General features: G+C 37.4%; 1 protein-coding gene across 1 annotated transcript; it reads right to left on the bottom strand.

Annotated features, from left to right (window-relative positions):
- Window positions 1–25,887: 25,887 nt before the first annotated feature.
- On the bottom strand, window positions 25,888–69,167 carry CAND1 (cullin associated and neddylation dissociated 1). The gene is made up of 15 exons (XM_036865338.1): window positions 68,737–69,167; window positions 53,578–53,721; window positions 45,012–45,166; window positions 42,738–42,861; window positions 41,177–41,433; window positions 40,992–41,097; window positions 39,595–39,740; window positions 36,083–36,375; window positions 34,385–34,526; window positions 32,531–34,024; window positions 31,316–31,411; window positions 28,762–28,931; window positions 28,519–28,683; window positions 27,282–27,389; window positions 25,888–26,517 (listed from the first exon to the last, which is right to left on the bottom strand). Exons 1-15 carry the CDS (start codon window positions 68,802–68,804, stop codon window positions 26,293–26,295), a joined length of 3,693 nt encoding a protein of 1,230 aa, XP_036721233.1. The 5' UTR covers window positions 68,805–69,167; the 3' UTR covers window positions 25,888–26,292.
- Window positions 69,168–72,089: the final 2,922 nt, after the last annotated feature.

Raw genomic sequence — 72,089 nt, 5'->3', positions numbered from 1 at the left:
GGTGTCAAACTGCTTGTGGGTGGGGCTAGTTCCTGACACACCTGGTTGAAGGGCCCATGGTGTCTCAGAGCTGGTGTTGACCTGCTGTGGGTGGGCTGGGTCCTGCCAGGGTAGCTGCAGGGTTGCATTTGTCCTGGGGCTGATATCCATCTGAGGGTGGGTAGGACCAGGACCCAGGGTGTCCTGGGGCTGGTGCCTGTTCAGTGGGGGGTGAGGCTTGTCCCAAGGCTAGAGCTGGCTTGCTGGTGGGCAGAGTCAGGGCCCCGGGGGTTCTGGGGCTGGTGCCTGCCCATGGGTTAGTAGAGCTGGGTCCTAGCATCTCTGTGCAGGGCCTTGGGGGACCCAGGTCTAGTGCCGGCACACTGGTTTGTGAGACCAGATCCTGGGCCTTCTGGTGGACAGGGCTATATCCAGGGGTGCCTGAGGGCTTAAGGGGTGTTAAGACAACCTGCCTCTGGTGGGTAAGGCCATGTTCCACCCAGTTAGTTGCTTGGTCTGAGGCATTCTAGTACTGGTATCTACAGGCTGGTGGGCAGGGACCAGGGCTGGGTCCCAAGGCTTATAAGAGGACTCCAAAATGGCAGCACCAATATCCACATGGTAGAACTAGCTCCCCAAATGGCTGCCACCAGTGTCTGTGTCCCCAGAGTAAGCTCCAATTGCTCCTGCCTTTCTGGAAGAATCTTCAAGATCAGCAGGTAGGTCTGACCCAGGCTCTTATCAAATTACTGCTTCTGTCCTGGGTGCTAGATCATGTGAGATTTTGTGTGTGCCCTATAAGAGTGGAGTCTATTTCCCACAGCTCTCTAGGTCTCCCAAGATTAAGCCCTGCTGGCCTTCAAAGCCAAATGTTCTGGGGGCTCCTCTTCCTGGTGCCAGACGCCCAGACTGGGGAGCTTGATGTGGGGCTCAGACTCCTCGGTTCTTGGGGAGAACCTCTGCGATTGTAATTATCCTTCTGTTTGTGGATCACCCAGCCAGGGGTATGGGTCTTGACTATATGGTGACTCAGCCCCTTCTACCCATCTCATTGTGGTTCCTTCTTTATATCTTTGTAGAAAATCTTTTCTGGTAGTCTGGTCTTTCTCATCAGTAGCTGCTATGCAAACAGTGGCAATTTTGGTGTGCCCGTGAGAGGAGGTGAGCTCAGGGTCTTTCTACTCTGCCATCTTGACCAACTGCTGATGGGAGGGATTTTAAAGCACCTTTATTGGAAGGATTAACTTCCTGTTTGGAGTTGATGGAAACCAATCCCCTGTATATATGGGGGAATCACACTCCTGGTAGAACACTATTAAATGTTATCCTGGCATCAAGATTTGCCTTTTCAATCAATTTTACCTAATAGCATCCTGTTTTTCAGGAGTTATTCATGCTAATACCCAATGTTAGTGGGAGTGGAGGGAAATGGATACTCTCCAGATTTCAGGTTCAAGTGCAAATTTGTTGAGCCTTTGTGGCCATTTTGACCATATGTGTTAGGAAGCCTTCATATGGACACAAGCTTTTCTCTAGCAATTCCACTTTCAGGGACTGTGCAAATGTGCAAAGATTTATTACATGCACATCCAAGGGTATTTATCATAAAGGAATACTGGAAATAACCTAAATATCCAATAATAAAAACATGTAGGTTATTTTCAGTGTAGTAGACTTCACTGAGATACCCAATTTCATAAAGAGATTACAGTGAAAATAGAGATGTATATGTGTTAATGACAAGGAATTTTTGACATTTTAGGAAAGATATGACACATTAAGAACAGAGGTACAGTCTAGTGCTATTTTCTTGAAAGAAAAAGTAAAGTAAAATACTGATTGGAAATATCAATTACCCACCCCTGTGACTATCTCCCACTCAGTCTAAAATGCTGGGCCATCAATACACAAAAAGAAGTTTTAGAAATAGACTAAGAAAGAAACCACCCCCCCCAAAAAAAATAAATTTAAAAAGACAAGAAAATCTTCTAAGCTCAAAAAGGAAAGTTTTAGGAATGAGAAAGTGAAGATTTGGAAATGGATATGAGGTGGCCAAAGCAGCTTTTTTCCTGTCCCTTCAAGAAAAGCCTTCAGGCTGAAAGGAGGAAGAGAGGATCCAAGAAGGATGGAACGTGGATTCGACTGCCGGCTGCCCGTCCTCCATGGGCTGAATACTGTAGGTAGATGCCCTCTTACATCGGGGGATCTGAGAGTAGGGTGATGGGGCTCATCTTCCCATCTGAATTTTGACAGTCCTCGGTGTCGCAGTTCTGCTCCACAAAGGCAAAGGAAGGACCATAGTGTGAGGCTAGCCACGAGAGGGGCAAAACCTCCTCCCACGTTTCCCTCATTGCAGGAACACTCTGGGTGGCCCTCAAGGACTGATGTGAGAGTATCATTGTCAAGTCCCAGGAGAGAGGAAGGAAAAAATTAGTGGGTCTGCCCAGGGTCTTGCCCCCAGGATGAAGGAGCACTAAGCAGAGAGGTGTGGGGTGAGTGCACAGCTGCAACTACTCAGATTTCTCATGGAAGATGGAGAAAGGGGCCAAGAGAAGGCATATCTGCCTCTTACAAAGCCAAAGAGGCCCAAAGGGCATGGTCCACTCTGCTCACATTCTCCTGGCAGGAGCTCATCCACAGCCATACCTGGATGAAGACAGGACTGAAATGTAGTACGTGGCAGCTGCTTCCCAATGTCAATTCCACAATGTGGAAGGAGGAGCACAAATGTTTGGTCTCTGCTACAGGATTAGCTCTGGTCCCTTTGAAAAACTTCCAAGATTTAGAAAGTATAAAATTTTCTAGAAACAATGAAAGTGATTTAGTGGGTAAAATATCAAAATCTCACACATTCATAAGAAAGCAATAATAGCAAATGAATACCAGTTTTTTTGTAGGATAACACAATCATCTTTATTCTTTGCACTGAAATGAAGACAAATATTTGAAATTGATATATGGATCATAAAACTGAAGGTATAGTCTTTGCTTATGAGTTTAGTCTCTACAAGCCAAATTTAGAAGCATTTTGATCTATAGTTGGTATCATTGTGTAGTTGCTGGTGGTATAAACTATTAAACCATTTTGACCCAGTAATTTTATGGAAGTTTATTCTAACAGCAAAAGCCTGAAACATGCACATTATAACCATAACTAGATAGAGTGATGACAGATTTTTTTCATGTATGCAAGAGTAAATTGAAACAATATAATTAACCAAACTAAGAGAATCAGTAAGTAAACAGTGGGACATCCATTCTATGATCTACTAAAATTAAATTAAAAATAGGTTTTAATGAATGGGAAAATTATTACTATATATATAATGGTAAATGTAAAAAGTACAGTTTAAAATTGTTTACACTGTTGACAATTGTATAAAAAATCTATTCATAGAAAATTCTGGACAGATTCACCACAGTAACTTATTTTAAGGGATCAAATTAAAATTATTTTTTTGTTTGTATTTTTAAATTTTCAATGACATTAGTATATTTAGAATAAAAACATTATTTTAGACTATTATTTTAGACTACACTTGCCTCAAACCATTAAATAAAAGCTTCTGAGCATTATGATAATGAAGCTGTTTTGTTATATTAAAACATTTAATAATGTTATCAAATAAAAACAATGAACTTTCATGCCAACTTTTTTAAACTAAGGTATAGTTCATTTACAATATTATATTAGTTTCAGGTGTACAACATAGCGATTCAACATTTTTATAGATTACACTCCATTTAAAGTTATTATAAAGTATTGGCTATATTCCCTGTGCTGTACAGTGTATTCTTATAGCTTATTTTATGCATAGTAGTTTGTGCTTCTTAATCCCCTACCCCTGTCTTGCTCATCCCCCGTTCTCTCTCCCCACTGGCAACCACTAGTTTGTTCTCTGTATCTGTGAGTCTGTTTCTGTTTTGTTATATTCATTCGTTTTATTTTTTAGATTCCACATGTAACTGATAACAGTGTATTTGTTTTTCTCTGTCTGACCTATTTCACTAAGCATAATGCCCTCCAGATTCATGCATGTTGTTGCAAATGGCAACATTTTGTTCTTTTTTATGGTTGAGTAGTATTCTGTGTGTGTGTGTATACATGTATGTGTTATTTATACCACATCTTTCTCCATGCATCTGTTCATGGACACTTAGGTTGTTTCCATACCTTGGCTATTGTAAATAATGCTGCTATGAACATTGGGGTGCATGTATGTTTTTGAATTAGTGTTTTTGTTTCTTCGAATATGTACCCAGGGGTGGAATTGCTGGTTCATATGGTAGTTCTATTTTTAGTTTTTTGAGGAACTTCCTTACTGTTTTCCACAATGGCTGCACCAACTTACATTCTCATCAACAGTGTACAAGGGTTCCCTTTTTTCTACATCATTTGTTATTTGTCCTCTTTTTGATGATAGTCATTCCGACAGGTGTGAGGTGACATCTCATTGTGGTTTTAACTTGCATTTCTCTGATTAGTGATGTTCAGTATCTTTTTAAGTGCCTGATGGCCATCTGCATGTCTTCTTTGGAAAAATGTCTGTTCAGTTTTCTGCCTTTTTTTTTTTTTTAATAAATTGATTTATTTTGTTTGTTTGTTTGTTTTTGGCCATGTTGGGTCTTCGTTGCTGTGCATGAGCTTTCTCTAGTTGAGGCAAGCAAGGGCTACTCTTTGTTGTGGTGCATGGGCTTCTCACTGTTGTGGCTTCTCTTGTTGCAAAGCACAGGGTCTAGAGTACAGGCTCAGGAGTTGTGGCGCATGGGCTTAGTTGCTCTGCAGCATGTGGGATCTTCCCTGGCCAGGGATCGAACTTGTATCCCCTGCACTGACAGGTGGATTCTTAACCACTGCGCCACCAAGAAAGCCCTTCTGCCCATTTTTTAATTGGGTTGTTTGTTTTGTTTTTGGTTTTGGCTTTCTTTTTTGATATTTAGTTGTATGAGCTGTTTATATATTTTGAATGTTAATCCCTTATCAGTCATTTGCAAATATTTTCTCCCATTCAGTAGGTTCTTTTTGTTTTGTTGACAGTTTCTTTTGTGCAAAAGCTTTAAGTCTAATTAGGTCCCATTTGTTTATTTTTGCTTTAATTTTCTTTGCCTCAGGAGACCCCAAAAAATATTGCTACGATTTGTGTCAAAGAGTGTTCTGCCTATGTTTTCTTCTAGGAGTTTTATGGTTTCTGGTCTTACATTGGTCTTTAACCCATTTTGAGTTTATTTTTGTATATGGGGTGAGAAAACATTCTAATTTCATTCTTTTACATGTAGATGTTTATGGCAACTTCTAATCAAAAGTTGATAAATAATTTTCAAATGCCATTTAAATGGCTTAATGAAATAAATAACATAGGATATCATCCTCCTCGGCATACTTTTGTTTCAGTTAGGTATTTTTAGCCCTATTTGTCTTATGGAATTATAGAATTTTAAATATAAGCAACATTCTAAGTCATTTCTTTTCCTATAAGTATTTTATAGCATAATATTAAATATACATTTTCAGGGCTTCCCTGGTAGCACAGTGGTTAAGAATCCGCCTGCCAGTGCAGGGGACACGGGTTCGAGCCCTGGTCCGGAAAGATCCCACATGCCACGGAGCAACTAAGCCCGTGTGCCACAACTACTGAGCCTGCACTCTAGAGCCCACGAGCCACAAGTACTGAGCCCATGTGCCACAACTAGAGAAAGCCCACTTGCAGCAACAAAGACCCAATGCATCCAAAAATAAATAAATAAATTTATAAAAAATGTATATATATACATTTTTACTATCATTTCCTTAAAGGAAAAATTAACCTCAATAAGCAAAAACTGTTAGAGATCTCTAAAATAATTTTAAGAAGTCTGTAAGCATTCTGAAATAGCCTTAAGATTTTCCAGGTTTTGAAACATACCAATATCATATAATTATTATGTTCTAGAATTCCTTTAATCTAGAAAATACTTCATTTTAACTTTTAAATATCACGTAATAAACAATATTCTTTTTCCATTTTTTCATTACTATGTTAAACATATGAATTCCAAGAGTTTAGTATCACATTGGGTGGCATAAACTATTTCTGATGTTTATTTCTAGAGAAAACTCCTTTCTGTCCCCATTAATCACTTCAGTTCCTCCATAGTTAATTAGAATTGTTTAGTTATTCTCATATCCCTACACCTAAAGCTGTTATTGCAGTCACCAAAATAAAATGCTGACAAACCAGTCCATTTTGCCACACCTGAATCAAAGTAGCCCCATCAAAAACATAAATCTCTGGGTTTTCAAAAATAATAATATGCGAAACAGGCATAGCTGACTTTTTACTGCATGCATTTACTCAACCCTGACTGTAGGAAACTTTTATTTTCCTTAAGTCTCTATTGTCTGGATATTTTTTACAGTATGTGTCATTACCGTTATAAAATATATATTATATTTTAGGTCTGTTAAAGCTGAATTAGCCTCCAAGGATGTCACAGTTCTTTCCCATAACACAATTTTAAAAGAGTTTGAATCTTAACTATAAAGCAGGTTTATAGCTTAGAGAAACAAGGCATCTCTTAGAAATCTGAGGGGACTTTCCTGGTGGCGCAGTGGTTAAGAATCCGCCTACCAATGCAGGGGACACGGGTTCGAGCCCTGGTCCAGGAAGATCCCACATGCTGCGGAGCAAATAAGCCCCGTGCACCACAACTACTGAGCCTGTGCTCTAGAGCCCGCGAGCCACAACTACTGAGCCCACGTGCTGCAACTACTGAAGCCCGCGCGCCTAGAGCCCGTGCTCTGCAACAAGAGAAGCCACCGCAATGAGAAGCCCGCACACCACAAAGAAGAGTAGCCCCCGCTCGCCGCAACTAGAGAAAGCCCGCACGCAGCAACAAAAGACCTAACGCAGCCAAAAAAAAGAAAAAAGAAATCTGAGGATTGCCTGTGCCATCCAGACTTGAGAATAAGGGATCATATTGTGCTCCAGAGGTCCAGACCCCAACTTCTCACCCTCAGGGTGTAAGAAGTTCAACAATATATAATCATGACTCCTAGAACCTAGAATCCAGTGTCATGATTTTCAGATTAAAAACAGAATGTTTCATAAAGCAGTAACTCATTAGTAAAAATGCATATTAGTTAGTTTAAAAGAGAACTAAGGTAATTTGCAAAAAGTTCAGGATAAAAGAATGTGCAGACAGTTTGCCTAGAATGGTGGACGACAGTACAGTAACCACCTGGTTATACAGCTCGCCTGAAGGATAGCTCCCTGGTGAGGCAGAGTAGACCATTTGAGCACTGGAGGGCAGATGGACCATAGTAAGGAAGGAGCTTAAATACTAACAGGGAAATCGCAGAGACCATCTGACCCATACTGACCTGATTCAAACCCTAGAGATGGTAACTGATGAGGAGTTAAGGCTAAATATCTTGTACTTATCATGGGAACATTTTAATGTGGTCAAAACAAACCAAAAAGGAAAGAAAAGAACATCTCATTTACAAATTACAAAAAAATAGAAAAAAAAAAAAAAGCAGTTCACCCATTTCTCCCACTCCCCAACCTCTGGCAACCACAAATCTGTTTTCTGTATCTATGTGCCTGGTTTATTTTATTTTGTTTTGTTTTGTTTTATTTTATTTTGTATATCAGAGATAGTATACAGCATTTGTCTTTCTCTGTCTGACTTATTGCACTTAGCACAATGCTCTTGAGGTCCATCCATGTTGTTGCAAATGGCAAGATTTCATTCTTTTTATTTATGTATGTATGTATGTATGTTTGGCTGTGTTAGGTCTTCATTGCTGCACGTGGGCTTCCTCTAGTTGCAGCGAGTGGGGGCTACTCTTCATTGCGGTGCGTGGGCTTCTCATTGCAGTGGCTTCTCTTGTTGCAGAGCACGGGCTCTAGGTGCGCAGGCTTCAGTAGTTGTGGCATGTGGGCTCAGTAGTTGTGGTACATGGGCTTAGTTGCTCTGCGGCATGTGGGATCTTCCCGGACCAGGGCTTGAACCCCTGTCTCCTGCATTGGCAGGCGGATTCTTAACCACTGTGCCACCAGGGAAGTCCTTCATTCTTTTTAATGGCAGAATAATATTTCTCTGTGTGTATGTATTTGTGTGTGTATTTCATTCATCAGTGGACACTAAGTTGTTTCCATATCTTGACCATTATAAGTAATGCTGCATTCAACATGGGGGTACATATATTTTGTTTAGTGTTTTCATTTTCTTCTGAGAAATACCTAGAAATAGTATTGCTGGATCACATGGTAGTTCTATTTGTAATTTTTTGAGGAACCTCCATACTGCTTTCCATAGTGGCTGTACCAATTTACATTCCCACCAACAGTGCACAGGGATTCCGTTTTCTCCATATCCTTGTCAACACTTATTTCTTATCTTTTTGATAATAGCCATTCTAACAGGTGTGAGGTGATATCTCATTGTGGTTTTGATTTGAATTTCCCTGATGATTAGTGACATTGAGCATCTTTTCATGTGCCTGTTGGCCATCTGTATGTCTTCTATGAAGAAAATGTCTATTCACATCTTGTGCCTATTTTTTTTTTTAATTTTATTTTTGGCTGCATTGGGTCTTCATTGCTGAACGCGGGCTTTTCTCTAGTTGTGGCAAGCGGGGACTACTCTTCGTTGTGGTGTGCAGGCTTCTCATTGCAGTGGCTTCTCTTGTTGCAGAGCACGGGCTCTAGGCACACAGGCTTCAGTAGTTGTGGCTCATGGACTCTAGAACGCAGGCTCAGTAGTTGTGGCGCATGGGCTTAGTTGCTCCGCGGCATGTGGGATCTTCCTGGACCAGGGCTTGAACCCATGTCTCCTGCATTGGCAGGCGGATTCTTAATGTCTGCGCCACCAGGGAAGCCCTCTTCTGCCTATTTTTAATCAGATTTTTTTTTTTTACTGTTGCTTTATACGAGTTCTTTATACATTTTGGATATTAACCCCTTGTCATATATGATTTGCAAATATTTTCTCCCATTCTGTGGGTTACTTTCTCATTTTGTTGATGGATTCTTGGCTGTGCAGAAGCTTTTTAATTTGATGTGGTACCACTTGTTCATTTTTTGTTTTCTTTTGTTGCCTTTCCTTTGCTTTTTTAGGTTCAAAAAATCATCACAAAGACCTGTGTCAAGGAGCTTACTGCCTATGTTTTGTTCTAGGAGTTTTATGGTTTCAGGTCTTGCATTCAAGTCTTTAATCCATTTTGAATTAATTTTTGTGTATGGTGTAAAATAGTGGTCCAGTTTCATTCTTTTGCATGGGGCTGTCTAATTTTCCCAGCATCATTTGTTGAAGAGACTGTCTTTTCTCCATTATATATTCTTGGCTACTTTGTCAAATATTAATTGATATATATGTGTGGGTTTATTTCTGGGTTCTCTATTCTGTTTCAAGATCTATGTGTCTGTTTTTATGTCAGTACCTCACAGTTTTAAATGTTATAGGTTTGTAATATAGTTTGAAATCAGGGGGCATAATGCCTCCTGTTTCATTCTTCTTTCTCAAGATTGTTTTGGCTATTCAGAGTTTTGGCTATGGTTCCAGACAAATTTTAGGATTATTTGTTCCATTAATGTGAAAAATACCATTGGAATTTTGATAAGGATTACATTGAATCTATAGTTTGCTTTGGATATTATGGACATTTTAACAATATTAATTCTTCCAATCCATGAGCATAGAGTATCTTCCCATTTATTTGTGTCTTCCTCAATTTCTTTCATTAATGTCTTGTACTTTTCAATATATACAGGTCTTTCACCTCCTTGGTTAAATTTGTTCCTAGGTATTTTATGGTTTTTGATGCAACTGTAAATGATATTGTTTTCTTAATTTGTGTTTCTGATAGTTTGTTATTAGTATATAAAAATGTAACTTATTTGAGTGTTGATTTTTATATTCTGCAATTTTATTGAATATGTTTATTTTAACAGTTTTTTGGTGGAGTCTTTATGGTTTCTACATATAATATCGTGTCATCTGCAAATAGTGCAGTTTTACTTTTTCCTTTCCAATTTGGATGCCTTTTATTTTTTGTGCCTAATGGCTCTGGCTAGGAATTCCAATACTGTGTTGAGTAAAAGTGGTGAGAGTGAGCATCCTTGTCTTGTCCCTGATCTTAGAGGAAAAGCTTTCAGCTTTTTGTTGCTGAATATGATGTTAGCTATGGGCTTGTTATATATGGCCTTTATTATGTTGAGTTACATTCCCTCTACACCTGTTTTGTTGAGAGTTTTTATCATAAATGGATGTTGAATTTTGTTAAATACTTTTTCTGCATCTATTGAGATGATCATCTGACTTTTATCTTTCATTTTGTTAATGTGGCATATCACATTGACTGATTTGCTGATGTAGAACCATTGTTGTATCCCTGGGATAAATCCCAGTTGATCATGGTGTATGATCCTTTTAATGTACTGTCAAATTTGGTTTGCTAATATTTTGCTGAGAGTTTTTAAATCTATGTTCATCAGGAATATTGGCCTGTAATTTTCTTTCCTTGTGGCATCCTTGTCTGGTTTTGGATCCAGGGTAATTCTGGCCTCATAAAATGAGTTTGGAAGAGTTCCCACTTCTTTTTTTTTTTTTTTTTTTTAAGATAGTAGTCATCTTTTCTTTTTTTTTTTAATTAATTAATTAATTTATTTATGGCTGTGTTGGCTCTTCGTTTCTGTGCAAGGGCTTCCTCTGGTTGCGGCGAGCAGGGGCCACTCTTCATTGCAGTGCGCGGGCCTCTCACTGTCGCGGCCTCTCTTGTTGTGGAGCACAGGCTCCAGACACGTAGGCTCAGTAGTTGTGGCTCACGGGCCTAGTCACTCCACGGCATGTGGGATCTTCCCAGACCAGGGCTCGAACCCGTGTTCCCTGCATTGGCAGGCGGATTCTCAACCACTGCGCCACCAGGGAAGCCCCACCTCTTCTTTTTTTTTTTTTTTTTTCGGAAGAGTTTGAGAAGAATTTGTATTAATTTGTATTAATTAATTGTTTTGTAGAATTTACCAGGGAAGCTATCTGATCCTGGACTTGTGTTTACTGGTAGGTTTTTGATTACTGATTCAGTCTCCTTACTATCAGTTGATTCAGATTTCCTATTTCATCATGATTTAGTCTTTAGACATTGTATGTTTCTGGGAATTTATTTCTCCTTGGTTGTCCAATTTATTGGTATATAATTGTTCATAGTAGTCTCTTATGGTTCTTTGTATTTCTGTGGTATCCATTGTAACATCTCTTTCAATTCTGATTTTCAGTTCTTTTTTTCTTGGTTAGTCTAGCTAAAGGTTTGTCAGTTTTGTTTTTCTATTTTCAAAGAAACAGCTCTTAGTTTCACTGAGCCTTTCTATTGTCTTTTTAGTATCTATGTCATTTATTTCTGCTCTAACCTTTATTTCCTTCCTTCTACTAACTTTGGGCTTCATTTGTTTTTCTTTTTCTAGTTTCTTGAGGTGTAAAACTAGGTTGTTTATTTGAGACTTGTTTCTTGAGGTAGACATTTATTGCTATGAACTTCCCTTTTAGAACTGCTTTTGCTGTATCCCATAAATTTTGGTATGTTTTAGTTCCATTTTCATTTGCCTTAAAGTATTTTTTAAATTTCTTATTTCTTATTTGACCCATTGGTTGTTCAAGAGCATGTCATTTAATCTCTACTTATTTGTTAATTTTCTAGTTTCCTTTGTGTAATTTCTACTTTCATACCATTGTGGTTGAAAAAGATGTCTGATATTATTTCAATATTCTTAAATTTATTTAGACTTTTTGTGGCCTAACATATAATCTATCTTGGAAAATATTCCATGTGCACTTGAGAAAAATGTGTATTCTGCTGCTTTGGGGTGGGATTTTCTATGTATGGCAAGAAAATACATACATAGAAACCTGGTCTAACCTGGTCATCTTGTCTAACATCATTTCAGGCTGATGTTTCCTTATTGATTTTATAGCTTGATGATCTATCCATTGATATAAATGGAATATTAAAGTTCCCTACCATTATTGCCTTTTTCTCTCTTTAGTTCTGTTAATATTTGCTTCATATATTTAGGTGCTCCTAGGTTGGGTGCATAATTATTCCAAATTTTATATCCTCTTGCTGGATTGACACTTTATCATTATATAATGCCCTTCTTTGTCTCTTATTAGAGTCTTTGTTTTAAAGTCTATTTTGTCTGATAATTATAGCTACCTCAGCTTTCTTTTGGTTTCCGTTTGCATGGAACACCTTTTTCTATTTCTTCACTTTCAGTCTGTGTATGTTGTTAAATCTGAAGTGAATCTATTGGAGGCAGCATGTAGACAGGTTTTCTAAAAATCCATTCAGCTGCTTAATCTTTTGAAGAATTTAGTTCACTTATATTTAATTATTGATGGTATGTGCTTATACCCATTTTGTTAATAACTGTTTTCTGGGTGTTTTGTAATTCCTCTGTGTTCCTTTGTTCTTCTCCTGCTCTCTTCTTTTGTGGTTTGATGACTTTCTTTAGTGGTATGCTTAGATTCCTTTCTCTTTCGCGTATCTGCCATAGGTTTTTGCTTTGTGATTACCATGAGGCTTACATATAACCTGTATTTAAAACAGTCTATTTTAAGTTTGAATGCATTCTAAAGCTCTACGTTTTTATTCCCCCTCCATATTTTGTTTTCAATGTTACATTTTACATTATTTTATCTTGTGTATTCCTTATCTGATTTTGTAATTATAGTTATTTTACTACTTTTGTCTTTTAACCTTAATGCTAGCTTTATATATTTATTTACCTTTATCAGTGAAATTTATACTGTCATATGTTTGCTTGTTACTAATTAGTGCTCTTGAGCTTAAAGTCCTTTTAACATTTATAAGGTTGGTTTAGTGGTGATGAATTCCTTTCCCCACACTTGTCTGAAAAACTCTCTCCTTCACTTCTGAATTATAACTTTGTGGGATAGAGTATTCTTGCTTAGAAGGATTTTTTTCTTTAAGCACTTTGAGTGTATCATGTCAATCCCTTATGGCCTACAAAGTTTCTGGTGAAAAATCTGCTCATTGTTATGAGGGGTCCCTTGTATGTAACAAGTAGTTTTTCCCTTGCAGTTTAATATTTTCTCCTTGTCTTTAACTTTTGACATTTTAATTATAATGTGTCTTGATGTGAGTTTCTTTGGGTTCAGCTTATTTGGAACTCCCTGGGCTTCCTGGATCTAGATGTCTGTTTCCTTCCCCAGGTCAGGGAAGCTTTCAGCCATTATTTTTTCAAATAAGTTTTCTGTCCTTTTCTCTCTTCTCATTCTGGGGCCCTTATAATATGAATATTAGTCCATTTAATGTTGTCCCATAAGTTCCTTAAGCTATCTTCACTTTTTCATTCTTTTTTCCTTTTGCTGCTCTGATTAGGTAAATTCCAATGCCCTGTTTTCAAGTTGACTAATCCTTTCCTCTGCTTCAGCTAGCCTGTATTGGTCCCTCTAGCATATTTTTCAGTTCAGTTATTGTATTCTTCAGCTCTGTGACTTCTCTTTGATACTTATTTTCTGTCTTTTGCTGAATTTCTCACTGTGTTCATCCATTTTTCTCCCATGTTCAGTGAGCATATTTATGACCATTTCTTTGAACTCTTTATCAGGTAAATTACTTATCTCTGTATCATAAGGGTTCCCCCCCAACCCAGGTTTTATCTTGTTATTTCATTTAGAACATATTCCTCTATGTCCTCATTTTTCTTGAGTCTCTGTTTTGGTTTCTATGTATTAGATGAAACAGCCATCTCTCCCAGTCTTGAAGGAGTGGTCATATGTATTAGTTGAACTTATTCAACCTCACCTTAGCTCTTGGTTGTCTCTAGAACCTTTGTGATTGTCCAAGCAGTCTATTTTATTTTTAATCACTGCCACTTGTGGATGTGCTAAAAGGGTAGGGTTCTCAGTCAGCACCTAGATTCAGGCTGACTGGAAGCCAGACACTCAGGCAGCAGCTTTTAAATTATGCAAATAAATACAGTCCTGTGAGACCACAAGTGTAAGCCCTCCTGGCCACAAGACCAGGCAATCTGGAAGTGTGCCCTGGGCTACAGTCGCCTAAATTGGGGCCCCAGGTGAGTAGATAAGCTTCCTTCTGAGAGATACCGGTGAGCTGTAGCAAGGCACAGGGAGAGTGCAAGGATGGCATCCCCCGCCCTACGTTCCCTGAGAGCACCTCTGTAGACCTCTAGATGTCTGTCAAACCTGAAGTCTGCCCCTCAGGTCAAAACTCTAGGACAAGCCAATGGGCCCCTTTCACAGAAAGCCTAGGGGTGTGTTTCAGTCTGCCATCTGTGCAGTGCTCTGACAAGCGCTATCTCTCTGACTGTGCAGTCCCCATGAGACCCAGGAATACCAACCCCCTTGCCCACCAGATCCAGCTGTTCAAAGGGTGGCTCCTGGGCGGCAGCCACACAGACCAGGCCCCTGCCATAAAAACCAGGGCATCAGACATGTGTGAGGGCTCCCCTCCAAGAGATGCTTGTGCTCTGGAGCCGGGCAGAGGGAGAGTACAGAGATAGCGCTCACCTTCCAAGGTCTCAGGAAAGCTTTACAGTCAGCCCTTTGATGTGCGTTCAATTAGAAGCCTGCCCCTCAGGCCGCAGTCATGATGATTAGCTTGTAGGCCTCCTTCACAGAAAGACTGAACCCCTGGATCCTTTGCTTCATGCTGTGTCATGAGGATGGTAGCTTTTGAAGAATTCTCTCTGTTTGTTACCGTCCCGTGGGACCTACGAGCATAAGCCCTGCTGGCCACCAGAGCCGGGCCATGCAGAGGTGTCCCAGGGCAGCAGCTGCAAAACTGAGGGCACCAGATAAGGGCCTAAGCTGAATTTGGGGAGCTGAAGCAAGGCCAAGGTAAAGCACAAAGATTGGGTCTACCAGCCTCTGTTCCCTGAGAGCACCTCTTTGGCCTCTAGAAGTGTCAGCCCAGAAGCCTGCCCCTTGGGCCTCTTTCTCAGAAAGACAGGGTGTTTTTCAGTCTGCAGAGTGCCCTGGGGATAGTAGTTTTCCAAGAACTGTCTCTTCTGTTGTCACAGTCTCATGGGACTCAGGAATGCAAGCCCCACCCTGGCCTCCAGAGCCAGGTGATCAGGGGCATTCTCTGGGTTCCAGCCACAAGAACTGGGGCACCAGACATGTGTAAAGGCTCCCTTCTGGGAGATACTGGTGCCATGGAGCGGGCCAGAGGGAGAAGGCGAGGATGGCACCCACTGAGGAAAAAGAAAAAAAATATGGCACCTGCCAGGGCCTCTGTTCCTGGAAAAGTATCCCTGCAGGCCCCTGCCCCTCTGGTGGTTGCTTTAAGATTAGCTAATGATTCTCTTTCACATGAAGTTTAGGCACTTTCAAACAGCTGCTTTTTCGCTGGGCCCTGAGGCGAGTGATTCTGTTCACGACAGCCCTTTGTGTCTCGTGAAGCCCCTTTGGTTTTCAAAGCCAGGCGTTTTGGGGGCTTGTCTCAGGTGCAGGTCTTTAAAAGTTGGGGTGCCTGATGTGGGGTGGTCCAGGGAAGAGCTCCAGGTTTGAGTTCCCTCCTCACTGTAGGTCACCATACCACGGATAGGGTTGATGGCTAGACTACGTCTCAGCCTCTCCTACCCACCTCAGCGTGACCCTTTTCTCATTTGCCCATGTGAAGGAGCTGCTCCGCTAAGGAAATTGTTCCATAGGTAGCTGTAGACTTGGCGTGTCAGTGGGAGGAGCTAAGTCCATGATTTTCTTGTGTTGCCATCTTGGACTGCCCTCCTGTACCTCTTCTAATTCATGTCATTCATTACCTTTTGTTTTGTTTTTTGAAAACTTCCAAGACGTGGTATATAATAATGCTGGCAGTCTAGCATCTGGCTTTAAATCAAATTAGCTTAATGTTTCACCATTTAGGATACTATTTATTGGTTTTTGATAACCCTTCTTCATAGTTTTACTATTTTAGTTTACTAATATAAGTTTATGCTGATAGTTTCTAACATTGAGTCATCCTAGCATTCTCAAAATATAGGGTAAAAAGTTTCTCTCAATGTACATTTCATAACATCCCTCTCTCCCCTCTAGAAAAAGCCAAATTAATCATCGAGAATAACATAGGAAAAATCTGAGTGGACTATTAAGCTCCTATAGTCAGTCATTCATGAATTTATATATTTTTCCAGATATATTTGAGTGCTTACTATGTACCATCCTCTTTATTGTGTGTATGTGTGTTAACCTTCTTAATTCTTTGAGGCTGGTACATATAACTGCATTTTACAGATGAGAGAACAGATCTAAAGACATTAACAATTTGCCCGAAGTCCCACAACTGAGAAGTGGTAGGATTGAACCCAGGTTTAGAGCCTGAACTCTTAACAACCATATTATAATGTTTCTCATTAAAGCATTAGAGAAGATCAAAAAATAACAGAAGCTCCAAGGTGGCAGACAAATTTAGTGTGCTATTTATTCAGTCTCCAAATTTTACTGAAATGACAGTAAACATCTATAAATGGAAATAAATCCAAAATAATATAGAGAGCAGAAGGGAAGGCCCACGTAGTTCAAAAATTCTGACAAATTCCTAGAAGACAAGAAGCAGGAGGCATTAGAGAAGTCACAAACCAGAAAAGCAGGGATCCTTTTAGTCCAGCCAAGCCCCAGAAAGGACTCCAACCTGTGAGACATTAGGTACAGAGAGGGACAGGGTTGCTGGCAGTACTCAGTTTTACTTCAAGGGCTGTCTGTGAACAGTTGGACCAGTCAGCTCTTCCCACCTACCCTCCCCCACTCGGCAATATCTGTACAATGTTAACAGAGAGGTGCTTTTTATAGAAATTGGACTATATTACATGCATGAAAAGGGGACAGGCTTTAAAGATGGGAGTTGGCCCCTAGGTTATGTCCTTCTTGTCACCTGGCATCATGGGAGGCTTTGAAATCCTTGACTCAGCTTACAAGATAGCAGCCAGCTACATAAAGGGAAGAAAAAGCAAGATATTCCAGGCAAAAGGTATAACCTGAGCAAAGGTATAAAGGTTAGGAGCAGCATGGTGGCTGAGGGAAATATTTCACTCTTGCCTGAGGATAAAGGTCAGTCTTAGGTGTGACAGATGCTGAGGCTAGAGGAGCAAACAGTAGCCAGATCTAGAGCTTGTACTTGCCCTATAGGCAAAAAGGAGCCATTGAAGGATGTAGTGCAAGGATATGAAATGGTCAAGACCATCGTTTTGGCAGTTGAGAGGACCTGGGAGTGCATGCTCTCTGGGTATCCTAAGGCAGCGGGTCCCAAAGTGTGGTCTGGGAAGGCATCAGGACCTGGGAACGTTAAAAAAAAAAAAAAAAAAAAAAAAAAAAGCGAATTATTGGGCCCTGCACACACATTTGAAAACAACTCTTCTAAGGTAGAATACCTCTTATCTCAAGACATTTCATCTCTTCCAAGAACCTTTCCTGCCCCACCAATGTAGAATGGATCATATACTCCATTGTCACCTACTCTGTCTCCTGAATATACTTCTCATACAGTAGAACTCTATGGTGCTTCCTATGTCAGGTCTCTCCTGGTAACCGGCACACTTCTTTATGTCAGGTATGGCCTCTCACCTGGCTTTGCAGGTCTGGCAGGACCTAGCAAAGTACTTAATAAATTAGCTTCCTGGATGAATGAACCTAAATACCAGTTAGGAGGCATTTGTAGTAGTCCAATCAATAGGCGAGGAAATGAGGTCTTGAACCAGAAGAGTACTGGAGATGGACATGAGAAATATTTAGGAAATAAAATGGGCAGAATGTTAACAAGAGCTAACAATTATATAGCACAAACTATGTACCAGGCAGTTTTAAGTGCTTTACAAGTATTCCTATTTAATCCTCACAATTATCCTATGAGGTAGCTACTACGTTTATCCCCATGTTTTAGATGAAGAAACTGAGGCTAAGTAATTTACCCAAGTCAAATAGCTAATATTGGGCCGAGATTCAAACCCAGACGATGTCTGGCAGCAGACGTGTCTATGTTCTTTGTTATTTACAGTTTCTGCCTCCAAATTTGTGTTAAGATTTCCAGCTTGAGTGATTGGGTAAATGGGGTGTCATCAGCAAAGACATAAAGACAGGGAAAAACCAGGGGAAGATGCTGAGTTCAGCTCTAGCTATGCTGTGTTTGGGATATATTTATGGTGTGTCCAGCAAGTGGTGTGATATAATAGTCTGAAATACAGGACTGAGCTGGGTATACAGATTTAGAAATCAACATGTAAACCATGAGAAATGGATGAGATGATCCAGGAAGGATTATAAATGAGAAGACATGTGAACTGAAGGCCCTAGTGAACAATATTTAAGGGAAACTAAGATGCAGTGGTCTCACAGGTATAAGGAAACCCCTAGACGGTAACATCCTAGAAGCTAAGGCAACAGGTAGTCTCATGGAGGGAGTGATCCAGCAGTATTGATATCAATGAGTTCAAGTAAGAAAAAGACTGAAGGCCATTTTGGCATAAAGGACTTCACTGAAATTGGTTTGCTATGACCACCTACAGAGGGATGAAAGCCAGATTAGAATAGGTTAAGAAGTGAAAAGAAGGCAAGAAATTGGGAAAGCATATCTAATTCTCTACAGAGAGATGACATCTTGTGGAAGATGCAATAAAAAAAATTTTTTTTGCCTTTTTAGACGAGACTTCAATGTATTTTTGAGAGTTCAGCAGATGGAACTAGGGGAAGTGGTATTGAGGATAAAGGGAAGAGATGGAGGACCAATTTAACCAAAACCTGGGAGAGGCTAGAGGAAGCTGGGCTCTGGGAGGAAGGTTGGACTTGAGCAAAGAACAACCAACTCAGCCTCTGAGATGAGGACATGAGGATGGGAATGGATAGGAGATTCTTAGGTGGAGGGACAAGAATGATGGCCTTAATTTTATTGACAGAATGATGTTAATGGCAGTCCACTGGGTGTGGAGGCAGGGTTAAGCGTAACACTTAAAGCAAGATTTAGGGAGTGAGAGAGGGAGGGAGCATCCCGAGATGCAGTAAAAGGACAAGTAATTTCATGCATAAATCATTTACAAAAACCAGGAGATCCAGATTAGGTAATGACAGAAGGCTGAAAGAAACTGAGAGAAAATGGTGGGAAATATCGATCACAGGACTCTGTGAGGTCAAAAATCAGTTTAGAGCAAGTGAGGGCAGAACTTGATGTTATAGTTAGAGTAGGATATTAGAGTTTCAAACAGCTCTGGATGAAAGTATCTTAGCTTGTAGCCTTCAGAGTGGTTGGTCGAAATAGCAGAGATAAAGGTTGATAAAAGCAAGAATTATGGGGTTGGAATATTGAATGATACCTACGTAAGTACATTTCAGAAAATATCAAAATTGCTGGCACTTTTAGGAGACTGTTTTTGTTTGGAAAAATACAGCTGAACTCGGGGTGGGGGGAAGTGCTTGAGGTAGATGAGCCACTTCCCATGGCCCTGGGTACCACAGCTTAAAAAGTTGCTAACAAAATTTGATTGTTACTCTGGAAGGTGTGAGGATGGTGTAGAGGGTATGGAAGAAAGAAAAGATGAAGGAAGGAGAGGAGCCAGTGAGTGGAGAAGGAGCTTAGGAGAAACTTAGTGGCAGGGTGGTTGAAAAGAACTTGTAAGAATAGGCGGGAACGTCTAATTTTGAGTTGTTTGCAGTGGGGTGTGCAATGTGATCTAACTCTTCTGCCCACATTTCGCCTCTCAAAAAAGGACCACTCCACAGCTCAACTGAGCTGACTATTCTTACCAATGCCTCGTGAATGAGTGTTCAGCTGTTAGGTATAACCATAAGACTTCTTGGCCACCAAAATGTGATCAGCAGTGGTGTGTGTCATTGTCAAGCAAAAGCACTGTGTGACAGATGTGACTCACTTCTCACTTTCCCTCTGCCACAGCAACTGACCACATTCCCAGTGGCAGCTTCGTTACCCAGGGTCCCAGTGAGGTGGGAAGCAGACCCCCATGCTATCCACCATAGCTATGTATAATAATGTATTCTAAACCACATATTTGGGGGACTGTATGTATTGCAGCATAATTGTCCGTATTTCCAACATCCAATCAATTGTTGTCCTGTCAGTTTTATCTCAAACACCCTGACTTCCCCTCCGAATCTACACTGGTTCAGCAGAACATTCCCTTTCACATATATTATTCCATTAACATCCGAACTCACCAACAAATGTCTTTCCTTCCTTCCAGTCCATTCTCTATACAGCAGCTCATCTTTCAAAATTACAAATCTGATCACATGACTGGCTTTTAAGTATTTCTAGGCTTGCCATCATCCCTGAAATTAAATCCAAAATGTTTACAAGACCCTCTACAATCTGCCCTTCCTAGCTTCTTACTGTTCTCCCTCATATTCCAGACTACAGCCATATTCAGCTTCTGAATACAGCATGACCTCTTGTCTCTATGCTTTTGCTAATTCTGTTCCTACTACATGGAGCACACGACATCCTTGGCTTAGGCTTGTCCTGATCCCCAGACCAGGAATCTGTGCCACAAATCATACAGAGCCCTAACAGTATTTCCCCTATTGAAACACTACTTAATAGTAATTATGTAGTGTTTCCCCCATACCTTCCCACGTGCTAGTGTTACGCACATAGTACTAAAGAGTAGAGAGGCACCGAAGGAAGGAGGGAAAAAGGTAATTAGCTTTGCCTTTGATCCGTTTACAAGGATGGAGGCACGGTAGTAGTTTTACAGAAAGCTTGACACGTAGAGCACTGTGAGCAGGGGCTACAGCAATGCACACCAGCAGGGGGGCCTCTCATACACACGTGGTCATCTGACAATGCTTGACTCTACTTCAGAGGGCAACTGATGCTGAAACAAATTTCAAAGTCTTTTAAATGTAGGTTTTAAAGACTACGATTTTTCAAGGTTTCCAAGCTCAGCATTCTTAACTTACTAAAACTGCTGACCAATCAGCCTCATTAATACTTCAAAAAACATCACGTAAAAGGAAATTAACTTTTATTTTTGTTTTTGCCAATTCTGCTAAGTGGGACTAAAATGGTTCAGAAGCTTGAAAGATGACTCATTCAATGGTCTTGTTTCAAAGAGTAAGCAATTTGATTTGTGATAAGTTTTTCTGCCACTTGCCTACCACCATTCAGTCTTTAAAATCTCATGGGTGGTTATCAAGATTCATAAGAAGGATTTTATTGTCTCTAAACATCAACTAATCCTAGAAAAATAGTAAAAATCTGCTAGAGTCACCTTTACTTTTACAATTTACTTTCAAAGTTCAAATACATAGTTTTGAAATAATACCTAATACCCCCCCATCACTATTTGGCATGTCTTTAAATATTACAGCTAAACAGGAAATTACCTGTACTGAAAGCAAGTCTTTAGTTCAAGAAAGTAAATTAATGAACAAACTGTTCTCTTGAAGAGAATGTAAATGAGTAATTTTGAAAATCCACTTATTCTTTTTCAAGAATTCAAGTAAAATGTACTAGTTGCCTTTTTATATAGTACACCAATTGCAAAGCACTCACATTGCCTCATATTCCCCTGTGTAGTAGAAGCCCCCTTTATACTCATATTTCTTTAAGTAAGAGAAAGCATTTTATAGCCAGAAAAAAAAAAAAGTATGTTAAGGGATTTAATAAAGACCATCCATTTAAATCAGAGGAGGTAATATATAGAATAGAAACCTATTTTCACTAAATCATGATAGTTCTAATTAACTGGTGGAAGAAAACAGGTTAAAAACAGTACTTAAATTTAGTTAGGAAGATGAAGAACTGACACTAAGAATGTCTGAAAACTTCTGCATATATAGAATCTCAGTTGGTTTCACCTACTAACAAGAAACAAGAAAAAGCTCTCTAGAGTAGTGGTTCTTAACTGGGGCAATTTTGTACTCTCTCCCTCTTCCCCTACTCCACTGGGGACATCTGGCACTATCTGGAGACAATTTTGGTTGTCACAACTGGGGGTGGTGATGGTACTACTGGTATCTAAGTGGGTAGAGGCGAGGGATGTTATTATCTTACAATGCACAGGGCAGCCGCCATGACAGAATTATTCAGTCTAAAATGTCATAGTGCTAGGTTGAGAAATCCTGATCTAAAAAGAACATGCATTTTCCTACTTAAGTCTAAAGTCTGGAGGAAAGCATGGGTTTTATTTCTAGAATAAGAAACTAGGTGTTTATTTCCAGACCTTTTAGGAAAGCCTAATTTAGTTCATGGATGGTAAGGATTCCAAGTAAAGTACACATTTGGTGTCTTAAAAATACTACATTAGGATTATAGTAAAATACCATCACACACATTTAGCTGCTCTTACCTAAGTAAGCAGTTGGGTTTATATTAAAAGTGAAATGTCTATGAAACAAGTAAAATAGTTTTTCAAAGTAACAGGATTATTACGGGCTACTAAATCATGAGGTTATCGTGGTTATCATATATTAACCAGTTCTAAAATACAATTCTTCAGATTTTTCTTGTGAGTGAGAGAGCATTCTAGAATAAAATCACTCAGTGTGCATCAGCCATTATTTACTGATAATGGCTAAATACACTAATTCCAATACATCCTAATCTAGAAAGAATTTCAGTTCACAGATAGCTTTTTCTCATCTAAGACTTAAGTGAAACAATTCAATTTGCCAAAATCACTGATAATCACTTATCAGAACTAAAAAGTACAAAGAGGTCAGGGTATTAAGACTCCCTCTACTAAAAAAGCATTCTGACACATTAACATTACAGAGTCTAACAAAGTAAAATTATCTGCAATACTCCCCTTCGTTTTAATTGAAGTTGGTTTTTATAGAAAGTGCTAACTTTCAAAGTTGTTACAAAGAGCCAAAAACATGTTGCTGGTAACTCTTGTCCTAAATTACAGTGTAGGTGTTCACAAAGTCCTATTTTTCTAGTATTAATAGGAAAATAAGCAACTTACTGTATTGTAAAGGGAAAATATGTAATTTCATTGTGCATGTTTCTTAAGAAAATGGCCATATCTGGTGAGATTTTGGCAGCTTGCCACATAATACTTCCAGTGTGTTGCATTTTGCAGCCAAAGGCATCAGAGGAGTTTTACTTAATTAACTGGAAGAAAATCAGTTAAAACCAGAATATCCTTTCCCCAAACAGTAAAATGAACTGTTGTTCTTGTCCATTTTCCATTTCACAGAGGATTAATTAAGATTTCAAAAACAGATGTGAATCTGGGGTGGCAGTAGTTTGAAAATTGGGATTCAGTATTTAAGATAGAGCTAGAATCAACATTTACTGAAATTTTTAAGCTCTTTAATATCAAAATATTTACTAAGCATAATATATCTAGAGATTGGCAGTTAATTTTAACAATTGAAACTTTTGGTTAAAATTTTTGATTTGGGCAGAAAATGTTATTTCAACGTCTAAAAAATTGTCAAGTATTACTACATACTTCGACATGTGGCTAAACACACCTTACAAGGTTTATTAGTTAACCAGTTAACTGAATTTTTCAGTGACTGAGGATTTTGTATATTTCATCATTTTAAACTTCAATCATGCCTATATAATCATATTCATATATCTGAGACTGAGCTAGATATAAAGATATCAGAACATCCCTTAAAACTGGTTAAATTAGATATGCCCATATGTTATTTCTTTACCATTTACCCAACAAAAGTGTAAAAAAAACCATTATTTGGTTACTTATGGTTACATAAAAATTATATAAATATTCAAACATTTGTTGAAGTCTCCATACTCCAGTTTTTTAAGAATTCTAATTCCCAGGGGTTAAGCAGATTTAGATTCATTAATGAATACATGGCCACATTTAAAAAAATCATTCAGTGCTGATTTTAAATTTTTAGTTTAGGCTTTGCCATACCAAATTTCCTTTCTACCTTAGTTTCATAAAATAACCTAACCTAAAAACACAACCCCATACCGAGCTTTCTTTAAAAAGAAATTGGGTAGATCTAAACAATTTAAACATTCTCAAGAAAATCAGAGAGCAGCTGTTCTCTTACTATTGTAGATCTCCTGAGGAACCTACATATGCAGAATTGCTAAGCAGAACTTCCTAATAATATTTTAAAGACCAGTAAGCAGTATGAGTGGCAGATTATGACTGAGCGCCACACCTTGCAACTTCCATTCCAATATCAGGACATTACCACTAGAAGTATGAAGTTAATCAGTATGACTCAGCATTTAAAATCTGAGTATTCTACTTTTACTAATTTTGTTATACATGTGAATATATACATATAATATATATTATACATATATAAACACTAAAACCATATCTACTACTAGAAAAGAGCAGAATCTTTCTTTTGTTAGAAGATAGAATTTCAGCTATATTAGAAAAGTTAGCCATTTTGCAAGACTCAAAAAAACAAAAAAAAACTGTAAGCATTTTAGAAGTTAAAGAATGGAGAAATCAAATACATGAAAAGTATTTGGATTTAACTTCGGACACTTAACTAAGACATTCACACAACATATGCATGTCAGTCTCCTATATGGTCCTAGAGCCTGCAGTATTGTAATTTATTGTGAAACCACGTAACCAAATACTTAAATATATCCACAACATCTATATCACGGTAATGCATAGTACATAATATACCAACATCTCAAAATAAATTTCTATTACAGTTTTATGCAAATTATGGTATGACTATCACCTGCCACATTCTGAAATGGCACCAACTTCATGTAATGGTCCATGTCCATGTCCTAATCAAAATCCTTACTGGTAATGATGTCTTATGCATTATCATCTGAATATCTGAAGTCAAGCTGTTAATCTAATAACCACAGTATGTTACCAATTAAAATCACCGCATATTTGGATGTTAAAGCAGGTTAAGTAATACAGCAGGAAAAATATTTCTAATTCACAGTTTCAAAAATAAAGGGTGCAGTTTTCAAATATCTGAATGCTTAAAATTGGTCACTCAATTTAACAACTGCCTCCTTCAATACATGTAAACTATGTTTGCACAGCATTAGGAGATGTCTTTTATTTCAGAAATTAGTTCTTACTGTTACAGGAGCACCACAAATTTGAAGGAAGAGGCTACACTGTGAAATGAGCTTACTGAAGGATATGTTAAATAAAATTTCAACTACAATATAAGGTACTGTTCCCCCAAGCACAGACCCTTTAATCAGGAAAAGTAGTCAACGCTTACCGAATACAATATGTAAGTTAGCTCTACAAGAAAGGGGGAAAATCTAACTCAACTAAAAGAAAATACTATTATTAGCTAACAAACCTGTGATGGCCAGCTTCAGAATTGTCCTAAAAGTAAAATTCAAAAGCATATAGTTATTTGACTCTTTCGATAAGGAATGTAGAGATCCAAAGGAAATGAAAGAAAAATCTGGCTTTAAGAATTTCTAAGTGGAAACACACGCACACAAATGGGTAACTGAGAAAAACTGAGTACTTACTTAAATATTCAAATTTTAAATGTATACGAAAATTTATAATAGAAAAAGAAGTGGCGAATTGTTATTATGACTTGATTTGCTGAAAACATCTGCAAATTCACACTGGCATTAAGAAAACCAAAGTTTCAAAAATTTACTCCTCTCTTTCTCTCCAGATATGTTTTCTGTGCAAAAATAAATATCTGAAAATTGCACTAATACAGTAATACTTATTTTTACTTTTGTATTATGAATAATCTGCACATGCTGCTTTACAGACAATACATATTTGTAAACTTGCTCATGCAAAATTAGTGTGTGCAACAGGGATACTGTTAATCCCCATACCTAAAAAAATGATATCTTATTATCTCTTTTAAACTGCCAACCCCTCCGAAATGTAACAAATCTTACACAGATATTCTTGTCTGCCAGCTAAAACTCAATTTGTGTTGCTGAAACAAAAAGTTATACAAGAAAAAGAAACATGGTTTTTGTCTTGCAGAATTTTTGATTTTTAAATAAGAGAAAATTTATAAAAGAAAGAAAATTCATGGTCACAGAATTTTAACATTTTAATCCTAAACATTACAGGGTAAATAGATACTGGACCCTATCTCCATCAATCCTAACTATTACTTTTAGATGTCATTTTAAATGTTGCCCTAACCACTAAAACATTAGTGGTTTTACAACCTCTGGATTATGGAAATATGTTATTTCTGAAATAAATGCTACAAAAACAACAATGGAAGAAAGTCAAACTGTCTCCATGAAGGAAAAAAAAAAAAAGTGGAACATTTTGAAGCTTTACTTCTCTTTCCATGTCTTATGATTAACCTGTCAATTCAGTGCATCATATGGTCAATGTAATGGTCCCCAGGTTGAACCAACATCTAACTAGTGTCCATTGATTCCAAGTTAGTGGATGATGAATCTTTTTGGATACTTTCAAAGATGGCTGCCAGCTCAGGGTTAGAGCTGATCTGTGACTGGAATTCACTCATCAATGGACTCTTCTCTGCTTCTGGAATGGTTAGCAGTGCTGCTACTGCTCTCATGGCAGATCGCTTTAGTTCATCTTGCTTTTCAAACTCCTGCTTTACTGAATTTGCTTTTACCTGTAACAATGAGTAAATTTATATTACATGCTATAAAAGGCAGTTCTTATACAAACAAAACTTAAGCACATATAAATAAAGCAAAGCTACTCTTTCATAGATCCAAAAGGCACATTATTCTTCAAGCAGAGTTGCTCTGAAACTTCTTTTTAGTAGTAGCTATGTATCTCCTTTTAAGGGAATATTCTATACAAGGCCCATTATAAAAACCAAGAGTGGGATCTGCTTATTAGCAAGTCCTACTTTGTCCTCCATCAAGAAACTACCCCTCTAGCTACCCTGTTTATTCATTATTCTTCAAACATGTCATGTACTGACATCTCTGTGCCTTAATTCATATAATTATTTTTGTATGAAAAGAAGTCCTGTTTCACCTTCTGGACCTAAAACAATCCTGACTTCTCAAGGTGCATTTTAAATGCTGTCATGTGCATATGAAGCCTTCTGTGACCCCCACCCCCCCTCCACCAGAATTAAACATTTCCTCCTCCTTTGTGGCCCTATCACACTTTAACCCATATCAGTACTTTAAAAATATGTGTCAGATTGTTTTAACAAACTTTTAAGAATAGCATTTAACAGTGCTAAGCTTTCTAAAACATCCACATTTGAAGGAAGTGAGGAATAGGAATAATAAGTTAACTTTTGAAACAAACTGCTGCATAAGGGTGCTAGCGTAGTTAAATTTGGAAAACCACAGTATAGAATCAACTAGGGATCCTGAACATACTAAGTCTGGCCTAAATCAATGACATCAATATTACCTTAGTTGTACATGTAGCACGTAATGGCTCAACAAGTCGGTCCAACCTCTGCAGTACTGCACTTGGACAAAGGGTAGAGAGTCTCACCAACATTAAAAATGTTAGCATCTATTATGAATAAAAGAGACAAAATTTAGATTTTGCATTATTTTCTAAAGACAAATCCCAAATTCTGACAAAGCTTTTGAAAGGAAAATGACTAACCTGTACCATTAAGTTTCATTTTAATGTAATCTGCCATTGGAATCACACAGAATTGCCTCAAATCTTGTCTAAGGAATTTTACCTACAAGTACTAGAGTTACCTTATCTATCATGATTGATAGATGGTCACGGTCCTAGAGTACAGAACTAAAAAAGTGCTTCTCAATCTTGACCGCACATTACAGCTGGGGAGCTTTACAAATATATCTATTTTTACTTCACTCATCAGGATAGGGCCACAGACTCAGTATTTTTTAAAAAGCTCATGTGCACCAGATGGAACAATCAGTGAATAAGAAAATAATTGAACTAGAAGAAAAGCTTTATAAGAAGTTTCTACTGTCTTTGCAAATTTCACTAAAAAAAAACAAAACAAAAAGCCTGCTTATTCAGATTAATCCATATAAAGTCCAGTAACCCATAATCTTTTCTCTTAGACCATAAACTGTAGAAATAAAAGGATCCTATTCTTTCAGGGCTCTTTTCATTGAGTTCCGGAGGGGTCAGGTTATTCCATATTACATTATGGAAACATGAAAGTTGGAGTTCTGATAGTATGGATGAATTACTGCTCAACTACCACTTTTGCCCTGCTTGACCAAAGGTCCTGAGTAGAAGAAAAAGATTTTTCAAATCACCCTTTTACAGTTCACATTTTAAACGGACTTAAGCAAATAGGAAAACAAAAAGCAGTTATGAACAAAGTTCATGCTCTAAACCTAAGAAGCAGTGTAATTTCTCTATGGTTGCTTCTACAGATTGCTTTGTGTATCGGAAAACAGTTCTTCCTCTTATCCTTTAACAAAACTCTTGATATTGACTTCCTCCTCCAATGAAAAGGTTTCTGGATTTTTCCTGTTTGTCAACCGATGTCACATTGCAACGCTCTTACTTTTGCATATTAGTTTATAACACACTAAAATCATGACAAGCAAACCAATCTTTCTCACTTAATAACAAGAGTAAATTACAGAGGTGAAAGTCACTAGTAAAGTCTTCTAAAACATTCTATAAACAGGCACAAACATCTTACCTTAATATCATAATGGTCCTTCAAACCATCTTCAACATGATTTAGAAATTCAAAGATATCAAGTCTATCCAGACAACTGTCTAGAAGTGTGTACATACACTCAAAAGCTGCCTTTCTAATATCCAGGCCGTCATCAACTGTATGCTTAAATGGACCCATTTCTACCTGTTGAAATAAAACAGAATACGTAGATATACTAGAAAGTAAAAGACAAGCTTAGGTAAACAGTGCAATCTAACTTACCTCTCTTATAAGCTCCTTTCTAACTTTTGTTTCATTATAAAGATGTGGAAGAACAGTATCTAGAAGATCCCTTATTAATGATGGCTTATTATGTGCTGCTGAGTTGAATGTGACCAAGGCCACTCTTCTTACATTCAAATCTGGGTCTTCCAACGTTTTTAGGAAATCACCTGAAAAATTGAAAGAGATGCAACACAGTTATGGTAAGCTTAAAATAAAATATGCATTATATTATTTTCCTAAATTGATAGTTTATTATTGTTGGTATTATTGTTATTTCTTCAATGTGGGTCATGGAATATGATGAAATCCTAAGTGAGCTATATAATTTCTTTTGACAACAGGTAAACTATTACGTCTGAATGTGAGTGGACTTAATTGATAAACCTATTCTCAGCACCTTTAAATGCAAAAGGTAAGGAGTGAGAGCCCCAAAAGCTCCCCATTACTTTTAAAGATAGTTGATTTAACAGGTGGGTGACACAGAAAAGTGACGGAGCCAGCAACCACAAGAACTAGTAACTTGAATGATTCTCCTTAAAATTCAAAATCAGTACTCGCACTAAAAAAGCACCAACAAAAGTGGAATTTTCTTTTTTTCACTCATTCAAAAAACATTTATTGAGCATTTATGGCATGAAGCAGTGGGGATACAGCTGTGGACAAGTCAAATAAATTTATGCTCAGATGAAGTTTACATTATATTTACTTTAAATTTTAAATTCCAAAAGTGAAATTTAAAAACCTGCGTTCAAAAAGCTAAGCAAGGTAGAGACAGATCCACTGCTTAATAAAGATGGAATACTGTTAACAAGTATACAATTTATCAGATGACGGAGAAATGTGCCTCCAAAAGCCTATTTTTACCTTTAACAAGAAATAGGTAAGAGGTCTAAGAATACAAAAAGGAGGAAACTGAAACCTACCATAGGACAAAAAGCTAAAGAAAGCACCTAGCCAGTTTAAACACAGATATAAGTCTGGTTGTTCTTCCACACGGGGGAAAGAAATTATAGTGCAAAGATCTTTGGAGTCATACAGACGGTGATCCACACTGCTTCACTTGTCAACTGTATGACCGACTTCTGGCAAGTTACTGTAGGCAAGAGCTTCAGTTTCCCAGTTTATAAAATGAGAATTTTATACGTACATTACTGAACACAGTGTCTGGTACACATGTGATATTCACACAGAGCTACTCATCATTATGTAATCTCAACCCTACCATAAGCAATCTTTTAGAATACACAGGGGAAAAAAGGTACGAGAAGACTTAAATGTATCACAACAGCAATTTGAAGAAATGGGAGGGAAAAAAAAATACTTCAGACACCATAGGTTGGTAAACTCAAGGCTGACCACCCAGGAAAGTTCTGACTACAAAAAAGGTTAAGAGGTAGCTTGGGTTCAAAAAGAATTTAAATGTACCAGACTAAACCTCCTCACCTCTGTTTGCTTAGAATTACTATCATGGTGAATTGCTTTCAGTAAAGCACAAAAAGTATTGCTATTATGATAGACAAATGGTGATGTGGTCTAGGAATTTCAATTTTAAACAAACAGAATGCTAATCATCTGACTGAATAACTATACCAACGATGCACACTGGTTGACTGTTGTCAACCTAGAAAGATGTCTCTAAAGATCTGGCACAGGTCTCTTCCTTTGCTGTATCTTGTACAATGACAAAAATGTGAGTAAACATATCAAAGCAAAAAGAGAGGAGGGGAACAAAGGCAAGAATCTTCTGATAGAGACTTTCTTTGAATTAATTCTAGGTCTCAGCATTGGCACCCATTTATCCCCCGTGTCCCCCTTACTCTGAATTGGTAACCCCTTGCTGTAGTTCTTTTCTTTTAGACTGTGTTTTTTAAATGGCATGAAACTGCAAAGCTTCTTTGCCATATCCCTCTATCCTCTCTGCTGGTATACCCATTCTTCTGTCCTCAAGAAAACACCAGAGAGTTTGGTTACTAAAAGCTCTAGGAAAACTGATGATGAAAACAACACAGGGAAGTTATAAAATCATGAAAAATAACACTAAAAGCTAATTCTTGTCTTCATAGAAAGAGATGGCCCTTTTCTTTCTTGGATAGCTCCTCTTAGGTTGGTAGAACTAATTACCACACGAATTATCTTTTTTATTCTTAAATTTCTACCTTAAATTTAAAAGCCTCCAAAGATCCCCTTGGGAGCTGGAGGGATCCAAGTAATAATGAAGAACTGGGGCCATCAGAAGCTCAAATGAGATTCATTTACAACTGGGAAGAACTTCAGATTAGTCAGATAGATCATATATCTTTTTCCTTTACCCATTAGTTTACTTTAGGTCATTCCCAAAATATGATTATCAAATGTGTAGTTGACTTTAAAGACATCCTAGCATATTTACTAATTTCAGCTATTTGCAAAATTATTTTTTTCATGAAAGAATTACCAGACCCTTAAAAGCATTTTAGTTCCTTGGTGATATATTTAGCTATTGAAATGATTCAGTTTTTGACAGTTAACTATTAACTAGTTATTCAGTATGTTCATCTTCATTTCCACTTACCTATGCAGTTCTTTAATAGTGGATCAATAGGCTGTGGATGATCAGAAATAGTAAACTTCACAGCTGTAACCACTGAGCTTCGGGCATATGATGAGCCTAATTAAAAATAAATTGTAAGTCTATTGGTATTTAAGTCAACTAAAATCCATGGACACCTTTATCATTTTCAAACCACTTCAAATAACACCAGGGTCTTTAATTCTTTAAAACTCTCTTTGGTTGGGCTCCCCTGGCACAATGGTTGAGAATCTGCCTGCCAATGCAGGGGACACGGGTTCGATCCCTGGTCCGGGAAGATCCCACATGCCGCGGAGCAATCAAGCCCGTGCGCCACAACTACTGAGCCTGTGCTCTAGAGCCCGCAAGCCACAGCTACTGAGCCCATGTGCCACAACTACTGAAGCCCACGTGCCTAGAGCCCGTGCTCCGCAACAAGAGAAGCCACCACAATGAGAAGCCCGCACACTGCAACGAAGAGTAGCCCCCGCTTGCCACAACTAGAGAAAGCCCACACACAGCAATGAAGACCCAATACAACCAAAAATAATATAAAACAAAAAAAACCTCTCTTTGGTCAAGAGGGGTATTTCTTATTACTTCCAGGATACTAATGAAGCAAAGTTTACTCATCTTATGAAACATAATCCCATTAGATTTCAAAAGGAACAATTTCTTCCAGGAAGGAGGCGGCCTGAGAGACCAGCAGTGGAGGATCTATCCCTCACAAAAGGGAACTGGTTAAACCCCTGTATGACTGTCAAGTTTTTTGTTAAAAACGAAAGCAATTTCTAAGAATGAATGGCCTTTATTACCTTCTCCTTGGACAACAGGGGTTGACACTGGTAATCTGAAAACTCTTCTTGAATCTTTCATTTGAACCAGGTTAGTTCACCAATTTTAGTACTGTAATTAATTCTAGCAAGCTCCTCTGGCTATATTAATTCAAGAGACATCTGTCCCACATTAAGACAAGAGTAACATTAAAATACATTAAACACTAGAAACTACAACAGATTTATTTAATCATTATCTAACTACACTCTCTTTATCCTTTTAAACAACAAGGTGTCATTTGAATATGGCTCCATATCGTAACATAAGGCAATAGGTTCTACATATAACAAGATACAGAAATGTTTTAACTTCGGCCCATCTTTCCAGGCAACAACTGCTAATAAACAAAAATTTTTTAGATAAGAAAATCTAGGTACCCACCTGATATTAAGTACCCCTTAAGCCGTGGAAGGAGAGTTTCTGGATCAATTAGAGTGAGTTTGCCTAGACATTCAGCAACAACATTTCTGGTTCCTTCTTCTGCACACTCACAGTGCTTTAGCAATAAGGCCCAGATGTTTTCAACATATGGTTTAAGGCCCACCACTGATGCAGAGCTAATAATTTCCTTCAAGGAATGAAGCAGTAGATACTGCCTTTTGGGTTGACTGGTTATTTCTTGTAAGACAAATGGTAGATATTCAGGAAGGTTGCCCACACTAATGCTGCCTAATGCATAGGACGCAGCTGATTTGACTTCTTCACTAGGAGATGAGAAGGCTTCTAATATGACAGATTTTAGTTCCAGCTGCCCACTTAAGTCAATATGATGCCCAACTTCTCCAAGAGAAAGTAGAGCTAAGAGGCGGATAGAATCTGTAGACCTTGAGTTCTTGACATCTTGAATAAACTGACCCACTACAGCTGGTCCTTCTTTAGGGCATGCTCGAGTAAGAGCAGCTACACATTTGGCAATGGAATAATAAGACTGCTTATGAGTAAGAGCTGTGCTCTGAGAATAAACTGGACCGGTCAGCATGCGCAACAAATCCATGTATCCTAGATTATTTGTTCCAGTGACAACCAGAGCTTGGAAAAAGTCTAGCATGGCGCTAAGAGCTCCCCCTTGCAATAAAGGTGATCTAACAAGTCCAATAAGTTCATTGAGAATGGATCCACTTATCTTTGAAAGGGAGGAGGGATACACTTTTGCCAGTGTGGTAAGAAAACTGATAGCCATCTGTGAAACATGCATATCACTTTCGCTGATAAGAGGTGGGAGCTCATCTAGAACTGCATCAATCATGGCAGCTGTCAGGCTATCACTATAGTTTTTAATTAGAATATCTAGAGCAGAAAGGGTACCCAGTTTCAAAGCTCTCTGGTTTTTCCTGAGAAATGAAGCAAGGATAGGAACCCCTTCTCCCAGGACAGGCCTCAAATCTATCTTCAAAGGCGACCCAGCAATCAGTGTCAACGCCTTCACTGTAGTTAACCGCGTAATCTCATTCTTCAGTCTCTCCAAGAAAATCTGAAGGGTATTAGGCAAGTCAGAGCCCAAATTGTCTCCAAGGTTGCAAATAATTTGTCCCATACAGGAAATAGCCCTTTCCTTGACTTCCTGATCAATGTCAGCTGCTTTTAACCTCTTAATGGTACAGGTAAATAGATCTTTGATGTAAGGAGTCGCATCAAACGAGGAAGGCTGATCTAAAGGACGAATTACTTTGACAAGCTGTTGAGTAACAAGAAGCGCTTCAGATGTAATCTTGTAAAATGGATCTCCAACACAAGCCACCACTGGAGGGACCAAAGCTTGAACATGAGGATGGAAGACTTGAGGAGAGTGGTTACAGAGGATTACATATAGACAGGACAAAGCATCAATCTTCAAATTTGACGAGCTTGATTTATCATTCAGTGAGAAAATGATTCCTAAAACCCAACCAAAAAAGAAAAATCCAGTATTTTTATCCATGGCACCTTTATGAATTTAAAGCTAGTTTTAAAATTTAAAACTAATCCCTAAAAGATTGCTAAAGTTCCCACTATATATTATCTCTAAAGCAGTTGAAATTCCACAAGCTATGATAAATATTAAAGTAAAAAATTTTAGGGTACGATTTTAAACTTTTTACTTTTAACTTTAGGTATTCAATGGTTCTGTAAAAAAGTTAGTTCCATGTGCAAAGTTGTCACAAATTATCCTTTTCAAGGAAACAATTATTTAAGCTTATCTAAGTCTTAATAAAGTCCATAATAAGTCCCAAAAGTGATTTACTATTTCTTTCATACCTGGTACAAGTACAGGAATGTGTTGTGTTAGGGCCCCAGGTAATACATTTACCAGTTCAGTTAACATGTTAAAACAACACTGTCGGGTCTTCACACTTTTTTCTTTCATCTGTTTGTGCAGAGCTTTAACAATGTTGGGAACCTGTAATTATCAAGTGCTCATTAGCTGGTTCAGCTATTGGTACTTCCTCAGTACACTTAACACAAATTACAGGGGATGGGGACAAATGGAAGAATTTTTTTGGTCAAATTCCTAATTCCACTAACTGTCAACAATTTGTACAATACAAACTTTGTTGCATCTACTATATATGTTCTCTTGAAACTATATTAGCTTGATACTGATAAATAAGAGAGCAGAGAAAAGCTATCATTAGCTTTCTACAGAGCAACAAAAGTCTTCCTTGATTAATTTTACTTATGAAATGCACAAGACTAAATAGAGATCTAAACAATAAAATAATTTTCAACCAAAACTTTAGGAGCATAATTTATAAATGGTTTTTGAAACTGAAATAGCACATACAAGCAGTTAAAGAAAAAAGACAAATTATGGAAAAGAAACCATTAAATGGGTCCTTGTGTTTGCTTTTTGTTGGCTGTTACAATGAAATCAACCTCACTTCAAATGTAGTTATAAGCGGCAGGAATAAGATTCAAAGACATCTGCTTCTAAACTTTCTAATGTCAGTCAGTAAATACTAAACAGGGAATTTACCAATAAATCTTATGGATGCCAGGATACAGACACATACCATATCGAACAATGATGTGAGAGAACTAGAGGCAAAAGAAAACATCTATCTAATTAATTCACCACAGCATCATCAAAATTTCCTGTGATTTTTATCTGCTTTCCATATACTTAGTCAATTGCTTATGTCCTCCATACACTTTATCTTTTTCTTCTACAATTAATCTTCAGTGTTCACCTCTAAGTTCACCACAAACTTTTAAAATTTTTACTACTTGAAAACAAGATAGATATGGCATGTACATCCCCTCCTCTGGTTTAGTTGTTTAGTCCCTCTCAAGATCTGTTTTGTAATCTACAAAAATGGACAAATATGTACCCCATAGGGCTGCTGCAGAGACTGCATATAAGATAGGAAAATACCTAGCATGTACTAAATATTCAACAAATGGGGGCTATATAGAGCTAACATTTAGGATCTTAGAAAAGATGTCCTCAAGTGAAAAAAATATGTATTTTATCAATAACAATAGCTGGTATATATAAATACTATGTAGCAGGCTTCATTGTATGTTTACATAGATCATATCATCTCTACCTCGGGTAGACAGTTCTAAGTAAACCCTAACTACAAATGAGAAGAGTGAGCCTTAATAAAATGTCTAAGTAACTTGTCCAAGATCACACAGCTAAATTAGGAGGGAAGGAAGCTATGAACACAAGTAGTCTAATTCCACCGCCCTAAGATTTCTCCATTAATCAAAGATAAAGACTACTTCACTGAATCTTAAAGCTAATATTGTTTAGCCAGGAAAAATCAAGAAAACTTCAATCAGAATAAATTATTTACAAGTAATGTAATATGAGCATCCATAAACTACTATACAAACATATCCCAGAACTGTTTCTCTAAAGCTATTCTGGAACTCATATTTCCATATAAAACACCACTTTAAAAGATCACATTTACTAGCATGACTTTTAAAACACACTTTTAAACTGACCTGACTCTGAAGCATTGTTAAAGGTGTTTCTCCCTGTTCCATTGCATCAGGGTCACACAGCCAACTTTGCACAGGACGAGTTTGCTTCAAAAGAGAAAGGTATGCATGAAAAACATCTGCCTTTACATTCTCTTCACGCTCTTTAAATCTGGATATCAGTGCAGGAGAGACGGTCTTGTAGAATTCTGGAAGCATTTCATGCCTTGTGCTAACTACAGCATCCAAGCACTTAGCAGCTGCACGTCTCACTTTCCAACTCATGTCATCATCGTCACTGTATTCATCATCACTCCCTAAAGAGAAGTTTTAATGTTAACAGGCTATTAATCATAAGAAAAGTTTAATATAGAAAGTGAACTGATACTCATAACTAAGATAGTTTTCTAACTTTCCACTAAGATATACAGCAATAGATAGGTTTAAAAAGAACCAGTACTTAAATCGGAGGCAGAATTTACTTATAAAAATTTACACATAAACAAACCTCTATAGAAAAATTATCTGATTGTGTTTTTAATTTGTTAAACATTTTCTTATTTATGGGTAATGAGTTGCTTATTAACTCTTTAAAATCATTTATTAACACATGAAACTTCTTCAGATTATAAATATTTGTAAAATCATAAATGTCCCAGCCTTTTAAAATAATGTGAATAGAAGTTCAATTCAAAAGATTCACTTGACACTACAGGAAAATCAAACAAACAACTGGGGAGTTTATAAGATAAACTATAAAATAGATTTGTGGTATAGATGATGTGTTAAAAAGAATGATCACCAATCCCAGGTCATGCTGTGAAACTAATTTTTCAGGGGAGAAAAAGAATCCTGACATCAGCTTTCTTTGTGACTACAAGGCTTTTCACTAAATTTGTTGATGGGCTATTAGGAACAAATATGCATATTCTCAACCTTTCAAGATATTATCTTAATATAGCTTAAATAAACTATACTTTCTCAATTATAACAAGAAAATTCTGCCCACATAACAGAGCACCAGCTTCTCCAAACTCCTGTTAAACATTTAAAACAATATTCCAAGCATAAGCATTAACAATTCTCTCTCACTTACATATTCTTGCTAACTTTTGTGTGTGTGAAATCTCTGAAAATTATTTCCTTCTAACACCATCAAGCCGAATCAGTTGGGTAACATGAAGTCAGGAGGATGGCCTACATATTAGCAGTTCTCAGGACAGTCTAAAATTACTAACAATAATTTCGTTATTCTTAGATGTAAGAACTATAGTCCTGAAATGATTCCTCAGTGGGGGAAAAAAGATATCATCACTTCTTTGGCTTATATTCCAATTAGCTTAGTGACAGCTAAATGTAGCCAACTATGCCTTGGAAAATTTTCCAATCTCCAGAAGGCTTACTTAATTTCATCTTAGCACTTTATAGTAAAACCCAACCAAATACTGCTAAACCAAGGCATTTGATTTATTCACCAATACCTATTTGAAGAAAAATTATAGGGTACTACCAAATAGATTATTTTAAAGCACATAAATAAATGAAAAATTTCCAATGGCAACCCAACTATAGGAATTACTTTACAGAAATATACTTAAAGGTTATAAAAAATTAAATAGCCTAATCACGAAAATTATGTTGGTTTTATAAGTTACAATAACACTATGATAAAAAGATATTAGGTATAATCCACGTACCTGATAAAGCAGCCGAAGGACCTGGTTTGTTATTCAACATCAGTACTTACCACACTAAAAAAACCAACAATCAAAAAATCTGGAACATAAAATGCTACTCCTTTTTCAAAGGATATTCCTATTTATAAGCTAAGGTTTCCCTTCGTTAATATAACACATTTACTGAGTGTCTAATGTGTGTCAAGCACTGTCCCAGGCACTGGGATAAAGCAATTGATAAAGAAGACTAAAATTAAAATCTCTTCCTTCATGAAGCTTACAACCTGGTACGGTAGAAAATAATTTCAGTGTATCAGAAAATGATTAGGTGTAATGAAGAAAATAAAAATGCTGCAAAGGGAGATAGATATGAGGATGAAGTAAGGGGAAAGCCCTGAGATGGGAGACTGGATGAGGAGGGTGTGTAAAAGAAGTGATCAGGTATAACCCCAAAGTTTTTGGCCTGAAAAACTAAGAAGAATGGAGGTGCCATTCTGAGAAGGAGAAGTCTAAAGAAGAAACAGGTTCGGGCAGGCAGTGGGGGAAGGGTGGAGAGAAGATATTTTAGACATCTAAGCAGTAAATCAATTAAGCAGTTGCATATATGAACCTGGAATTCACAGGAAAGGTCTGGGATAAAAGGTAAAATTTGGCTTTTCAGCATATTGATATTAAAGCTAAGAGACTAGATGAGATCAACAAGATCATAAGAACATAACAGAGAAGTCAAGGACTAAGCCCAGAAATACTCCAAAGTATAGTGGTCAGGGTGATGAAGAGGAACCAGCACAGAGACTGAAAAGGAGTAATCACAAAGATAGGAGGGTGTGGTATCCTGGAAGTTAAATAAAGAAATGCTGCTGAGAACTGAGGAATAGGCAGACTCAAACATTTGAGGTCACTGGCAATCACTGGAAGACTGGATTTAAGAGAAAAGGGGAAAAAAGGAGCTGGAGAGCATTCATTCTTTTGAAGAGTTCTGTTGTAGTGGAAAGAAATTGGGCAGTATCTGCTTGACTCTAAAATGGGATTAAGAGAGGTTTTTTGCACCTTTTTTTTTAAAAAAAAAAAAGATGGATGAAATTACAGACTTTAGAGCAAAGTCATTACCTAAATTCATTCAAAGAATCAAACTTAAAAGTATAAGTAACAGGAAATCCACAGATGCATGTACCCAATAACTTAAACATTTCTATTATGATTCTTTTAATACTAGCAGAAACAACTAAACATGAGCAACCCTGTGTCCCTGAAGTGCTACTCCTTTCCAGAGTAAATACCACAAATCACAGCACAATGACATCAATCATACGAGCCTCAGAAATGCTTAAATTATTCATGAAAGTTAAATGGAGCCTCAAACAATATTTAGGATTTCTCATTAAAGTAACTATGTATGAAACCAACCAAACTGCTATGAATATGTTATCTATAGGTATAATTTTTAAAATAACATTCATTTCCCTCCTTACAAAAACACTGTAGAAAATTTGAAAAATAAAGAACAAAAGTCACTTATAATTGCTTGCCAAGAGAAAAACACTAGTAACATTTTTTTCTCCATATTTAAAAAAATAAAACTGGGACAGAGTAATTTTTGCTACCCACTTTTCATTCAACTTATTAACTGCTTTAACAAGAACATGATTTTGAACATGTTGCATAGCAGTTCAATACATGGATGCCCCATAATTTTTTAAATCAATTTGCTCTTGTTGAATATTGTGGTTATTTCCACTTTCACTATCATAAACAAACAAACAAACAAACACAGTACAATCTGGGTAAGAATCACCTCCATCTATAACACTGGGTCTTTCATGAAAATGTAACAAATTCCTTCTACTTAATTTGAAATACCTTGGTCATCATCATCACCACCATCCGCATCCATGGCATTTTCATCTTCATCTTCATCATCGTAATTATAATTTGGATCATAAGTAAGATACTTAAGACATATATTTATAATGGTAGAAACATGAGGATATACTTCCTTAGGACATCTGAAGAAAAAAACAAAAGCTGCCTTGAATAATTATTCTTTTCTCCTTGATTCAGTATCTGCCAATTTTGCTTTATTACCAGATTTTTTTTCCCTTCCCTTTAACATAGTAAAGTGGTTTCCAGCCCTCAACACCAATGATCCTTCATCTTTCCCTCCCACTGACTTCAGGTTTTAAAAAAGATTTACTTTTCACATTACTCTTATTTAATCAATTTTAAGATGAACTCCACCCCCCCACACACACTTTAACATCTCTGAAGTCAGATGATTCCTATAATAAATGGTATGACGTAGTTAGTGTGGGGTCATACAGAGAGAAATCTGAATATGCTCCATCTTCTCAACACACGACTAGAACACCAAGTCCAGATAAATGTATTCTTCAGTAACTAGGATTATTGGTGAAAATGCCAGTGTACATTCATCTAGGCTTAGTCTTCTAACTTTATGTTGAGAAAAGACAGAACATATAATAAATGCCCAATAATAAATAATTTGTATTTCTCAATTAAAAGGACAGAAATGAATCCCACAATTTCTGATTTTAACAATTTGATATGACTATAAAAGCTTCCTATCAAAAACCATGAGTGGCAAATAACTACTTATAATTACTGAAAATAACAACAGTGAAGTCTCAAGACACTGTGCTACTACACTGTCAATTCTAGCCAAAAGCAAAAAAAAAAAAACCCCAAATCTCACTACTTAGCCAGTATGGCCTTCTTGTACATAAATACAGTTTTTATTATTAGAACCAAGGTTCCAAAACTGAGAATCACTGCCCTAGCAAAATGGATGTAACACATCTCAAAAACTGTTGAAGAGATATGAAATTCACTAGTATACATTACTGACCAGATTAATTTCTGACCAAATTAATTCTGACCAGATTAATTAATTTATCCTGGTACTCTCAGGATAAAGACTACATCATTAAAGTAAACTGAAAGACAATTATAAATACCTTTCCCAAGTTTTTAAAGAAAAGTCCTAACAATAAGAAGGAAACATTTCAAAATAAATGTAAGGATTTTATTTTAAAATAAAGATGATATTCGCTTCAAATACTGTATTGGTTATCAGTTATTGTCTAATAAAAACTTAATTAAAACACATTTGAAATCCAAAACTCGATCCCAGCTGTCAGTAAAACCCATTTCTCCTCACCCACCTAATCTAGATCTTAATTATTACTCTATTCTTAAGAAAAATTTTTATTTGAAAAATATAGATCTTAAAAACTTGCCTTCTCACAAATGATTCAAAGGCTTGAATGCAGTACTCTCTTAATTCATCGTCATCTACATTACAAAATTTTACCACCAAAGGAATTATCTTCTCAAGGTATTCACCTAAGAAAACATATTAGTTCTTATAAACATTCGTTAATATTTTTTAAAGAAAACTTTTCAATACATAAATATTTCTTACCTATTCTATGACCAGCTTGCCTACTAATAGCAGCAATACATTGTATGTAGGTTCTTGTTGTTGACATGGAATCATTTTTGGACAACTCTGACAAAAGATGTTCAATAAGATCAACAAAAACTATATTTCCACAGCTCATAACCAGATGGCCAAGAGCAATAATGGTTCTTTTCCTCACTGCAAGTCTAGGGCTGGTCAACTGGGGGAGCAGACAGGTCAGAATTGAAGGATGGAAATTAACAAGAAGTCCTCCTTGCCTTAAAATAAAATAAAAAGAAAACAAATAAATACAAGATGTCCAAGTACTACTGAAATGTCTGCCCTCTGACCATCTCTTGATTACCCCTTCTCCCTATTGTCTTTCCTCTACAAATCTACACACTAAGTTTCAACGATCTTGTGGTCCAACCCTCTCTTTCAAATCATTTCACATGTGCAGTTCAATGACTCAATAGCAGTCAAACATCTGTGTCCTGCCAGGATAGTGCTAGTGATCAAGTCACACACAGGACAAAAGGTCTAACTGAATTTTCACTACTTATCAAATTAAGCATAAATTCCTCACCCTCCTCAACAAGACTCCAATGTATCAAAATGATCTCCTACCACTTTTCTATTCATTCTATATTCTGGAAAATTAGAATACAATGTTTCCCAACTCAAGACTACTTACATATTCTGATATATTCTATGTTTAAGCATAGACACCAGTGCCCTACCCACTTTTCAAAACTAAATTCAAACGCCACTGTTTCCATAACAAACTTTCTTGGATCCTTCCATTTTAAACCCCCAAATACACTATACTCTCCGTTAATATTTAGTCCAATTCTGCCTTACATTATAGCCATTTGTGTTCTTACCTCCTATAGCAAAGTATAAGCTCTTTGTGTGCTAGGATGATAGCTCTTCACTTTTACTATATATTTGTACCACATGAAGGCACTTGATTATTTTCAAGTTCAAGTGAATTAGCCACAAATAACAGACAAATAATGATGACATATAATGATTATAAGAATCAGGGACAAACTGAAACTGACAGGTCTTTTAAGGTTACTTCCCCCTTGGACTTGCTTAGATCTCTTTCTATCTTCCGAAGTTTGACTTCCAAATGGAAAAGTAGAAAAGCAACAAATATATAAAGCCAAGTTCCTTCCACCCTCACAACACATGCTCTAAAAACATGGTTGCTGAAGAATACCAGCATTATTTTAACTGGAAAACTTGCCACTCCTACCAGCACATCTCCTTATCCAAGTAGATCACTGTATCCAAGAATACCAAAGAGTAAAACAAAATATAAAGACTCTGCTGAAATATTTAAATCACAAATTTTATTATTTTTCAAAACTACAAGAAATATGCTTGCTATGCAGTATTACATGATAATATAATTAGCTTTTTTCTTCCCTCACTCCTAACCACACACATTTATAAAACAGACACAATTTAAACATGAATAATTTTAGACCAAGTTTTATTATATTTATCAGAAAGGGTTCTTAACAAATGCACAAATATTTGTATTATAAGTAATACAAACAATAGTCATGTTTACCTGCTCAACATATCAGCCATAATATCCAAGGCTTCTAGCTGAACAGAGACATCTTCCTGCTTTGCTATTGCACTGGTAAGACGCCCAGTAATCTTTTTACATACATTAGCAGCTAATGCAGAGCCTGCATGAATAAGAAACCGATTATGATTTCAAGGCAAGTATGTTGAATTCCACCTCATATTCATGCTAGTTAGCAAATATTCAGCAACTCTAAACTTGATTTTAAAACTGACTCAAGAGATCCATGTCAGAAAAATATGTTTCAAGGGACTTCCCTGGCGGTCCAGTGGTTAAGGCTTCGCCTTCCAACACAGGTGGCAAGGGTTCGATTCCTGGTTGGGGAGCTAAGATCCCACATGCCTCGAGGCCAAAAAACCAAAACATAAAACAGAAGCAATATTGTAACAAATTCAATAAAGACTTTAAAAATGGTCCACATCAAAAAAAATCTTAAAAAATAAAAATATGTTTCAAAACACGTTGTTTTTCAATCAAATAATTTATTAGACATAAGTAAGAATTAGACCCCGCTGCAGGAGTACATGACACAGGGAAAACAGTATCGATTCAGTAAACTCTACTGGACAACTATTTCTGTGCACTGGCACGAATGCCAGCTATGGAGCTATTAGTAACTGTAGTGCTTACACCTCTAGGTTGGAAAGCAGCGATGACATTTTTCTCTATTTAAGTCCTCTTTACTAATAATCTAATAAGATCCTTTCCAATCCAAACAAAGTAGAAATGTTGTTCCAGGAGACTCATCAATAAAGATTATGACTACTTTAAAGTAGATCTGTGTTGTTACTGACCAGGGAGGAAAAAAAAGGAAACAAGAAACTGTGAAAGTAAAAATCTGAATGGTTAATAGAATTCTTGTTAGAGCCAGAAATCAGCTAAAAACAAACATGTTTCAATGAGAGGGAAAAAATGAGGAAAATATCAATGTAGCTAATACAACTATAAATAACATACTTCAGAGTTGGTGAAATAAAGTAACATTGGCATGATATAGTGAAAAAAACCCATCACCTTTGCATTAAAAGATAATGGGGGGCTTCCCTGGTGGCACAGTGGTTGGGAGTCTGCCTGCTAATGCAGGGGACACGGGTTCGAGCCCTGGTCTGGGAAGATCCCACATGCCGCAGAGCAACTGGGCCCGTGAGCCACGGCTGCTGAGCCTGCGCGTCTGGAGCCTGTGCTCTGCAACGGGAGGGGCCGCGATGGTGAGAGGCCCATGCACCGCGGTGAGGAGTGGCCCCCGCTTGCCACAGCTAGAGAAAGCCCTCGCACAGAAACAAAGACCCAACACAGCCAAAAAATAAATAAATAAATAAATAAATAAATATTTTAAAAAAAGATAATGGGTATGAATCTTCATCCAACCAGGTAATCAAAACTTTGGATGAATTAACTTAATCTCTGAATTTCAGTTCCCTTATTAACAATCTACATTAAGACCTCCCATATGACTGACATTTTTAGACAAAGTGAAATAATATACACGCACTATCTAGCATGATACCTAGCATAGAGAATAATAAATATTTATTAAGTAAATGAGTGAAAACTACATACTAAGACTACATTATTACCAATATATATCTTTCCATGAAAGAGAGAGTAATTTCACCCCATTTGCAGATGAGACAGTAACTTTAGCCTGCAATTTTAGCCTATAGCTTAGCAGTCAAGACAAATTCTAAAACTTACATTACATAAACATCTGTCAGAGGTCAAAAGCTAATTACTTGACAAATTCATTAATTGTAGTTTTAAATTTTAAAAAAATTATAAATAGCTATAAAAGGCTCAGCCTTAATTAAATATACTAGTAAACTGAACTCTTTCACAGCTGTCTTAATGGTGCCAAGTTTTACATCATAAATTCTAAAGCAAAGCAAAACTAACACAAAATAGAAAGCTAATCGGAAATAATTCATGATTTTGGTTATCTTTTCTCTCATTGCATAGGCTGGCTTAACTCTACTCTGCAAGTCACGTTAATACAATATAAAATCTTGCTCCAACATAAAAATCCTTCAGAACTGGTATTCCAAAGAGATACTTAAATTCAATCAAAATAATATTTTTAAGCAAAAATAAGACTCCAGACTTTTTTTTCTTCACTATTCAAAGGGATGCTTACAAAGATCTTTTAGGGATAGATACCTCTCTCCCTCCCTGGTCAGGAGGAAAAAAAAAAAAAGGTGGAGGAGAAATACCTCCATTCATAAAAGGGAAATAGGAGAAAGAAGCATTCTTGCTTACCACTGGAAGCTGGAGGGAGTTCTCCAATTACTGTTTTAAGGCCAATACTCGAAATATCTCGAAGTTGCTCTTTATCAGAAAGCATGTTAGTGCAGAGGGTATCTACAATTGTCTCTACTTGGTATTCTTTCACTTTACTCACTAAAGGGCCAAGACTGTAACATAAAAAAGAAAAAACATTTTTTTAATCTAGATAAACAAAAACAGAAAAACAGATGAGTGAAAACATTAACTTTTCTGCCTAGCAACTGTCAACACGAAATAAATGCTATGCCTGTAACATAGATAGTATACGAATAAGAGTGTTAAAAAATTCTTAATAAGCTCTTTGCAGTTTCCAATTTTTTCCCACTTACTTTCATCACAGTATCATGAAACTCAAGATGCTTTCACCCTCTCCCGCCAAACACCTCAAATACACACATCTTTTAATAATAAAAAGGCTAATTAGGAGTCTGCTCCTAACAAGGATCCTATGATTTACCTGCAATAGAAATTCCATCCAGTATATCACATTTTGCCAACTGTGACCTTTCCTTCCTACCATCTATCACCAACTCCAACTCATGAATCAAAAAATTTATATTCTTTTTATTTTCTTGTTTAAATTTTAAAAGCATCAAGTAACTGGGAAAAGTTCTTCCACTGTGTCCTTTCCACAGAATTTAGCACATCGGAGATAATGTTTGGTGCATGACTATTCATTGAGGAGCCACTGTATTCAAGACTGTATTGAATAACAAAAGTATGGCCCCCATCTTCAAAAATTTACCATCTGGTTGGTGAGGTAAGGAACTCACATAACTACTTTAGAAATTATGCAGGCATTCACTACTCTGCACAATTAAAAAAAATTAAAAAAACTTTTAAATTCAATGTTAGTATTTATTTACAGACAGGAGACTGCACCTCAGAGACAAGTTTTTAGGTACTTGTATTTATGGGGTATAGTTAGAAAAAAAGAGCATTTCAAATGAGAGACTAGAATGAATAGAATACATGCTGAAAGAAATGAGAAGTCAAAAGAATTGCTTGATGCAAAAGACAGATGAAACACAAAATAGGAAAGGCAAACACCTGGGACATTAAGGAGAATCTTTAAAGTTAGGCCAATGAATTTAAATGTGATATGGTAAAGTTGGGAGCCAATGCATTTTCTCAAGCATTAGTGACATGATGAAAATAATTTAATTTGATAAATGCTCAGATCAATGTTTCACATACAGATTCTCAATAAATAACAGCTGACTGCTTGACTAGAAAAGTAGTAGGCAGTATGATTTGGAGAATTAAGAAAGAAGAAAAATAAACAAAGAAGTTGGAGAAATCCATGAACAGCTCAATCCAAATGGATGGAAATGATAATAAGGCACACGGCATATATGTAGAGACCTAATGTGAAATAATACAAATTGGGATTGAAAATAAAAGGAATTCCAAAAATGAATTTAAAGACTTCTAGCTTCTAAAATGGCAAAATAGCTCTGTTGGACTAAACCTCCTGCAGATAACAATTACAAAATCTCTAAAACTGTATTTTAGAAAACAACAATTTGAATGCATAATGATGGAACTAAAAACAGATGGGGCTTCCCTGGTGGCGCAGTGGTTGAGAATCTGCCTGCCAATGCAGGGGACACGGGTTTGAGCCCTGATCTGGGAAGATCCCACGTGCCGTGGAGCAACTAGGCCCGTGAGCCACAACTACTGAGCCTGCGCGTCTGGAGCCTGTGCTCCGCAACAAGAGAAGCCGCGACAGTGAGAGGCCTGCGCACCGCGATGAAGCGTGGCCCCCACTTGCCACAACTAGAGAAAGCCCTCGCACAGAAACGAAGACCCAACACAGCCAAAAATAAATAAATTAATTAATTAATTTTAAAAAAGAAAAAAAACGGATAAAAAGTGTCTACCCAGAATTCCATATTCCATGAAATCACCCTTTAAAAATGAAGAATAATAAAAATTTATATTAAAGACAACTTCAGATAAAAGCTGAGACTACATGGCAACCAGACCTATACTACGGAAATTGCCAAGGGAAGTTCTTTAGGCTAAAGGAAAATTAAACCAGATGATAACTCAGATTTACAGAAAGGAATAAAGATCACCAGAAATGGTAAATGTGTAGAAAAGGCTACATTTAAGAGACTATATATTTTTTCTCCCAACTATCAATAATACTGTATTATGGACACACACACACAAATTTAAAAAACAATAGTAGCACATAGCCAGGAGGAAGGTAAATGGAAAAATGTTATTTCAAGGTTTACATAATTTATATCAAGTGGTACAATATTAACTTTTAAGACTGTGGTAAATTTAAGATGCAATTTATAATCCATAGCCTAGAGTGACAATTTTAAAAATAACACAAAGATGATGTATCTGAAAAGTCAAAAGACGAAATCAAAATTAAATATTATAAAACAAGACACTTCCCAACTTTTGATTTCAGGAACCCTTTTAACACTCTGAAAATCAATGAAGACCCCAAAGAATTTTTCTTTATGTGGGCTGTATGTATCTGTCAATGCTTACCACATTAAAAGTTAAAAGTAACAATAATAAAGGCACATGTTAACATAAATTTAACATTTTTAAGGAATAACTATATTTTCCAAAAAACAAAAAATGAGAAAAATAGCTGTTTCACATTTTTGCAAATTAATGTTTCGGCTTAAAACAACTGGATTCTCACATCTGCTTTTTGCATTCAATTTTTTGTGATATAACATGTCATGTAGCCTGTGGAAATTATACCGTATACTTACGGGAAAATGAGCAAATTATACCGTATACTTATGGGAAAATGAGCATCAAAGGGTAAATAACACCTTAGTATTACTCATATTACAGTTTTGAACTTTCATGGTCACAGATGTCCCAGGGACCCCCAAATCAAACTTTGAGAACTGCTGCTATAAAATATCTGATTAACCCAAAAGAAGGCATGAAAAAAAAAATTAAAAACAACCCCCCCCCCCAAAAAAACACACAACAAAAGAAACAAATGAAAAAAAAAAAAAGTAAAATGGCACACCTAAATCTAACTACATCAATACTTACAATAAACAACAATGGACTAAAACACTCATATCAACGGGAAGAAATTATGAAACTGAATAGAAGGAAAAAAAGCAAGACCCAACCATCTGCTGTCTACAAGACACATAATTTTAAAACACAGGACTCCCCTGCTGGCACAGTGGTTAAGAATCCGCCTGCCAATGCAGGGGACACGGGTTCGATCCCTGGTCCGGGAAGATCCCACATGCTGCGGAGCAACTAAACCCATGCACCACAACCACTGAGCCTGCGCTCTAGAGCCCATGAGCCACAGCTACTGAGCCCACGTGCCACAACTACTGAAGCCCGCACACCTAAAGCCGGTGCTCCGCAACAAGGGAAGCCACCGCAATGAGAAAGAAGTTGGTGCACCGCAACAAAGAATAGCCCCCACTCGCCTCAACTAGAGAAAGCCCATGTGAGCAGCACCAAAGACCCAATGCAGCCAAAAAATAAACAAATACAAACACAGATTAAAAACTGAAATAGAAGAATACACTAATCTTAAAAAAAAACTGGAGCAGCTATATGAACATAAGAAAAAATATATTCCAAGGAAAAATATATTCCAAATGTATTTAAAAAGAAACATTTTATACTCATAAAAACATCAAACATTAGGAAGACATAATTATAAATGCGTATGCCCCTAATCATACAACTTTAAAATACATGAAGCAAAAATTGGCATTAAAGAGAAAAACAGATAAATTGACAATTATAGTTGGAAATTTTAACACTCTTTTCTCAGTATTTAATATTAAGAAAAGAAAAAAAAATCACAAAGGATATAAATCTGAACAACACTACCAGCTACCCTGACCTACCATTTATAATATACCATACCCAACTACTGTAGAATACGCTTTCAAGTGGACAGGGAACATCCACATCCACCAAGACCTATCATATGCTGAACCATAAAACCAATCTCAATGAGCAGACAAAAGAAACCAAAACAAACAAATAAACTTCCCTGAAACCTTAGAGAGTATGGTTCTCTGACCATATGCAATTAAGTTAGAAACCATTAAAAATAAAAATAAAGATCTAGATAGCCTCCAAGTATTTGAAAATTGCTTCTAAATAATCACAATGGAGATTAAAAATATTTCAAACTGAATGATAATAAAAATACCACAATTTACTTAGAGGAGAATATATACCTTTAAATGTTTAAGAATTAGAAAGGAAAAAAATGAGTGGAAAGGAAGGAATAATAAAAGAGAAGCAATCAGTTAAATAAGGCAACAGACAATAGGGAAAATAACAAACCCTAAAGTCAGTTCTTTGATAAGATTAGTAAAGTTGGTAAATCCCTGATTAAGTGAATTGAGGGGGAAAAAAAAGAGAAATCACAAATTACCAAAATCAGGATCGAAAGAGGGGGATATTCACTGATGACGATTGTTTAGACAGACTATCCCGAGGAATCAACAAAAATTACTGTAATAATTATGAGATACTATGGTTTGCAGTTAAAAGATTCAGTATTGTTAATTGTTGATTCTCTTCTAATATTTCTATAGCGTCAACACAATCTCAATCAAAATTTGAGCAAGCTTACTTTTAAAACAGAAATTAACATTCTAAAATTTACATGGAAATACAGAGAACTTAAAAAATCAAAATATTCTTGAGAAAAGAATGAAGCTAGAGAACTTACACTACCTTACTTCAGACTTCTATAGATCTACACCAGCGTTTCTCAACCAGGGATGACTTTTGCCCTTCAACAGACATTTGGCAAAGTCTGGAGACATTTTTGGTTGTTCCTACTGGAGGATGAAGGAATGCTACTGGCAAAAATAGTGGGTAAAGGCTTAGATACTGCTAAACATCCAACAACACACGCAATACACAAGATACCTCACCATAACAAAGAATTATCTGGCCCCAAAACTCAACAGCGCCAAGCCTGAAAAAGCCTGAGCTATGCTAATAAAACTGTATGGTACTGGCATTAGAACAGACAAATAGATCAGTGAAACAGAATAGAGTCTAGAAATAGACTTACACTTTTATAGTCAACTGACTTTGACAGAGATGTCAAAGCAATTCAGTACCAAAATGAAGATGTTTTCAATAAATTGGTACTTCAACAACTGTATTTCCATATGGAAAAAAAACAGCTCAATTCCCACTTGACAAAAATTAATTCTAGATCACAGGACTAAAAATAAAAGCTGAAACTACAAAGCTTTTAGATGAAAACACAAGAGAAAAATCTTTGCAACATAAACAAAGATTTCTTCAGCACAGAAAGCAATAACCATAAAAGTTGAAATTAATTTATAAATTAAATCAAACTAAACTAAATTTTAAAATAAATTAAAAACTTAAGATCATCAAATTGGGAGAAAATACTATAAGACATATATGTGCCAAAGGACCTATATCCAGAATATATGAACTCCTATAATTCAACAGTAAAAAGACAGCCTCAATTTTAAAAACAGGGAAAAGTCCACAAAAAAAATAAATAAATGGCCAATAAACAAAGTAACATTAGACATCATTAGTCATCAGGGAAATGTAAATTAAAACTACACCTATACACCAACTGGAATAGCTAAAACTAAAGAGTGACACAACCAGGATTTCCTTGGTGGTCCAGTGGTTAAGACTCCGCGCTTCCACCCCTGGTAGGGGAACTAAGATCCCGCATGCCGCGGCCCAAAAAAAAAGGAAGAGTGACACAACCAGCTGCTGATGATAATGTGGAAAAACTGGTACTTTCATGTAAAATGGTAAAAAATACTTTGGCAAACAATTCCACAGTTTCTTAAAACTCTAAATGGACAACAGCAATTTCACTCTTCCTAAGAAATAAAGACACATGTCCTGAAAAGGACTCACACAAGAATGTTCACTGTCTCTTTATTCACAATAGCCAAACCTAGGAAGATATCATTGTGCTATCAATGAACTACTAATCAGTAATAAAAAGTCACAAAACACTAATACATCCAACATAAAACCAATTTAAGGTGAACAATGTTGACCTTAAGTAGGGAAGTTGTGAGGTAAGGACACAATTTTATCTTTTTCAAATGGTTATCCAGTGCTTTGAAAAAAGGTCCAGCTTTTCTCATGATGCCACCAACTGCATCATGTATCGAATACTTTCCATTCCATTTTACACTACTGGTCTATTAATGCCTCACTACCTCACTGCTTTCCTTAGATAAACATAAGAGTATGTTTTCGTATCTATTAGGGCTAGCCAACACACCTCCAACTCCAGAAATTTTCAGGGAATTTTTTGTCTATCTTGAGCAAATACCCTGTCCCTCTTCTCCCTTCCACCAAAATATACTTTAGAATCAACTTGTCTAGCTTGTGGAAAAAACTTACTGATTTTTAGAATTAAGTTAGCATTAAAATAACCTGGAGAGAACTGACAACCCTGTTGAGTTATCCTATCCAAGGACCTGAGATGTCTTTCCATTGGTTACATTTTTCTGCAAGTACGTTTTTGTTATTGGTCAAGAGTAAAGTTTTTCTTCTATAAAAGAAAGTTTTTAAAAAGAAAATTGTAACCTTACCTTAAACCACGCAACACCCTCACCCAAGGTCACCAATGTAACATTTCTTGTCACATTTATTGCTAGGCATTTTGTCTTTCTGTTACTATAATAAATGGACATTTGCTTCCATATCTTCTAACTGGTTATTTGCTTATGTGAAGGCTACTTATTTTTGTTCATTAATTTTACATCCAGTTCCTTCACTGAATTCTTATTGTTTACATTATTTTTTTTCTTCCTCTGATCTATTAACATGATGGAATAAAAATATTAATAAAGCACATAATATTAAACTGTCCTTATACTCCTGGGATAAATGAACCTCACTTGGTCAAAGTATACTATACTTAATGTATTGTTGGATTTTATTTTGAACATTTAAATGAAACTGGTGTGTAGTTTTCTTTTTTAGTGTTGTATTTAGTCAGAATTTATCATCAGTATTTGGTTTAAAAAAAAGACTGCAAGGTTTTCATACTTTATGTTCTGAAATAGTTCAAAAACTATCTATACTGGAATTATCTGCTCTTTGAGGTTTCAAAGAGTTGTGTGAAAGATTTCTGGGCATGAGTTTCTTTTGGGTGATGAGTCTTTGATAAATTTTCCAATTTCTATCTATTAGGATTTTCCCTCCTCCAAGAATCAGTTCTTGGGTTTTATCACCTAATATATTACTTTTGTTAATATCTTAATTCCTTTCTTATTTTCCTGAATATACGTCATTTTCCCCCCAACCTGTTAAATTTTAAGTACAAAAGATCATCAAAAGCTCAAACGCTCAGGTTTCTAACAAGATTCATACTCAAGTGAATAAAGAAGACCTGTGTACCTCGTACCTCTCACCTCTCAATCTGGGACAAAGCCTACATTTTATTACCATTTTTAAAGGCTGCTTATTGCTCAGCACATAATTTGAACCAAACAATTTTGTTTATTAATAAGCACATGGCAAAAGAAACAAAAGATGAAAAATAATTAAGTAAAACTAGACTCATTCGCATTATTCTGCAACTTACCATTTTCTGAAGACCCGTTTGATTTTAAACTTGCTAATGTCCCAAGTTAAAGAAAGTTGTACTACATGTCTAGAAATTCTATGCTGACCAATGATTTCTCATACTTTTGCCTGTTTTTACAGCAGATATGTAAAACCTTAGCCTAAAATAAATGTAAAACCTTTATAAGAAAATCCAACAAAGGTAATAATGACAAGACTTTATTTAAATTGATACCAGATATTATATACCATACAAAATGACATAAAATTCTATACTTTAATTTTTATATGAAACCAGAAGTTATACTTACTAATAACTTACTTGTAAATTTTTAAGGGTTTCTAATATTTGGTATGCATAAATTAAATAGATGCACTAATACAATTTACCAAGAACTCAAATTCTGTACCTTTAACTAAGAATAACAGTCCAGCTGTCAAAATCACACCTAACAAGATGCCATCAATTCCCCCATACACACAAAGGTAACTGAAATTCTCAATTTTTAGGAAAGATTCTTTGTAACTATTGTATCATCAGTGTTAATTTAACTATGGTTTTAACTGTTGTTATCCTTTATCAAGTCTTATTTTTTACTTCCTTGTCATTGGTTCTTAAAACCACCCCTCCTCCCCGGAATACAGAGATGGAGAGCCTTTTAACTAATACAGAGATGGACAGGCCTTTTAACCTAGCTTAAAAACCTGGCCAAACAAGTAAGAGAACTACTCTTTCTGGAGTTTCCTACATGTATTTCATAAGAATTAAAATAACATGTCCAGCCAATACAGAAACTACATATAAGGAAATGTGTCTCATGTACCAAGTACAAATACTAAACCAAATCACCTACAAATTCTAAAGAAAAATTCCAGAAAGACATAGTACAAGACTAAGATAATTTACCAGTTATACTGAATTTTTTAACGGAAAGTGAAGGCGGTAGGAAGCAAGTAAAAAACAACTTACCATTTGACAGCTAAATTCTGTACCTCTCCATTTTTATCTTCCAGTAACTTCAAAATCATTTTCACTACCTTCCTTTCACTATCATCATCCAACTTGATGGAATCTTTCTGCAGTTCTGTCATCAAATCATTTGTAGCCATAAACCTATGAAAAAATTAAAATTTGTTGGTAATTAAAATTTTTTAAGCACTAATAAAAAAAATCACCGTTTTCAAATCCAATGCTATCATTCATATCTAAGTCCTGATCTACTCTTCTAAATAAGGTATCATGGCTAAAATTATTTTCCCCGGGTTAGTCTTGATTTCAAATTTACTGACCGGACCTTCAATGAATGCTCTTTCATTCTAATAAAGTTGACCACTGAACAACGTGGGGGTCAAGGGGGTCACCCTCCCCCCACCTCGCTAAAAATCCATGTATAACTTTACAGTCACCGTTCACATCTGCACTTCCGCATCTGCAGATTCAACTGACCACAGATCGTGTAGTACATGTAGTACGTATTTATTGAAAACATTTCCCATATAAGTGGACCCACACAGATCAAACCCATTGTTCAGGGGTCAGCTGTAATTGCATCACTGCTTTTAGGGAAAGAAAAGCTTCTCTTTACTTTTTCTTTGCATGTGATTTGAATTTTATCTAGAAGTCTTTAACTAACATTAAGAATACCTTCCTGTGTAATACTGTTGTGTTGGATTGGGGGTTACATATTACAAATCACTGGGAAAATTCCAAAATGCAAATTCTCACCTCCACCCTAACTCCCACCACCAGGATCAAATGTATTTTCAAAACGATGAAGAGGTGATTCCAAAAAGTTATTCCAACTGACATCCAGCCCCCTTTCCTTAAGAACCACTACCAAAGGACAAAGTTTTAAACTATGCGCTAGCACAGTTCTTATCAAGTCTTATTTAACTGCTTATAAAGAAAAGCATACGTTCCAGTTGGGATAATACAAGGTAAATTAAGCATGGGCCTTTTAAAAATTAACATTGTTCTCCTAATTGGAAGCCCCTCCCCATTTTATATGATGACAAAATGAAATTAAAACCACACAATATTCCAGAAAGTTAAAAAAACAAACTGAATAGAACACTAATGCAGGCACTTCTACACACAAAACATGAAAAGCACCTTAACTATTTTACTTAGATAAAATCCATTAAACAACCATACCAGTTAGGACCTCTAAGAACCCCTGAAATGTTAATCATCTGGTTGAAGAGAAAACAGAGTGATCATCAATTTAAGTAAAAAAGCATGTAATCCCAATAAAAAAAAAAAAGTTACTTTATAGTTCTGAAGAAACTATACCGGTACACAGAATCCTTCCTTTATTTACCATTTATTTATTCACTGCCTGTTATGATGCTACGAAGGCTGGACTATGAGCAAAGAACAAATAAGATAGGAGTCTCTTGACTCCTAGCCTCAGAGAGCTTATACTCTAATAAAGAAGTCTACTGATTTTCAAAAATCAATAATTAACGGTTAAACATTTTTTAAAAGTTGAAATGAGCACCAGCAAAATTAGCAATAGATAATATTTTTAAAACTCAGAAAACCTGGATTGAGATACTATGAGGTTATAAGAAGAACTTAATTGTGACCCTGAAACCAGAAAGTTCCTTCTGTTCATGTGTTAAAAGGTTTGCACTATAAATCTTATAAGGAAGTTGTTTGACCAGTTTGAAAGCTGTCTATGGAAGATTCAAAAGTCAATTTGTAAAACATCTCTTAGGCATTTACTGCTTTAGTTATGGGGCTAAGGACTGAGATGATAAATTTATACTCAGTCCCCTCCTCTTAACTTATTCATCTAACACAGCAGACAGGTAAATGGAAGAATCTCACACAAATTTTCTAAAACACTCAAGGGTGTTTGGCAATGATCACACCAAAGAACCGATAGTTTGGATCTCAAAGGATTACCAGGGCTTGCATGGGGAAAGCTGGTTCGGGATTTTAAGTGTATTTGTGTGCATGGTGGTGGTGGTGGTGAGGGGCATAATACCTCAGAGTGAAGCAATTCAGCGTGTCTGAGGCACAGGGAAATAGAAACCTAACAGGAAGATGGAAATGTAGGCTGAGGTCAAGATGGGAAAGGTTGTATATACTCATTCACTATGTACTGAGAACCTTTTATTTGTCAGGTACTGTGCTAGGTGCTATGGATACAAGGGCTGGCAAAAGCAAACACAATTGCTTCCTGCTATCTTGGAACTTACATAACAGTTGAATAGAGGCATATTGATTTTTTAAAACTACATATATGAGTACTTACATATGTAGTTATGAACTGAGATAAATGCTATGAAGGAAAGGAATGTGGCACAAAGAAAAGATAATGGGATAACAAAGTAACATGACCTAGACTGGAATGAAAGTTGTGTATCAGGGAAGACTGAGATCTTAAGCATGAAAAGGAACTGTGTGTGGGGAGTGGGGAGGTTATGGCCAAGTAGGCAGGGGCCAAAAGATTAAAGAGATTTGAAGATCTTACTAGGATTCTAGTCTTTATTCTAAAAGTGATGGGAGGATGGTTCTGAAGAACCTAGGGGCAGGACAGGAATAAAGACGCAGCCGCAGAGAATGGACTTGAGGACACGGGGTCGGGGAAAGGTAAGCTGGGATGAAGTGAGAGAGTGGCACGGACATATATACACTACCAAATGTAAAATAGATAGCTAGTGGGAAGCAGCCACACAGCACAGGGAATCAGCTCGGTGCTTTGTGACCACCTAGAGGGGTGGGATAGGGAGGGTGGGAGACGCAAGAGGGAGGGGATATGGGGATATATGTATATGTATAGCTAATTCACTTTGTTATAAAGCAGAAACTAACACACCATTGTAAAGCAATTATACTCCAATAAAGATGTTTTAAAATAAATAAATAAAAAAAAGTGATGGGAGGGACTTCCCTGGCAGTCCACTGGTTAACACTCCACGCTTCCAATGCAGGTGGAGCAGGTTCGATCCCTGGTCCGGGAACTAAGATCCACATGCCGCGCAGCGTGGCCAGACAATTTTTTAAAATTAAAAAATAATAATAATAATAAAATAAAAGTGATGGAAAGCTACTCATCTGAGGTAGAGATGGGGGGTAAATGGAATGATCAGATTTGCATTTCAGAAGTATTACTCCAGCTACACTGTGGAAAACAGTTTGAGAGAACCAAACTTCATTTAGCAGACTGTATAGAGAACAGTTAGGAGAGCTATGGGAGCAGATTAAGTGAGAAATGATGGTAGCCAGAATAAGGGTTATGACAGTAAATGGAGATGGAAAAAATGGACACACAGTCAGTTCTCATCATTAGCAGAGTAAAATTTGTTGTAACCCCCAAATCAATTCTCCAGCGCTTTCATGACATTTGCAGACATGCGAAGAACCAGGAAATATTTGAATCACCCAAAGCACACATTCCGCACACACTCCTAGCTGACACTGCACCAGGTGACACTCTGCCTATATTCCAGCTCTCATACTGTAAACAAGCATCCTCTTCTCAGTCTATCTGGTGCCACGTTTTTTGTTGTTTTTTCTTTTGCATGTTTGTGCTTTTTGTTGGTAATTGTGCTGTTTAAAATGACCCTCAAGCGTGGTGATGAAGTGCTATCTAGTGTTCCTAAATACACGAAGGCCATGATGTGTCTTCCAGAAAAAATACATGTTAGATAAGTAACTACTGCGAATAATATAATGAGAACAAACCCTATTTGAGATTTACAAGGTTAAAGTTTATAGGTCTTTGAAATGGATTAGATATGGAGATGGTAAAGGATGAGTTAGGAAAAGGACAAAGAAGTAGAAGGGAAACCACAGGACTTGGGTGTTATAGTCGGTATACATCCTGTCCAGTCTTAGTGTTATTGAATAACCACTGTCACACATTAGACGGTTCAACCACTCATCTTACAACACAGGAAGAGAGATTTAACAAGCCTGATTCAACTACAGACTATACTGAATGGCCACTCCTCTGATCCTGATCAGCAAAATCCCAGCCAAAGTGAAGACATCAACAATGTGACTTAATGCCCTGCAGACCAACTTTGTCTGCCCTTGGCCAAAAGTAAGGACTGGCGGGGGGGTGGGGGTGACCCAGCAGCCCCTACAGTCCAGGAACTGTTCTAAGGCTCATACCTGAACTTCAATGATAACATCCAAATGAATAACCCAAACAGATCTGATGCTTTCAGGGAAAGCATATTTTTTTCCTGGGCATAAACACACAGAACATCCATTTCAGGTAAGTTCACTTAGCAACATAAAATACCAAACATCCTCCTAACTAAATGAGTGACTGCTACTGCTTTACCAATTATAGCTTTTCCTCTGCTTTACTGTGCCCTCCTTATAACATTTATTAAGATGTCAAATGATAGAATTGCCCCTTTCTGACATTCACAGAAAGATAGACAAGATGAAAAGGCAGAGGGCTATGTACCAGATGAAGGAACAAGATAAAACCCCAGAAAAACAACTAAATGAAGCGGAGATAGGCAACCTGCCAGAAAAAGAATTCAGAATAATGATAGTGAAGATGATCCAGGACCTCGGAAAAACAATGGAGACAAAGATCGAGAAGATGCAAAAAATGTTTAACAAAGACCTAGAAGAATTAAAGAACAAACAAACAGATTAACAATACAATAACTGAAGTGAAAACTACACTAGAAGGAATCAATAGCAGAATAACTGAGGCAGAAGAATGGATAAGTGACCTGGAAGACAGAATGGTGGAATTCACTGCTACAGAACAGAATAAAGAAAAAAGAATGAAAAGAAATGAAGAAAACCTAAGAGACCTCTGGGACAACATTAAACGCAACAACATTCATATTGTAGGCATCCCAGAAGGAGAAGAGAGAAAGGACCAGAGAAAATATTAGAAGAGATTATAGTCGAAAACTTCCCTAACATAGGAAAGGAAATAGCCACCCAAGTCCAGGAAGCGCAGCGAGTCCCATACAGGATAAACCCAAAGAGAAACATGCCGAGACACATAGTAATCAAAGTGGCAAAAATTAAATACAAAGAAAAATTATTGAAAGCAGCAAGGGAAAAACGACAAATAACATACAAGGGAACTCCCATAAGGTTAACAGCTGATTTCTCAGCAGAAACTCTACAAGCCAGAAGGGAGTGGCATGATATACTTAGAGTGATGAAAGGGAAGAACTTACAACCAAGATTACTCTACCCGGCAAGGATCTCATTTAGATTTGATGGAGAAATCAAAAGCTTTACAGACAAGCAAAAGCTAAGAGAATTCAGCACCACCAAACCAGCTCTACAACAAATGCTAAAGGAACTTCTCTAAGTGGGAAACACAAGAGAAGAAAAGGACCTACAAAAACAAACCCAAAACAATTAGGAAAATGGTAATAGGAACATACATATCGATAATTACCTTAAACGCGAATGGATTAAATGCTCCAACCAAAACACACAGGCTCGCTAAATGGATACAAAAACAACACCCATATATATGCTGTCTACAAGAGACACACTTCAGACCTATGGACACATACAGACTGAAAATGAGGGGATGGAAAAAGATATTCCATGCAAATGGAAATCAAAAGAAAGCTGGAGTAGCTATACTCATATCAGATAAAATAGACTTTAAAATAAAGAATGTTACAAGAGACAAGGAAGGATACTACATAATGATCAAGAGATAAATCCAAGAAGAAGATATAACAATTATAAATATATATGCACCCAATATAGGAGCACCTCAATACATAAGGCAACTGCTAACAGCTATAAAAGAGGAAATTGACAGTAACACAATAATACTGGGAGACTTTAACACCTCTCCTACACCAATGGACAGATCATCCAAAATGAAAATAAATAGAAGCCTTAAACAGAAGGCTTAAATGACACAACAGACCAGATAGATTTAATTGATATTTATAGGACATTCCATCCAAAACAGCAGATTACACTTTCTTCTCAAGTGTGCACAGAACATTCTCCAGGATAGATCACATCTTGGGTCACAAATCAAGCCTCAGTAAATTTAAGAAAATTGAAATCATATCAAGCATCTTTTCTGACCACAACACTATGAGATTAGAAATGAATTACAGGGAAAAAAGCATAAAAAACACAAACACATGGAGGCTAAACAATACATTACTAAATAACCAGGAGATCACTGAAGAAATCCAAGAGGAAATCAAAAAATACCTAGAAACAAATGACAATGAACACACGATGATCCAAAACCTATGGGATGCAGCAAAAGCAGTTCTAAGAGGGAAGTTTATAGCTACACAAGCCTACCTCAAGAAACAAGAAATATCTCAAATCTAACCTTACACCTAAAGGAACTAGAGAAAGAAGAACAAACAAAACCAAAAGTTAGCAGAAGGAAAGAAATCATAAAGATCAGAGCAGAAATAAATGAAATACAAACAAAGAAAACAATAGCAAAGATCAATAAAACTAAAAGCTGGTTCTTTGAGAAGATAAACAAAATTGATAAACCATTAGCCAGACTCATCAAGAAAAAGAGGGAGAGGACTCAAATCAATAAAATCAGAAATGAAAAAGGAGAAGTTACAACAGACACCGCAGAAATACAAAGCATCCTAAGAGACTACTACAAGCAACTCTATGCTAATAAAATGGACAACCTGGAAGAAATGGACAAATTCTTAGAAAGGTATAACCTTCCAAGACTAAACCAGGAAGAAATAGAGAATATGAACAGACCAATCACAAGTAATGAAATTGAAACTGTGATTAAAAGTCTTCCAACAAACAAAAGTCCAGGACCAGATGGCTTCACAGGTGAATTCTATCAAACATTTAGAGAAGAGCTAACACCCATCCTTCTCAAACTCTTCCAAAAAATTGCAGAGGAAGGAACACTCCCAAACTCATTCTATGAGGCCACCATCACCCTGATACCAAAACCAGACAAAGACACTACAAAAAAAGAAAATTACAGACCAATATCACTGATGGATATAGATGCACAAATCCTCAACAAAATACTAGCAAGCAGAATCCAACAAAACACTAAAAGGATCATACACCATGATCAAGTGGGATTTATCCCAGGGATGCAAGGATTCTTCAATATACGCAAATCAATCAATGTGATACACCATATTAACAAATTGAAGAAGAAAAACCATATGATCATCTCAATAGATGCAGAAAAAGCTTTTGACAAAATTCAACACCCATTTATGATAAAAACTCTCCAGAAAGTGGGCACAGAGGGAACCTACCTCAACATAATAAAGGCCATATACGACAGACCCACAGTAAACATTCTCAATGGTGGAAAACTGAAAGCATTTCCTCTAAGATCAGGAATGAGACAAGGATGTCCACTCTCACCATTATTATTCAACATAGTTTTGGAAGTCCTAGCCACGGCAATCAGAGAAGAAAAAGAAATAAAAGGAATACAAATTGGAAAAGAAGTAGTAAAACTGTCACTGTTTGCAGATGACATGATACTATACATAGAGAATCCTAAAGATGCCACCAGAAAACTACTAGGGCTCATCAATGAATTTGGTAAAGTTGCAGGATACAAAATTAATGCACAGAAATCTCCTGCATTCCTATACACTAATGATGAAAAACCTGAAAGAGAAATTAAGGAAACACTCCCATTTACCATTGCAACAAAAAGAATAAAATACCTAGGAATAAACCTACCTAGGGAGACAAAAGACCTGTATGCAGAAAACTATAAGACACTGATGAAAGAAATTAAAGATGATACCAACAGATGGAGAGATATACCATGTTCTTGGATTGGAAGAATCAATATTGTGAAAATGACTATACTACCCAAAGCAATCTACAGATTCAATGCAATCCCTATCAAACTACCAATGGCATTTTTTACGGAACTAGAACAAATCATCTTAAAATTTGTATGGAGACACAAAAGACCCCGAATAGCCAAAGCAGTCTTGAAGGAATAAAACAGGGCTGGAGGAATCAGACTCCCTGACTTCAGACTATATTACAAAGCTACAGTAATCAAGACAACATGGTACTGGCACAAAAACAGAAACATAGATCAATGGAACAAGATAGAAAGTCCAGAGATAAACCCACGCACCTATGGTCAACTAATCTATGACAAAGGAGGCAAAGATATACAATGGAGAAAAGACAGTCTCTTCAATAAGTGGTGCTGGGAAAACTGGACAGCTACATGTAAATGAATGAAATTAGAACACTCCCTAACACCATATGCAAAAATAAACTCAAAATGGATTCGAGACCTAAATGTAAGACCGGACACTATAAAACTCTTAGAGGAAAACATAGGAAGAACACTCTTTGACATAAATCACAGCAATATCTTTTCTGAACCACCTCCTGGAGTCATGGAAATGAAAACAAAAATAAACAAATGGGACCTAATGAAACTTCAAAGCTTTTGCACAGCAAAGGAAACCATAAGACGAAAAGACAACCCTCAGAATGGGAGAAAATATTTGCAAACGAATCAAGGGACAAAGGATTAATCTCCAAAATATATAAACAGCTCATGCAACTCAATATTAAAGAAACAAACAACCCAATCCAAAAATGGGCAGAAGACCTAAATAGACATTTCTCCAAAGAAGACATACAGATGGCCAAGAAGCACATGAAAAGTTGCTCAACATCACTAATTATTAGAGAAATGCAAATCAAAACTACAATGAGGTATCACCTCACACCAGTTAGAATGGGCACCATCAGAAAATCTACAAACAACAAATGCTGGAGAGGGTGTGGAGAAAAGAGAACCCTCTTGGAAAAACTAAAAATAGAATTACCATATGATCCAGCAATCCCACTACTGGGCATATACCCAGAGAAAACCATAATTCAAAAAGACACATGCACCCCAATGTTCACTGCAGCACTGTTTACAATAGCCAGGTCATGGAAGCAACCTAAATGCCCATCGACAGACGAATGGATAAAGAAATTGTGGTACATATATACAATGGAATATCACTCAGCCATAAAAAGGAACGAAATTGAGTCATTTGTTGAGAAATGGATGGACCTAGAGACTGTCATACAGAGTGAAGTAAGTCAGAAAAACAAATATCATATATTAACGCATGTATGTGGAACCTAGAAAAATGGTACAGATGAACTGGTTTGCAGGGCAGAAGTTGAGACACAGATGTAGAGAACAAACGTATGGACACCAAGGGGGGAAAACCCCGGGGGGGTGGGGATGGTGGTGTGCTGAATTGGGCGATTGGGATTGACATGTATACACTGATGTGTATAAAATTGATGACTAGTAAGAACCTGCTGTATAAAAAAAAAAAGAATTGCCCATTTCTGACAACATCCAATCTAAAGCAAACCTCTGCTTCCTTCCCAAAATTACCCACAGAGGTCCTAACACCCCCTTACTAAGATATCCCATAGTATGTGTTCTCCCTCACTAAATGGTAACAAACCAAACCTGTGTGAGAGACATCTATACATATAAGAGAATATCAAGAAGAAAAAAGTGGTAAACAGTGCTTACATTACATATCATTACATACCAAATAAAAGAGCAAAGAAAACACCCACTAAATTAGTTACCTGGAGATTGTTAAGGATTTGAGGGAGAGTAATTTCAGTAAGCCTAGGTGGGCAACCTCTAAGTTTAGAGTTTATCTCATAGTCTATGGGAATTAGTGCAGAAGGCAATGATCAGCTGTGGTATTTAGGAAGAAAATTCTAATGGAAGAATTACCAAAAGATTGGATTAAAAAGAGGCCTGAGATAGACCAATTTGAGAAATACTCATCAGGGAACTAAGGTAAAGAGGAAAGGGTGACATCAAGCTTTCCAACTGGGACATTTGGTAGATGGTAATGTGACACAACAAAATAAGAATAAAAGAGGTTTAAGGTGGGAGAGGAGAAAGTTAAGATGTTAACTTTCAAACTTTTATGGGAGTCCCAGGTGGATTAACCTACAGGCAGTGCCATCTCATTCATTTATTCAAGTATTTTGGGGGTACCATCATTAGAAACTGTGCCAGGCTCTGCAAAAGGTATGAGCAAGACAGTCAGACTGCAACATACACACTTGGCAACTGAAAGTTCACTGAGGAGAGAACCTATTCATCTTTAGTAAATCCAATTAGAGAAGAGAAAATAATGGTAGAAATAGATACTTTGTACTGCACAATGAGTGGTTTCCAAAACCCTTCCCCTAACATATAAACACAATTTTACCCTTGTTTCCAACAGAAATCTAAATGCTATGGGCCAACTGCATCACCCAGTGAACCAATTATCTTTCATATATCTTGTACACACCCCACTGCTGTCTCACTTTTTCTCATTTATTCTCTTAGAGTTATGAATTAACTTGGGACAGTCTTAATATCGTTCACGTAAATAAAACTAATTTTTAGTCATCTTCTTCACAGTTTCCTCAGTGAGGTCCCTTTCTCCTCTTTTTCAGTAGTGAGCCCTAATCATTGCTGATAATGAGTGTTAGCAGTACTATACCTGTATCCCTCCCCACCAAATCACAAGTGAAATCATGTAACTTAATGCCATCAATGCACAAAGAACTTAGAAAATGCTCAGTAATCACCTTCTTAATCTCTACAAACCTATTTCTTCTGATTAAACTTACTTTTCTTCAAGCACAAGCAGTCCAGATAATGCAGTCTTTCCTGTTACATTATTGTAAGTGCCCACACAGTACTTTCAGCTATGTTATAGGATCTCTAAGCTCCCTTCCAACTCTGAAAACTGATGATTCTGTAACAGGCCTGAGATTTTTATTAGCATTTTAAACAGTTTCCAAGGGCAAATGCCTTCCAATAGTCAAAACACATAAATATATTTGGTGACATAAACCATAATCAAGCTAGGAAATTCTACAATGCAGTGAATTATTTTAACATTGTATCAAATGGTATTTTAAAAAAATAGATTGGTAGATTTTTTTTTTTTTTTTTTTTTTTATTTTGGGCTGCGTTCGGTATTTGTTGCTGCACACGGGCTTTCTCTAGTTGCAGCAAGCGGGGGCTACTCTTGGTTGTGGTGCGCGGGCTTCTCATTGTGGTGGCTTTTCTCTTGTTGCAGAGCACGGGCTCTAGGCACGCGGGCTCTAGAGCTCAGGCTCAGTAGTTGTGGCGCACAGGCTTAGTTGCTCCGTGGCATGTGGGATCGATCTTCCCGGACCAGGGCTCAAACCCATGTCCCCTGCCTTGGCAGGCGGATTCTTAACCACTGCGCCACCAGGGAAGTCCCAGATTGGTAGATTTTACAATGACTTCTTAAACTTCCCCAATCCTTACATGCTTTTTTAACTCTGGAATTAAAATCAAATTCAACTAAAACAAGTTATCTATTTAGAACCCACATGGCCAAGGCACTAAATAAAGTGGAGGATTCAGTTCAGTAAGACAAGGTCCCTACCCATTCCTACCCCACCGTGAGAGTGGTGTTTGTATTGTGTGCTTTCACACCTACCTAGAACTTCAAGACCTAGCTCAGATCACTCCTTGAACATGAATGAATCTCCTTGCTTTCATCTTCTCTGCCACTTAAGCCTGAACACTACATACTGCCCTGGGTTATTTATGTTTTTACAAATGCCTTAACCACTCAACAAGCATGCAGACAATACTGAAGGCAAGCACTATCGTCAACTTTTTGTAGTCCCTCTCAGGGAATTATTTAATCTTCTAGCACAAAATACTCCCTAAGCCTAACTTAGAGGGAACTGAAATTTAAGGTCTTACTCTTAATGTCCCCTAGTCAAAATCTTGCAGAAGTAGAATATGGTACTTTAGAGTTCATGCTCTGGGGGTATCTGGAAATCCCTGATCTACTACTGTTTAACTGGCCTTGGGCAAGCACTTAGCATCACCAGATTGAAGTTTCCTCAGCTGAAACAGAGATTGCTAGTATCCACTTTACTAAAGTTGTAAGGATCAAGTGTATAAAGTCCACAGAAAGCATTAACAATTATGTACAGAGAAATAAAAGAATGGTAAAAAATTTTTTTTTAGCTCTTGATTCCTTGGAATACTGGAATTCAGCTGGTGATGAAGCATATGAAAATAAAAGCTGGTGATGAAGCATATGAAAATAAAAGCAGAACCTTATTAGTTACCTCAACCCACTGAATATTCAGTATTAATATTTATAGGTGCAGCATTCACTTTGTTTATACACATTAAAGTTTTCATTCTGTTATCTACAGAATCACTACTTACTGGCACTAAACCATAGTATCCTACCTTCGAAGAACACAGAACACTAAAACATGAAAGAAAAAAGGACACTATATAATTTAAGTCCTACCGAAAAAAAAAAATCTTGAAAAATGTTGACATTCCAAAATTTTGAAGTCTGAATCCATTTCTTTACCTTCTTTACATTAAAAAAACTATTTAGTTATTCAGAGACCTGAAAATTTGGGCCTATAAGGGACCTTTTGTAATCACCCATGTACAAGTCTCTCGAAAGTGAATTTAATCCCAAACTAAGTAGCCTGCCCAAGATATCAGATAGTTCACAGCAAAGAATCCTACAGGACTAGAACCCATATTTGTAACTGGGAGGTCATATTCTCTTTGGATTCCACCATGAGAAAAATGTTTTTTTCTTCCTTTTAGATGTACTATCTTCTTCTCCCCTTAGCACAAGGTACAGTGGTCTGCACATGTTAGATTTTCTATAATGTTAATTAATCTTGTCCTCAAGATCCTTCTAGCACTAGGTATTTTAAAACATGTAACAATAGCTATGATATTTACAGCAAAATAAACAAGTAAATAAATTTCTAATGAGAAATTAGAAAGCATCATTTAAATATACTACACATGTATTCAAATACAGTAAAATCTTCAAGATACTTGACTGCAAATGCTATTTTAATTAATCTCTTAAATGTCAGTAATTTAATATATATAGTGCTTTGGTTCCCAAGACTTGTCTATTACTGAATGGCTTGAGTGTATTAAGTCTTAAAAACATAGCTGTTAAAAATATCTTAATGACAAACTACTGGAAGTCACTTACTGTTCTTAGGCATATCTTCTATAATATTCATCAACTATTAGAAATATATCAGTATCACATTTTTAGGAGTAATCCTCCAAGCAATGTTTTAATTTATTCAAGCCCACATTAGTAGATAATCCTTATCAAGTTCAACACTAGTATACCTTAACATCAGAGCATTACTCTTCCATATAATTAGAAAAAAAAAAAAAAAAACTCCTCAAGCATGTGCGTATTACCTTTCCTCTAGAAGAAACATAAGAAAGGAAGCTTCAGTCAATAATCACATATGCAGTATTATCACATGACTTGACTTCTTTATTCTAAACATATTATCCATACACAAGTCTGACTAGTGGAACAAAACTGTACTATTATACGGAAAGTCCTATCTTTAGACTAAAACTGAACACCATCAGAATGAAATTCAGTACTTTTACAGAATGAGCCAAACTGACAGAAATGGGAGGGGGTAAAATCACACCACACATTCTACACTACTTAAAGTTTTTTATATATGTTCCATTCAAATGTTTATTTAAATTTTAATGGCTTGCATTGGGAGCAAGCAAAGCTCCAAAGGGAAGTAAACAGCATTCTAAAAACAAAACCTTTTATTTATTTTAATCTTGATTTTGACCCTAGAACTAACAAATCTAAAAATATTAATGCCCAAAATAAACACGTCTCTTCCAAAAACGAACACTCGAACCTTTATTATTAGCAAACTAATTTTAAAACTTTTGAATACAATCCTTAAAAACTCCCTAGATAGCAAAACTTTTTGAGAATCATTTCTGGCTATGAAGTCACAGAACCAAAATGTATTTCACTGGCCATTTTAATATGCCAGCATATTAATTTAATTAGGAACAGATTATTACATTTTTCTTGGTTCTCCTTTCACAAATCAAAAAATTTTTCCCCAGTACATAAGGTTTGGGCGTGTTTTCAGGTGTTAAAACGTACCGTTCATACAAAAAAAAAACAAATAAGCCCGTCAGCCACAATTTAAATTGAAGACTATTTGTTCTTCCCTTTAAAATGCAGAAAATAAAACCACTAGAGAACAAAACAAGTATCAAAGCTATAAAAAGCTAATTAGATCGGGAGTTGATTGATTTTGTGATGGGATAGAAGGCGGGAAGGAAGGAATGTAACAATTACTGTAGTGCAAAAAAAAAAAAAAAAAAGAGGGAGAGAAACCAAGATTACCCGTGAAAATATAACAATTCTTCAATATGGATGTGACCAAGGTTTGGAACCAACCGTACAAGTCTCCTGGAACAGAACTTTATAACAAACCTCCACATTCACCATCCCCATATTAGAAAACTCCTTTCAATAAGACCCATTTGCTTGTTGCACCTTTTTGCTTCAGGTTCAGTAATTCACCTTTCTGGCAGTAATTTTGGATATAAGGAAATGAGACTGAAACCCCGAGATCCTGCTTGGGTTTTTACCTGACGAGGGAAAATGACAAGAAATGCTGGCGGGAAAACCCTACGAGCCAAGTTTCCACCATCCCGGCTCCCCCTCCACCTTCTTCCCACCTTGACGAAAGGGATAATCCAAAGAAAAGTTTATAGCCCAATCCCCGAAGGGCTGGAAAAGCAAGCAAATCGTTCGAGCTGAATGCACCTAGGCCCGCTCACATCTGCGGGAAAGGAGGCGGCAGCTGGGACCCCGAGTGGGCAGCAACAGCAGCTCTGGCCCCGGGAGCATAACGGCCTAGCGCCTCGGGCAGGCTGGCGGGTAGGCCTGGCCTCCGGGGCTCCAAGCCTAGAGCGACTCCCTTGCCCACAATGGTACGTGATCTCGCCCCTTCACGCTACCTGGGACGCGAAAGTCACGTCGTGGGAGGGCAGAGCATGCGGTGGGGGACGCAGAAGAGGCCTAGGACCGGAGACGGTCAACGGCCTAGAGGAAAGAATGGGGGAAGGGGGTTAGAAGGTGGGCGAGGAAAGGGACCTGCCGGGATCGGGGAGCGGAGGATGGCCTGGAGACCTCCGCGAAGCCGAGCAACCAGTTAAGGCCAAAGGGGTGGGGCAAGGCCTGTGTGAGGGCCAGGGCCGCGGATGGGGGACCCCGAGGGGAGCTGAGGGTCGGATTTCGACCTCACCTGAAATCCTTGTCGCTGGATGTCATTTTTTCCAGCAAATTGGAAATGTGGTACGAGGCGCTCGCCATGTTGCCGGCCTCGATCCCGCCCGCCGGCGCTGCTGGTGCTGCTGCCCGCCGCCGCCGCCGCCGCCGCTGGGGCTCCTCCTCTCGCTCGCCGCGGCTCCCGCTTCCAGGGTCGCAGCGCGACGCAGACGCTGACAAGGGAGGCGCCTCGACGGGCTGCCCCCTCCCCGGCGAGGCGTGGGCCTGTCCCGGGGGAAGCAGAGGTTACGGGGCCGGCCTAACGACGGCGCTGCTCGCCGGAAAACGAGCTCATGAGCAGCGAGGAGTACAGCAGGCTCTCTCCGGAGAGGCAGACACTTCCACTCGGGGCCGTCCCACTCCCACTCCCTCCGCACTCGCTCCCTATGGCAAGAGGCCAAAACCCGCCTCCTTCACTCCGGGGGAGGGCGCGGCAGACGCGGGACGCTACGGAAAGCTAAGGTCAGGGTTCAAGGAAGTCTCCCCACGCACGCTGCGGAGACGCTAGGTAAAGGACAATCCTGTTGGCTGAAGCCTGTGTCAATCTTTGCGTGACCCGCCCTTCAGGAGGCATGACAACGGCCAAAAGGCGCTGTTCTCGCGAGACTTGAAAGCGGCGGTTAAAGGATTGGGGACCAGTGGGACGAGGATTCCTTCATCCGAAAATAACTTGTTTTTCCTGTACGACAGTAAGAGAAAAAGATTACGATTTTTAAGGCGCATAAGGCCTAGGAGTAAAGCTAATTAACAGGTTAGACTCGGGGCCAACAGAAGAGTTATTAGAAGGAGCTTTCGTTCTGAATCGGACGCGTGGCCTACATTGCCTTAACCACGATGGTGTAATGTTGCCACGTGAAAACCACAAATCCCAGAATTCAGCCCGCATGTTACACTGGGTCAAGGTATGATTGGCTGAAGGAACTTGTAGCTTCCTCATTGGCTCCATGGGAGTCGTGAATGCTGGGATTTGTAGTCTGGTAGTCTGGCGAGGCAGCTGTGTTGAGTAAATCCTTTGGAGTACGGTGGACTAGGTTTCTGCAGCAGATTCGAATTTTCTCTTCCAGTTGTTTTTGGCTGTTGTGGGGTGTCTGCAGAGCTAGGCTGCTACGGTCTGGGCAGGCGCATTGCGGATGAGTTGATGTTCTTGGCAGAGGCCTAGTAGCGGCTTCCTAGCACTAATCCATGAGAGTGATGGTCACCTCATCCTCCGAAGGCAGCTGAGCCTCTTCTGGGCACTCCCCACGTGCATTGAAGAGCCAGCCCCCTAAAGCAAGAAGGACCATAGTAAGACCAAGGGCAGATGACCGATGATTGTATTCAGGGCTTATTCCTTTTATCTGGAATAGCTAAACGATTACTCTCTGTATTCAGCATTTGTGGAATTAATAATCCTGCAGCTATTTTATTGTTCCCTAAAACATACACACGCAGCAATCGGAAATACCGAATCATGTGTTTCAGTATCCACGTTTTTATCTCCTTCATTCGAATTGGAGCTGGCCTTCCTAAAAATAAAAAATAAGAAAAAGAGAGAGAGAGAAAGCCCAGTTAAGAGACGAGGAAAATTCAGTCTAAATCTGTTATTGCTCTAGTTGGGGGAAAAAAGAATTTAAATAGCTCCTTTCTTCCAGGTATTAAATCTCAACATTTCTTTACCGTTCTTTCCTATATTCACCAAATGTTATTTAGTGTCTTAGAAAAGACAGGCATAGTTATAGGCAATAACAAAATAGATGAAACACTTTCTGACCTCGTAATTCATATTTAAATTTCCCCTCATTACTCGTTTACCCACGTGCATCCTCTACTTTACCCAAGTTAGCTATTATTAGGTTCCATGAGTGCTTCAGCCACAATTCCTTTCTGCTCTGAACAACCTTTTCACAGTATTTAATATAAACTACACACACACACCCCACACACATCACACACAAACAAGCCAGTCATTTATCTTGTGTGAACCCCAAGGCCTAAAATCTCAATCATCTAGATCTAGTGATAACCCTTTTTTTTAGCCTGAATCTAATGAGAACCAAGTCATGTTTTTTCCTTTTGTGTGTACAAATCTTTCCTTTATCAATTTCCAACTGAACTATAATCTTTGTAGTTAGCTTAAATATAAATCCTGTTTACCGCCACTTATTAGCTGTTTGTAGGCAATTCATTTTAAGCTCTCTGAACCTCTCTTTCTTCACGGGTAGCACAATGATCATCAGAGTATTTCCCCATAGGGCTGTTTTAAGAGTCAAATTAGCTATTGTCTTAGTCCGCCAGGGTTGCCATAACAAAATACCAGGGATTGGGTGGCTTAAACAACAGAAATTTATTTTCTCACTTGAGGCTGGAGGTCCAAGGTCAGTGAGCTAGCAAGGTGAGTTTCTCCTGAGGCCTTGGCTTGCAGACAGCCACCTTTTCACTTTGTTCTCACAAAGCCTTTTCTCTATGCACCCACAGCCTGGTATCTCTTTCTCTTCTTATAAGGACACCAATCATACTGGATTAGGGCCCCACCTTTTTAACCTCATTTAGCCTTTATTGTGTCCTCATGTAACCTTAATTACCTCTTTAAAGGCCCTATCTCCAAATACTGTCATACTGGAGGTTAGGGCTTCAATATATGAATGGGGGGCGGTAACGACACAATTCAGTCCATAACAGATATCCCATATAAAGTGCTCAGCACATTGTCCAGAACATAATAATAATATTTATAACTAATTTTTTTGCATACTTACAAAGGTCATGGAACGCATCTAATAAAAGTTGGCTATTGTTATTATCACTACATTCTCAGTTTTGTCCCTATCCCAAACCATCCTACATAGCCAGTTTAGAGTTTCCCAAAACATTGTTTTTATAGTGCTACTCACCAATTTTAAAAGTTCAGCAGGTTTCTGCTACTAAATAAAGTCCAAATGTTTGCAATCAGTGACCTCCTTCATCTGTCCCTAACCCTTTCTGATCTTTCTCCCACTATTCTAATACAGTATAGGAATTGCTCGGGTCAGTTTTTTTGAGTACCTCAAAGAACCAGCTCCAAGTTTTTGTACATCATTACTGTCATCATAATAATGAGCACTTACTTATAGGTGAGGTGCTGCATTAACTCATTTAATCTGCTTTATAAGTATGAGAGGCACAGATTGGTTATGTAGCTTGCCAAAGATCAGCAATAAAGAGCAGTCAGGATGAAAACCCAGGCAGTGTTGCTTCAGAGCCCATACTCCAAACCTCTGTACTGGAATGCCTCTCCCTACCTGGAATGCCTCTCACCTCCCCTATCTCACTTTCTAAGATCTTGAACCAATCATAGTGTTTATATGCTAGCCT

Source organism: Balaenoptera musculus, chromosome 10 (assembly GCF_009873245.2).
Source record: "Balaenoptera musculus isolate JJ_BM4_2016_0621 chromosome 10, mBalMus1.pri.v3, whole genome shotgun sequence".
Taxonomy (NCBI): Eukaryota; Metazoa; Chordata; class Mammalia; order Artiodactyla; family Balaenopteridae; genus Balaenoptera; species Balaenoptera musculus.
This window is presented reverse-complemented; position numbering and strand designations above follow the sequence as displayed.

Coding starts and splice junctions, on each gene's coding strand:
- CAND1 (XM_036865338.1), bottom strand. CDS start 68,804: ATGGCGAGCGCCTCGTACCACATTTCCAATTTGCTGGAAAAAATGACA. Junction 41,434..42,737: donor ATGGCTGATATGTTGAGCAG/GTAAACATGACT, acceptor TTTTATTTTAAG/GCAAGGAGGACTTCTTGTTA. Junction 41,098..41,176: donor GCAAGCTGGTCATAGAATAG/GTAAGAAATATT, acceptor ATGTTTTCTTAG/GTGAATACCTTGAGAAGATA.